Source organism: Uloborus diversus, chromosome 1 (assembly GCF_026930045.1).
Source record: "Uloborus diversus isolate 005 chromosome 1, Udiv.v.3.1, whole genome shotgun sequence".
Classification (NCBI taxonomy): Eukaryota; Metazoa; Arthropoda; class Arachnida; order Araneae; family Uloboridae; genus Uloborus; species Uloborus diversus.
Window position 1 is genome coordinate 127480821 of NC_072731.1, and position 63240 is coordinate 127544060.

The following is a 63240-nucleotide window of genomic DNA, read 5'->3' on the forward strand; positions in this document are numbered from 1 at the left end:
TATACACTCTTGTTTCAGCGGATACTCTGTTGATAACCAACAGCTGCACTCATCTCAATGCACGTAATCACAGACAACGAGAAGGAAAGAAAGCGAGAAGAGCATTTTCATCACACAAAAAACAACTACGTCACTTTCGTCACACAAAAGTTTGCGGATCAGAATTTCAAGGCCCTCAAACAAATCTTTAACTTCAAAAAAAAAAAAAAAAAAAAAGTGCCATCATTTATGGAATGCAATTATGTAAAACATTATGTTTTTTAAATGAAGAGTGCATGATGAGTTAGATTCATTCACTCATTTCTATGATTGATGCGCTCAAATTAGCCAATGTTTATGGTCGGATATAATTAAATAGTTGATTACAGGACAATAAATTCTGTTGAATATGATGAGAACATGGAGCATGTTTCTGCATGTCCCGCTGCCTTTTAAAACTTTAAAAATCGTTATCAAGATTATCTTCAGTGTAATCTTTCAAATTCGAACAAGGATAATTCGAATTGTTAGATAGCTCAAACTCATGTTTATTATTACTTTCATTATTTTCATTTCCTAACGTTAAAATTAGGTTTTTAATACAAAGTTAAGCTGTTAATTTGAAATATATAAAAACAATTTCAAAGGTAAATTTAATACAGAAAATGATTAAGATTATGATCAAAGTAAAAACGATTTTAAAACATTGGACCACACGTGCTTCGATCTGCAACAAAACCTTTTAATCAGTGTAGAAAAGGTTTTGAGCTTTAGACTCCTAACATTCGTTAGAAAAATCTTTGCGAAAAATGCTTGAAAATGCTAAAGACGAAAAAACGATTGAAAAACTGAGAAACTTCGGATTCGAACGCAAAGCAAGACCAGTCCCCCCCCCCCCCCCTTAAACTTAAATTCTTGGGAGGACGGAAATTCTCAATTTGCCGAATGGAACTCCAAATTTGACCGAATGATAATAATTTTTGTGATTAGAACTCCAATTAACGCCGAATCGTCAGACAAAATTTATTGAATAAGGGAATTTTTTGGGAGGTCACGGTGATATCCCGTAACCTCCCATCGGGGTGCTCTTGAGCAAGATCAGTAAATGTAAATGAAAATGAATTTGCTGCTTAGCTTAATGAAAATTATTGAACAAGAAGCCAAAAATGGCATTTTATTATGATTTTGCCCCTTTTTTACGTGCATGTATAACTTTTTAGTTTTTAGAGTTTTTTTTTTTTAAATTGAGTTCTAATTCACACCTTGCTTCTACAGCAACAAGTAAAGCTTGGTGAGATGGCGGATGATCTTGAAGCGGGAAGATCATTTATATCATTTTTGATAGGTCGAATCAGCCAGAAAGAGCCGAGTTGTAAGAGGGGCGTTATCGCTGATCAACAAACAAAACAAATAACAAAATAACAAAAAACAACTTAGAATTGATACAAATGATGTTTCCAATTCACACCATCTTTCCGTGGTCAAGCTTTAAATACATCGTTGTTTGCATCATACCTACAGACCAGGGCCGTATAACCAGAAAATAATTTCGGGTATGGTTTTAAAACTTTCATGCGGAGCTTTGCGCTATTTGTGCTAATGTTCAAGTCGTCGGGTTATCTATCATGAAAGAGTTTTATGCAATTAATATGCATATGAAAGACATTTGAGTTTTGGAACAATATTGTTTGGAAACTTTTAAATATAAACGAACATTTAAATGTCAAACCGAACTTTTCGGGGGGGGGGGGGGGGAGGGGGGAGTTGAACCCTAAGACACTCCCTTTTATACGGCCCTGCTGCAGACTAGACACCAATTTTCAAGTGATGAGGAGGGGGAGGGGATTTTGGCACTTAAAAAAAGCTCGATTAGCTCATCTGCAGCAACTTCTCAGAGATAAAAGAAACACTAGGGAAGAAAAAACACGAAGAAAGTCAAGGTTTTTCGTTTAACTCAAATCCAATGGCGCACAGAATTTTTTTTGGTAAAACTAATAGTACTATGGTTATTGTATGCTTAAATAATAAAGAATAGTCTTTTATTTGGGCCACACAGTCAATTCTCGGTAACTGTATCATTTTAGCATTAATACCTAAAAATAGTTATAAATGTACACTTGGCTTTCCTTTTTTCTACTTTTGATACAAACACATTCAACATTCTTTTTAAAATATTCTGACACAATGTTTTTTTATCACAATCATGCACCTAAGTAAACATCAAAACATATTTTATCAAAAAACATTGTAAAAATATTTAGACATACAACAATTATTCATTTTCACGTGACAAAATAATTATGTCACCCTCACCTGGCGAAATTAAAATACTCTAATTTAACATTAAAACTGCTAAAAGATGCCCTAGACTGTAAATAACCAGTGTGATTCAGACTAAAGTTAAAAGCAAGCTAATAAGGTTGAACAAAATTCAAATTACATTGCAACAATTCTCTTGGTACTGCTACAAAACGTGCTTGTGCCAGTCGTTTCAGCATTTCCCATGGTAAGTAAATGTTTTTAAATTTGACCGTTACCTAAATGTACATTTGTACAATACACAATGTTTATTGTGTGTAGGTATCACGGATTAAGTTTAAGTTCCGGTATAGCTTGACCACGAAAAGAAGGCGAATGACTTTGAAGCAAAAACATCATTTGTAATAGGAAGATAGGATTAGAGCGAGACCATGCCTCTTACTATTCGGTGCTTCCTGGAAGATTCTACCTATTAAAAATGATACAAATGATATTTAGCTTCAAGGTCATCCGCCTTCTTTGGTCGAGCTTTAAAAAGAACGCGTGGTGTTGTTTTTATAGGTTATGTGTGAATTTGTCATTTCTCTAGAAATTTTCAAGTCTATAGTATTGCCGCCTGAAGGCATGTTTTCCCCTGGTGCGTATAAAACTCAAAAAAAGTTCAAACATCATCTTGCCTTCATCTTTGCTAATTCAAAAAATAACGAAAACTCGTGCAATGATGAATGTTAAACTAAATAGAAAATTTTTCTTAGGGAACTCAAAAAAAAAAAAAAAAATCATTTACCGTGCATTTACCCATATTCTTTGAAAGATTTGCTATGAATTATAAACTACTAATTGTATTGTTTATACGCCATCATGCACCAGTTATGCAGAATGACTTCGACATCAAATTACGGTGTCCCCGAAGTTTCGCTGAGACAAAAATCCCCCCCCCCTGTTTTTCAGTTTCACTCACACCTTTTGATACAGTAAAAAAAGAGGGGGGGGGGCGGAGCGGCATTTGTGAAATGCCGGCTAGACTAGGGATAAACCGAAATAACATTCAATTCAGTTGTTCAATCATTAATTGTTACATTTTATAGCATTTTTTAGGATGTTCCACTTGTCGCTGGTGATTCACATGGAATGCATTCGTTTTCTTATTTCAACGCAGGTTATTTGAACTAGTGGATAGTTCAAATTTAAACTGTTCTCCTTCTACTTCCATTACTTATGTTACCTTATGTCAGAATTGTATTTCAAATTCGATCTCTTCAGCTGTTTTTGTCAGGCCATTTTTATCTGTAAGTGTTACATTGTTATTATTTTTATTATTATTCTGTTTTTTTTTTTTTTTTTTGAAAAAGATTGATTAAAGAAAAGAAATTTAGTAGCGTCAGTTGTCTATTTTTAAAAAAAACTTTAATCTTTACTGAATAAATTTAACTCGCGGTCATTCTCCTTTTTAGGGCGGGAGATAGTCGTATCATATTCAAACACTGATTAATAATTGATAATAAGGTCAACAACGTAAAAACGCTCAGATTTGCAAAATATTCTATTTGCAAAAAGATACATTGTTGCATTGTTAATTTCCCTTTTGCTATTTTTAGCACAAAAGTATTTCTTTTATTACCTACTGTTGTATCGTACATCCACTAACTACCCTTGGAAAGATATAGTCGAACTCAATTATAACGATCGCGAAGGAACCGCGATATTTGCTCGTTTTAATAGAGTGCTGCTAAAAAACGAGTTCATGCAAAAAGTCATTGAAATTCATACATTTTTTTTCACAGCACAAAAGAAGTTGATGAATTCAACTTTTTTTAACTGTATTACTGTCACTGTACTGTTTTGTGTTGTTTATTGAGGAATACTCACGGCATGCAAATCACCGCGCCAACACTTATTTGAATTTACCGAACACCCTCAAGTTTCCTCTCAAGCTACGGGCGCCGGCTTGTTCAAGGAATACATTCCTTTTACTAGTTATTATTTTAATTTGAAAGGGATTACTTTAGGCAACAAATCCGTTTGATGACAGTTGCTATTAGTTAAAGAGAGTACAAAAACAAGCAAACTAGGGGACGGCGTAAATAGCTATTACAGAAAGTATGATAAACAATCAAGTCTGCTGGTTGCCAAGACGGCTGGTTGCCATTTTGTTATTAGTAGGCCTATATACTTGTAATCGAACTAATTTGTGGTAAATTATTTAAAAAATTCAAGGAAAGTCGGTAAATATTATTGAAAAAATGAAGCCCAGAGTCAGAGTAGGCCTGTTTCGAATGACTCCGACTCCGAATCCTTTACCCCAAAATAAGCCCGACTCCGACTCCACAGTCCTGGTATAGGTCACAAACTCTTCAATGTAATTCTTTGAAATATGATGATTGTCCTCTGTTTTTTTTAAAATCTTGTTCGTATGTGCCCCAGGCTTGACGATATTCCGCCACAATCGGAGCACATTTGAACAATTGAAGCCTTTTCTTTTTTTTTTCAAACACCATAAAGTGAATAGATTTTCTTTCAAAATCTCATAAAGATCAGGACTCAAAGAAAATACTTCTATCATTAGAACACTTTTGCCCTGAGAAATTCATAACGTTCTTTGAAAAAAAAAAAAAAAAAGAAACGAGGAAAAAATTCCCCATAGGTACCTTTTTCACCTATACTCATAAGATATTGATATTTAGTAAGACTGAACTAAACAATTGCTAAGCAAACAATTGAATAGGAATAAACATTTGTAGCGTAGTAGGTACTGAACAAATTTAAATTTTGCATGTGCCCAAACATAAACTATGACTTTTTGAAAAGGAATTTTAATATGTAATTTCTGCAGCAAAAGTTGAAGACCGTATTGCGAAATAATATTCCTGAAGTGCGAAGAAAAATTTAGTTCCTACTGCTACAAAATGAAGCAGGCAGCTCGAAATTGAGAACATTCCTTGTTCAGCAAACCACAACAAAACGGAAAAATCCAGATAACGTGTATTTGAATAGCTAAAAGGATTCAAATCTCCAAGGAACAGGGCGAGACCAGTGCATTGAACTGTCAATTTGGGTTCCACCTTGATGAGAAAGAAGGGGGGGGGGGGTTGACAACAAGGTAGCTGGCATTTTCGGAGCACGTGCGTGTGGATGCGATGTGTCCAAATAGAGCAAATTCTTTACAGTGGGTCAGACATTTTTGACTAGTTTAGTGGGAGAAGGGCGTTCCACTTTAAGGGTTAAAGTGTTTCAGCCCATCTAAGCCATTGAGAATGTTGAGGGCAGTGTAGCTTCAAATTCCTTACGTTTATCGCTATCATCGTTGCTTCCATTATTTATTTTTTTTATCTGCATTCACTTGAACTTCAGCTGCAATATTCTCCAACTAGTGGTACCCGCACAGCTTTGCCCGTAGTAGAAAAAATTAAAAGGTCTTTTGGTTCGCCTGTATATTTACAAATAATGTATGGTGAATTTTCTCGCCAATTGGCTTGTACCCATGTTACGGTTCCACGCTATGATAATTTCGTATTTCGCCAATTGGCTTGTGCCCATGTTACGGTTCCAGGCTATGATAATTTCGTAATTTACTCGTCCATCTTATGATAGTTTTGTTCTTAAAATTGGAATAGAAAAAGAACCACATCGAATTTTCGAAAAATCGCTTCGAGGTGCACACCCCCTTGCTACAAACTAACTTCGTTGCCAAATTTCATGAAAATCGGTCGAACGGTCTAGGCGCTATGCGCGTCACAGAGATCCAAACATCCTACAGACATCATACAGACATCCTCCGGACAGAGAGACTTTCAGCTTTATTATTCGTAAAGATTAACTATTACACTTAGATGCATAAATGATACATAAAAATAAAGATAAACTGTGAGATTTTTTTTTCACTCACAAATGTTCAATGTGTACGCCATTCGTAACGCGACACACGCCCATATCATACATTTTTTAGTGTTTCACTGTCAAGAATAAGTCGTGTATATGGAGACAACTTAATGATTGATTGCTAGTGTTGTTCGTAAGTGGTGCCAAAAATTTAAAGAAGGCTGAACTCAAAGACGCCGTCAAAAATCACTTTCAATTATTGGCGGCAACGTTCTATGTGGAGGCTATAGAAAAGCTTGTGCACGGGTACGACAAATGCCTCGTCAAGGTGATTATGTGGAGAAATAATATGCATTGTACTTTACTTTTCATAGTAAAATCTTTTTTGTACATTTACCCGTTTTTTTTAATAGCCAAACGGAGTTTGGAAAAAAAAAAAAAAAAACTCGTATTTCAAAAAAGGGAGGTAAATTTTAAGAAGTTAATTGGCTGAAAAATGTAAACAGTAAAATCCATTCTTAGCATTAAATAGAAATTTTTGCTCTCTTGCAATCTTTAAGTCTCCCACATAGTACTCAAAATATGAATTTTTTTCAATTATAAGGTAAATTTTTCATTTTAAATACATTATTTTTTTATTATTCAGCTGCAAATGATGATTTGAAAATGCTGCAAAAGAGCTAAATGCTAAAAAATTCAGAACACATCAAGTTTTTCCTACAAATGTTTGTTGCTTCCAGATAAGGTTCAATAAACCAACAAGAAATTTAAATTTGTAACAAGAGAAAAATAATACCAAAAGTCGTCAGGAAGAAATTTCGGCGCGGCAGCAAGGATTTCTTTCTTGAATAATATTCGTATAAGATGGTGTACCATCCCACGTTGGGCTCTAATTACTAAGTGTATGGCGGCAACATTTCTTTGATAGCAGTTTTATTAGTCATGCATTTTCTACTGTATGGCCACTGTGTTGCGACGGTAACGTCTGAGCCCGGGGTTGACATGTCGTTTGCTGATTGGTTGTTTGTTGTCTTGTATCCTGAATTCCTATTGGCTGGCCCTCTATGGTATAAATACCGGTGCCCACGTGGTTGTTGTCAGTTCTCTCGCGACTTTCGGTTGTTGGTGAGCTTTTTGCACTGATGAAGAGACTCCATTGTAGCCTTAAAATAGCTATATGCTGTATTTTCTTCAAAATTTGTGCTTTATTTACGTTGGTTAATCATATTGTAGCACAAAGGTATATGATAATTTTTCGTTTAGACTAACATTGAATCTGTAACAGACTGGACATGTAGGGGAATGTGGGACAAAATAAAAGAGTTAAGATGACTTTGCTGTTTCAAAATAAACAAACTGGGAATTTGTTTCGAAAATTTCAATACGTAAAGAAAGAACAATGTATTTAACGATACAACTTGTATTGAAACATTATTTAAGTTTTTGGCAGTAAATTTGTGCCTTCAAAAAAAAAAAAAAAAAAAGTGAACATTTTTCATCTTTTTATTTCCTTGGGGCAAAGCAGAAAATAAATATTTTCCTAATGAAATAATTTTTCATTCGATTGTAAAAAATATTTTTGATCAAGTGAATGAGTAAATAAAAGGATGAATGAATAGTTGAAAAGATAATGGAACAATAAACTAATAAGTGAATTAATTAATAAATAGATATATGAGGAAGAATAAAAGAGTAAATTAAAAAAAGGAATAAATAAGTGAATTATTAAATGAAGGAATGTAAATAAATTAAGTACTAAATGACTAAATGAATGCGTAAGTGATTAACTAAATGATTGAATAAACAAACGAAATGAACTATTTCTCTTGCCCCATCCACTTTGTCCTGCATGCAGTTGACTAATTGTGCAAAATATTTAAAATACAAGGAAGCTTAAAGGAGCATTTGTGGTTTTAAACAATTCTGGAGTGCCCACCTAGAGGAGGGGGGGGGGGTGATCGTTATTTTCTCTCAATTAGTGTGGGCTCTTGCTCTGCGGGGTGCGCTCTTGCTCATAGGCGGGGGGGGGGGGGAGCACCTCTGAAACAACCAGTGAAGGATCACACATGCAGCTGATGAAAAAAGACATTATGGCAGGAGATAAAATATTATTTAACATAAAGAATACTGCATCGTGTTAAAGTATTTTTACGGCTGCAATATTCTTGAAAAGAATTTCATAAGAGCATAAAATAAAAAAATGTGGTAAATAAATCTTGAAAGATGAAGAGCGTCTTCAATCTGCGAATCAAAAAGAAGAACGCAGAACGTTGCTTTTATCTTGATAACCTTGACTGGCTAATCATGATGTTCTCTCTGAGACCTTCGGTTGTCAATAAGACAATAAATTTCTGAGGGATTACAATAGTTGAATTGAGAGATTTAAGATTATCTCTTGTTAGGATGCAAGTTAGTATTGTTCTGCTTTCCAATTTCGCATTTCAATGACTCTGGGTATTTGGTAAAAAACGCACTATAGCCGTGTGAAACGATTTCCTTCATTTCCTTTAATTTCTCGACCTTTCTGTGAGATCATGCCCAACACGAAGATTGACGGATTAGTGAAAATCCCCATGAACTTACCCTTAGGTGCATGATTTTTTAAAAGAACTTAAAAATATGTCCTTTGACTTTAAACTTCTGGTCTTCATGAGAAAAATACTTTAAAAAATCATGTTGTTAAATTAAGGATGGTTTATGGTTAAACAATCTTTTGGCATCATCGGACTTGAAGAGGAAAAACAACAAATAGTTTACCATCGAATATCCTAAAACATTGGAAATTTTTTTATAAAAATGCCTTTTTGTTCAAGTAGTAGTAAAATTTATTCATCATAAAACATAGAATTTTCAAGAGCACTAAACCAAAAAAAAAAAAAAATACATTTGTAAATTCCAAAAAAGGAAATCTATTTTTGTTTTCCATCGGATTGGTACATTTACAAGCTTAGAAATGATTGAATAGAATCTCCAGTGAGTTAAATTTTGCATTTAAACTACAACTGCTGTCGAACTGAGCATTTTATTTTTAACTAGAAAATTGCCCGTCTAGATATTGACGGGAGAAAATTACTTATACCTTTTTACAGAGCAATTGCCAGTTTGTTGATATCTTGATAGTTGAAATTTTAACCCTAACTCCAGTTGATTAACCCTAAACTCCAGTTGGCTTTCCCAAAACAAATGGCTTTCACAAAATTTTCAGGATCTGATGCCTGGTGATACCGGTTTCGACTCCAGTTTCCCGGCCATTCTACAGGAAAAGGCTGAGGCCTGGTGAACAAGTCGTTGTTGTAACTGGGGAATCATGAGTTCGATGCCAGCAAATCGAAGATACTCCGTGTTCGCAATTGTGACTGGTGCCGTGCGCATTAAATCTTTCGTGGTCACAAGTTCCCATGCCAAGTCAATATCACAGAGGGCGATGGATCAGGGGTTGCTCGGCTCCTTGGTCTGGGTTAAAAGAAAGCTGCCTTCCCAGCCCCATCGAACAGGTTAAACTACGAGAAGGTTGGTACGGGGGAATCTCTGATGGAATGTAGTGCAGCGTTATTCTAGACGAGAGGAAAGTATTTAAACGTTTTAGTGTTGTTCAATACAATTCAATTTCAATACAAGACAAAGCTACAAAACATCTTTTACCCAATTCGGTATTCAGCAGCTAAGTGAAACTTCAACCAAGCAATGTCCTGAATAAAGGAAATAATATTAAACAAATAAAAAACATTCGCTAGCTGAAAAAGTAAAAAACCTATAGAAATGATTTTCGGTTTTTCTTCAAATCAGTGTCTAAAATGTATATATCTAACTCGGTTCAAACAAAAAATAAGGGTTCGGAACCTGCTTCTACGTTTTCGGATAATCATCAGAAAATAAAACGACTCTTTAACTTTTCACAGAGTGAATAAAAATTCGGCAGAGTGGCAAGAGAATGAAAACAGTAAGCAATTCTAGATTACTTTAAAAATAATCTGATGTGGACACTACGTTACTTTCTTATTTGTATACTAATAAAATTAAAATTATATATGTGTATTTAAACTACTAAAACGTGATTTCTGTTGAAATCTGAAAACCGTAATGTTTCGCGATTATGAAATTTCCTTGCGTATAATAACTGAATGAGGCAATGAAAGGGGGGGGGGGGGAGATAAGTACAACCAATACTATCCAAATGGAGAGAAATATTCACTTATAGAGACGGATCGAGTGGTTCCTCGGAGAAAATATGTTAATACGACAAATGACATGAACTAGTTCAAAATCGAAAATTTCTTTTTCATTCAATTCTAATGTGAAATTATGTTTCAATACATTTTTTCAAGCAGTTACTATGGCTTAGTAATTATTCATTTATATCACTTGTTTGTAAATAATTAATAATTCGTATGAAAAGACAATGAAATTAAAATGGAGAAAGGGGAGAGGTTCACAATGCGTAACTACATTCATTTTAATCATTTTTCCTGCTTTTTCGCGGATCATTTAAAACTTTCTCTCCAGAGGCATCAATGACTTGATGTTTATGAATGTACACAAGAGCTAGGAACGTTCTTTAAAATCGCTTTGCAGAAATTCCAAATCCAAAGGAAGAATGTCATTAGTCTTAGAGGGAAAACATTACCGTGGACTCTCTCTATCTGAACACTCTCGAATGTGAACCCCCCACATTTGATGATCCCGGCGAATACGTATGATGCATTATCCAGTCTCTCTCTCTATAATGAACACCTCCATAATATGAACGCTTTTGTACGGTTTCTTGAGTGTTCAGAATAGAGAGGGTTCACTGTATTCTATTTAAATAGCCGTTTAAAACTTTCGCAAAGTACAACAAGTTGCAAAGGCAAAATTAAAAATTTGGAGATAACCAGTACAAATGGTAGGTGAACTCCTCTCTTTCTTAGGGCAAGATATAGTACCAGTTGCCCTGGTAGGTTCCGGTACACAGCTTGATTTAGAAAAACATTTCAATGAAATTCTACCTAGGATATGATCTTTAAACGTGTTTTACTCAAAACTTCAAAATGTCCACTTGCATCTCTTTGCTTCTCACTGCCTCATTTGATGTCTTTTTCTGTTTATTTGGCTAAATATTTTAAATTGCAGTAAAAAACCGACTGTAATGATTTGACTAAAAGTTTTAAATTTAAAAGAAACTTTAATATTTTTTTTTGAAAAGGTGTGTACGCATTTTATACAAAGAAAAATGATTATTTCGCATCAGAGGAGGAGGGGCGTCAATTTTTTTTTTTTTTATTCAACAGACTTCCATTAAATTTTTAGCACGGGCATCGCTGTGCGGGTACTGCTAGTATTGTATACAGGTATAGGCACACACTCTTATTCAAATGTATACACGGTGCATATGGTTTTTGACTCAGCTTTTCATTATTATTTTGCCATTGCAGTAGTTCTGCCTTAGCCCTCGCTTAAAGACGGTAACTTACTACTAAACTGCTCAATATTTTAGAGCTTATAATTTCTGAAAGTTATGTGGTATATTTCAGCATTATATTCAGACCTATTTAGCATAACATCAGTTATTTAATACGCAGAAAGTAAATAAAAGATACGGAACAAAACAATTGAAAATTTAAAAAAAAAAGGAATTGAATGCATGTAAGTGTAATTAATACTTTAAAGATGTCTGTTTTCTTTTTAATTCTTTGAGAAGTGAAAAATTTCGAGCAATGCTAAACAATCGTTGAATGAACTGGAGCAGATGACGCAGAAATTAAAAAATACTTCGTAGTATTATTTTTAGCAAAAGGGTACATATTATGAGTGTTAGATCCCTACAACTCTGCAGGGTCGATTTTATGATCATTTGATAAGCTGTTTGCTCATGTTTCGATTTCATTCTTGAATCAATCACTTTACTAAAGAAATTGCACTTTTGCAAGTGCTAAAAGATTTCAACTTAACACACAAAAATAAGGTTGGGCATTACACGTTTTGCTATGATTTCCACTTTTTAGTCACTAAGTTACTTTCGTGCATAAATGATAAATGAGTATTTTATAATAATATTAATACATCACAGTTTTAAGGCAGCAGTGAAGTGCAATTATTTTTACTTTAAAAAAGTAGCATAAAAAGGTAATTAAATTTCAAAATTTGTGTTAAAATAATTAATACAATAAAACGTACAAACAAATTTTATAAAATCTATCAATGCAAACTTTTTTCTTCCATATAGTTGCTAACTAGAGATAATATCAGCTGCAAACATATAAAACATGCATTTAAGATGAAACTATGCAAGAAATTATTTTAAAAATATACAAAAAAAATCTTATTTACCAGGGTTTAGATTATATGTCATGTTCCAAAAAATAAAGGCAATCTATACTAATATTATAAAGAGAGAGAGCGGATTTTTGTATGTTTATATGTTCAAGGTAATCTCCGGAACCACTGCAATTATTTGAAAAATTCTTTCACTATATCAAAAGTGCGTTCTTTCTGAGTGACGTACGCTACAATTTATGCATATATGCATTCATACTATTTTTTTTAAACCAATAGTTTGTCTTCGCTACCAGTTTCTGTTTTATACTGTTTTGTTCTTATTATATAGAAATGAGCCCCAATTGCTCCGCATCCGCAATGACAGAATAGTTAAAGATTCTCTTCGATCTGAATGCTGAGGAACGGGAACACGTGTAAGTATAAGTAAACGAGCTGATGTGTGCATCACGTGACTTCCTTTTACTCCAATTTAAAGATAATAGTACCTCAGAGTGAGCAAAGAAATACTTGAAATATTTTCACCACAAGTTTGTTCGAACCGAAGCAAGGAAAACGTTTTATACAGATAAATTTTAGCAATATTGGCAGTTTTAATGTGATTCAATGGTTAACTCTCTAAATATGGCCAAATTGAAACCAGATTTAAAAAAAAAAAAAAAAAAAAAAAAAAAAAACCCTCCAAATTCGTCGTCAAGTTGGCGACAAAACTTGGCGACCAAAAGCTTGGCGATATATTGCCAAGTGTTTACCAAATTATAGCACTGCTTGGGTTTACATTATAATTACCAACGATTTTACCCCAAAAAGGTGTATAAGATCTCCTTTGGAACATCCGAATGCAATCAAAGGAAAAGGTGCACAACTAGACCCCACTTGGAGTCTATGTACCAAATTTCAACTTTCTAGGACATACTGTTCTTGAGTTATGCGAGATACATACACACATACGCACATACATACGTACATACGGACGTCACGGGAAAACTCGTTGTAATTAACTCGGGGGCTGTCAAATTCGAGTGGGTCGGATATTTCGAGTGTCTGTACGTTCCTAGGCACATATCCACGTGTGTAGGGTCGAAAAAAAAAACTCAACATTCATTCGGGGGTGAGTAAAATGGAAATTAAGGCCGATTTTTGAGTAAATTTTTTTTTTGCGAATACAATACTTCCTTTTTTTTTGTAAAAGGAAGTAAAAAATATTACGATGCAAGCATGAGAACCGCCAAAAGCTTTACATGTGGTCGAGGCTGCAGAAGATGGGGTATATACCATTGTATTAGCCTACGACATTGAAAACCATTTACAGTCACATAATGTTTATGCTTCAAAATTTAATCTATATAAAAAATTTCGTGTCACGATGTATGCTCGGGGTAAACACCGAAACTGTGTAAAGATATAAAACACAAGAGAGTACAACGTTTTTACTATACACATAATTTTGAATCATCCTGTTTAAAGTAACAAGACATTGGGAAAGTGCTACTCTTTTAGTTGACTAGTATTCCATGTTTCACGAAATGCTATGCTTCCGTGGAAACATGGCGAGAGAATACTACCTAGTAGTATTGTTTTTTTTTTTTTTTTTTTTTTTGCCTTATGGAACGTGACTTCTAAAAAGAAAAACCGAGAATTCTAAAATATAACGACTAAATAACGATTCTCTTTTATTGAACATTTGAAGAAGAAAAGAAATTTAACAGTTGTGAAAAATTGAGAAATATTTCTAAAAAAACTCAAAATATGAATAAATACAAATCCTGTAAATAAGTAGATACAATTTAAGTTAAATGTAATGCATTATGAAAAGGAAAAGAACATACTCAATATTTTTTTTCTCAGCATCGAAACTTGAAACCATTTATCAATCGACTAATTTTTGAAGTGTCATGTTTTTGCATGCGTGGTTAAGCATGGGGCATTCTTCAGTTCTTATATTTTTTGTTCATTAAGCTGACTTGGACAACCACTTAAGTATTTTTCTCTAACCTTCAATTCAAGAACCAATTACTTGAGCTTACAGTCTTTTTATAAAAGGGAGGATGTCAAAATTATTGCTATTTTATTTTAAGGGTGCTGGTGCACAGAATTCTGAGGTCCAGACCGATCAAAGTAAGTAAATATCTAAGAACTTTTACGTTTAAGGTAAAGCACAAAAGTAAATTATTTTCAATGAACAGTTGAACATTTTAGTCTGTTGTTAATGTAACTTGCAAACAGCTGCTGAATTTTTGCACGTTAATCAAATTTTTTAGGAAAGTTTTCTTGATATGATACTTTGTCTTTCCGATAGGAAAACTCTAAACTAATATTCGAAATTTTGATGGTTTATTTATTTATTTATTTTTAAGCACAACTGTGGGCCTAGCTTATGATTAAACGACGGCCTTGACTTAGAACAGGAGTTGGTTGAACCTCTGTGTTTCAGCCATTTCTTGATATGAGTTGTGTGTTTAACATTCAGCAGCTTTATGCATTTTTTTAAAATTTTTCCTAAAAAGGCGGTGCAGCCATTATTTGAAGTTTTCCAGGAAGGCCAAGAGCCGCTAAATATTCTGCACCAAAAAATTCACTAAGAGAAATAGTTAGAAAGAACGTAGTATGCATGCTGCTGAATTTGCGCTTCAAACGAAGAATTTGAAGAAAAGTAAATGTAATATTATGTGCATAAATTTTGATGAATGCAAAACTTATTATCATCGAAAACTTAAAAATAATTCACAACATGAGATATTGCCATTTAATTTTTAAAAAATGAAATTTTAGTTTAATTTTTTAAATAAATAGTGAAAATTTATTTTGATTCAGTCAGATTTAAACAGATAAGTTTCAGCTTTACGATTTCAGTAAGAAAATTAGCTGGTTCATAAAAGACATTTTTACTCTTTAAGTAGTTCAATAAGTTGAGCATTCTAGGATTTTCATATTCCTTAAGTAATTTGCAATCATGCTTTTGACTAAAATTAACGCTAATAGTTTGGACTTTTTTTCCCTTTTTTCTTCTCATTCAAACTTAACCTCATACATTTTTAACCCCCGACACACAATGGAAGGGGGTTATAAGTTTGACGCATCTGTGTATCTGTCTGTGGCACTCTAGCGTCTAAACGGATGGACCGATTTTGGAAAAAAAAAAAAAAAATGCTCGAAAAGAGAGTTGATCAAAAGTGTTCTTAGCTAGGTTGCATCTTTGGCTGCCATTAATTAACGAAGATATTAATTAAAAACCTCTAAAAGAGTTTTCAAGATTTTTGCAGTGCCAACATAGATAAAAATTTTAAAATTTAATACCAAAATAGAGAGAATTTTTTTCCGCGTCTGATAGAATGTGTTTGGAATTTCCATGTTTCATAGAATTCGAATTATAACGTTTTTTTAAAGCAGATTTCAATAACGGCTAAATCTTCATTCCCTCGATTGATAGCGAATTCATTGTTGGCCGACAAGAAAATTAAAAGCAATGATTTAAAATTTTTATCTGTGGCCAATTTTTATTCAATAGCAAATAAAATACTTGATATTGATTTTTGATACTCCTAATATTAGGCTTTTAAAAGGGTTTTTAATTTTCCTTCTTGATTCTGCAGTGAAATTTTTAATTTCACCGTTGAAGCACTTTTATTATACTTGGCCTGATTGTCACGGAGAAATCTGAGGCCTGGTTTTACTTATATCTTTGCAACAAGACCACTTAGAGATTTCGGGATTTCACTAAATGATTTGCTTAATCTTTAGGTACAACTTAGCGCTGAAAAATTAAAATTCTAGAATAAAATTATTATTTCAATTAGGATGGAAAACAGCAAATCTCATGTAATTTCCCTATTAAATTTTTAACTAAGTTAAATAAGTAACCCACTGTTACAAATTTTGTTGCCTTGCAATAGTAACGTTAAAATCAATCATAATGAAAAATTTTGAATCAAGGTTTCTCTGAAGCAAGCATGAAATTAGCAAGCATAAATCTTAGAGAGGAACAAGGATTAAACTTTAGTGCCAACTGCTTAGTTTTAGACACGTATATCGTATATAGGTTTTCCCACTTTTAGTACCGAGATTTATATGAAAAAATAAGGTGAAGTTTCGTGAAGGTAAAATTATTCTATTTCTGGAATATATTTACACTAAAAAGAATAAAATAACAGAATTTTTTAAAAAATACAAAGCACTTTTCATAATGCACTCAAAAGGACAAAATAACTTTTCTGTGTCAGAAAGAACAATTTAAGAATTCCTGTAGTTTTCGAAAATTCCAAGAAAATGACACCACAAACGAAGAGAAAAGTGTTTCTAGTCATTTCAAACCAAACTTTCCCAATAAGAAAAATATGCATGTTTCAACAAAGTTATGATTGAAAGCTAGATAATGATAAGAGAAATTCTCTTCCTGACTTGAGCAGCACTTTTCTTTGTTTGTGGTGTCATTTTCTTGAAATTTTCGAAAACTACAGGAATTCTTAAATTGTCTTTTCTGACCCAGAAAAGTTATTTTGTCCTTTTGACTGCATTATGAAAAGTGCTTTATTTTTTAAAAAATTCTCTTATTTATTTTGTAACAATCGCTTTTGATTTTGATATTTTCTCTTTTTTAGGAAACATTAACATTCATAAGATAAATAAATACCTTTGTGCTGAACAGTAAAGTAAAAAAAAAAAAACAACGTTAAAAAAAGCACGAATTTGCCAATTACAGCAGACACGTGTTTCGGCGTTACAGGGAACGCCTTTTTCAATGCAAAAAGTAATGAGCTTATAACCAAGAAAAGTGCGGCTCAAGTCAGGAAGAGAATTTCTCTTATCATTATCTAGCTTTCAATCATAACTTTGTTGAAACATGCATATTTTTCTTATTGGGAAAGTTTGGTTTGAAATGACTAGAAACACTTTTTTCTTCGTTTGTGGTGTCATTTTCTTGGAATTTTCGAAAACTACAGGAATTCTTAAATTGTTCTTTTTGACCCAAAAAAGTTAATTTGTCCTTTTGAGTGCATTATGAAAAGTGCTTAGTATTTTTGAAAAAAATTCTGTTATTTTATTCTCTTTAGTGTAAATGTATTCTAGAAATAGAATAATTTTACCTTCACGAAACTTCACCTTATTTTTTCATATAAATCTCGGTACTAAAAGGGGTAAAACCTATATAAGTGTCTAAAACTTTAAGCAGTTGGCACTAAAGTTTAATCCTTGTTCCTCTCTAAGATTTATGCTTGCTAATTTCATGCTCGCTTCAGAGAAGCCTTCATTCAAAATTTTTCATTATGATTGATTTTAACGTTACTGTTGCAAGGCAACAAAATTCGTTAACAGTGGGTTTTATGTTTAAACATTTAATAGGGAAATTACATGAGATTTGCTTTTCATCCATAAGCTCGATACTTTTTGCAATGAAAAAGGCGTTCCCTATAACGCCGAAACACGTGTCTGCTGTAATTGGCAAATTTGTGCTTTTTTTAACGTTGTTTTTCTTACTTTATCGACATTCATATAAGAAACGCTTTTGTAAAATTTACTTTTCGAATTAATAATGGATGAACTGATCAATCGGCAATTAAGACTAATCGCCCAAATTTTGCCGATAAATCGGCGGGAAAATATCTTTGTAAATACTTTTTAATAATTAGCAACTCTAAAAGTATTTTTACTTCCTTTAAAAAAAAAGGAAACATTGTATTCGCGAAAAAATTTTCACTCAAAATTCGGCCTCAATTTCCATTTTGCTCACCGCCGAATTAATGTTGAGTTTTTTTTTCAACCCGACCACAAGCGGATAAGTGCCTAAGAACGTATAAACTCCCCGAAATATCCATTTTGACAATCCCCGGGTTAATTACAACGACTTTTCTCGTAACGTCCGTAGGACTCTAGTATTATGTATGTGAGTTTGTGCGTATGCGTGTCGCATAACTTAAGAACGGTATGTCCTAGAAAGTTGAAATTTGGTACGGAGACTCCTAGTGGGGTCTAGTTGTGCACCTCTCTTTTTGGTTGCATTCGGAAGTTCCAAAGGGCGTGTTTCGCACCTTTTAGGGAGGAAATCATTGTTAATTTCGATGCAAACTCAAGTGGTAATTTTTTTTTTTTTAATCTGGTTTTAAATTAGCCACTGTTGGTGATATTTAGAGAGTTAACTATTAAATCACATTAAATTTTTCAATAATGGGGAAATAACATTAAATTGGTGTAAAAGGAAGTCATGTGATGCACACATCAGCTCGTTTGAAAAAGAAATCAAGACAAATTTATTTATCTACTAGAGGACTCGACAGACGTTGTTCTGTTTAAACTTTATAAATTGAAAAGTTAAAAAATTTCAATTAACTATCAAGTGTTTGAACCATTCTGTTGAAAAAAATAAGCAAAAAAATGTTTTAAGCTGCTATGGTGTCAGAATGCGTACATTTATTACAACTTGATTTATCTAATGCCCACTGAGCAGTCGTTTTATAAACAATTTTTCCTTCCGTACTTAATGGTTTGCTCCTCCAGCCATACTCAATGGATAAAAAGCGTCCTCAGATATTTAATGTAAAAATCTAACTACCCATATAGAAAAAAAGGGAAATCCCGCTGCAACATCCCCCATAAGAAAAAGAATAAAACAATCGAAAGGATATCGCTTAGAAAAATGATAAAGGTAAAAACAGTTCTCTGAATAAGCGAAAATCACTTATCCCTCCCCCACTCCTCACGATGTAAAATAAACACATTCTACAACTAAAATGACTAAAAACTCTTTAAAAACGAAAAACAATTATTTGCAATTTGAAATATTTCGCCAAATAAAAATAAATAAATGAATGACATTAACAGTAGCTTTAAATTGTAAACAAATGATCACGCAACTCTATTGTTTATAGCCAAATTCGCCAAGCCACCACGTTACTGTAATCCAGCCGATCAGTGAGCAAAGCCAACTCCGACCGATTAGCTGTCCGATCTTTTGAACGAAAACATTTTAAATTTTATATATTGCCTAATTTGTTCTTTCCACCAAAGATAAAGATCTTCCACTGCACTGATCTTTTGTGAACAGAAATACTCTGTTGTAGTTTATCTGGACGAAAATAAAATTTGTTTCGTCCTTAAATTCCATCATCTTTTCCTTTAATAATGTACTGATTAGTTAGATAATCCTTAAAGTATTCTTGACATAGGTGCTCAAACTCAGATGGATTTCAGCCGAGAAGCAAATGTTGCTAGGTACGGTACTTTCTGATCATTTAGTTAGGAAAACCTAAAGTACCGAACTGGTCACATGGTTCAACTACGACGACAGAACACACGTTTTGCGTAAACTTTCCAGTACTTTACTTTAAAATATATCGCGGAACCTAAAATCATTGTTTTCAAGAAATGTGTGTGAAAAAAGGCTTCACTCTCTCTGTCTTTACGTTTTAACTATTTTCAATTGGCGTATCACAGTAGGAAATGTCATTACAAAAAGCAGAGCTGGCTATCTTATTGTCCTTTGGCAACGGGTTAAATATTTATTTCAGTTCTCGCTCAACAATAGGTTAAAATAAATATTAGTCATCTGGGAGATAAACCATCCAATGTTTAAATTAATTAATTAATTAACAAAAACGTTTCTGATTCGATCCATCGCGCTTCGAAACCATGCTTGCCACAAGTTATTTACACACAAAAAATTTGATCAAAATCGGTCCAGCCGTTTAAAAACCTTATGGTGACAAACGTCCGCACAGAGGATTTTTATATATTAAGATACTAATATTATAAAGAGAGAGGGCGGATTTTTGTGTGTTTTTATGTTCGAGGTAATCTCCGGAACCACTGAACCTATTTGAAAAACTAATTCACTATATGAAAGGTGCTTTCTTACTGAGTGACATAGGCTATAATTCGAAAAAAATCCGATAAATAGTTCTTTTACAAAAAATATATTATACAAAAAAATATATAGTATTGTATTCGCGAAAAAAATTTCACTCAAAAATCGGCCTTAATTTCCATTTTACGCATCCCTGAATGAATGTTGAGTTTTTTTCAACCCGATCACACGCGGATAAGTGCTTATAGACCCCCGAAATATCCGTTTTGACAATCCCCGGGTTATTTACAACGAGTTTTCTCGTGACGTCCGTATGTATGTCGCATAACTCAAGAACGGTATGTCCTAGAAAGTTGAAATTTCGTATGTAGACTCCTAGTGGGGTCTAGTTGTGCATCTCCCGTTTTGGTTGCATTCCGATGTTTCTAAAGGGGTCTTTTGCACCATTTTGAGAGGAAATCATTGTTAATTTCGATGCAAACTCAGGTGGTGTTATAATTTGGCGGACACTTGGCGATATATATCGTCAGTCTTTTAGTCGCCAAGTTTTATCGCCAACGTGGCGACAAATTTGGCGATTTTTTTTTTAAATTTGGTTTCAGTTTGGTCATTGTTGGTGATATTTGGAGAGTTAACTATAGAATCACATTATAATTACAAATAATGGGGAAATAACATTCAATTGGTGTAAAAGGAAGTTATGTGATGCACACATCAGCTCGTTTTATTCCAATTTAGTCCCAATTTTCACATAAACTCCTGAATATGGGAGTGAAAAATTACTTGCCCATATTAATATTATATATTTTTGAAAAGGGTAGAATTTTCGCGTTCTAAACAATTTGTTTTAATGCTCTAATTTACTTACGGCGGGAGTAATTTGCGTTTTTAGCTCAAACTTTTTTAGGCTTAGCTGAAATTTAGGCATTACTTTCTTCATTAAAACTATCAATAAAAAGTGAAGGAATTATCCCACAGTTTTCTTTTTGATACCATTGGAAAAGGTGACATTTTTTATTCCATATCTCTCTCCATCTATGGTCGAAAAACTTACCTTCTATCTTCAAAGGAAACAAAGGTACATGCGTTTTTAAATCAAGTTCGAAAATGTCATTTTAATTCAGGTCGTCAACCATTTTATTTTCGCGTTTCCACTGTTATGCTTTTTGAATTCATTGTTTCTTTCCTTATTTTGCATTTAATTTCGAAAACTTATTTCATTTTGACTTTCCTCGGTTACGCTTTTAAAATCCATCTTTCGTATTTTAATTTCTTAAAAGTATTTTAATATCTGTCCTCATTGTTTGGAAGGGTAATTTTTCATGTTTTTTTTAAATTTAAGCCTGATTATTGAATGTATGTCACTTGACACAATTTTTATTCTCAAGGTAGACCGCGCAAAGTGGGGCACGCAGCTCTTAATGTATAAAGATTTGAAAGCTAAGTAGTACTATTACTGTGATTTTATACTTTTTTGTTTGTTTGGTGAAACATTTATTATTGGAAAAGAAAAAAATCCGCTTCACTCGCAAAAGGGTTGGTTTCCGGTAACGTGGTCGCTTGGCACTGAACAGTTCAGTATAGGATTATTGTTTTAGAGCAGCCGTAAATGTAAATTCATTGTTTCGGCGATTTGTTTTGAAAGAAAAGGAACTTTTGATTTGTTTTTATCCGAGTGAAATGTACGACATTTTCTTCTTTTTTTTCTGACGATGATTTTTGAATGTTCCACGGGATGTTCCCCCCTCCCCCTCAGACGGATGAATTATGATAGCGTGGTTGCTGGGCGAGTTTGGTGCTAAACAATAGAGTAACGGAATTATTTTTACATTTGAAATATATTATTTGATGTCTTTTTTTTTTGGTTTATTTGGCGAAACACTTTAAATTGCAGTAAAAATCGCTTCACTCGCTAAATAGAGTTTTAAAGCAACTGTAACTTAATTTAATGATTTGACGAAAAGTTTTAAATTCCAAAGAAACTTTAATAGTTTTTTTTTTTTGAAAAGGTGTGTACGCATTTTATACAAAGAAAAATGGTCATTTCACATCAGAGGGGAGGGGCGTCAAATTTCTTTATACAACGATCTTCAATTAAATTTTTAGCACGGGCATCGTTGTGCGGGTACTGCTAGTTAACAATAAATAAATAATTTTTTGCAACGTAAGTATAACATGTAGCATGAAATTTTACTGCCCCTGAAATAAAGACAAACAATAATAAATTTTCATAAACCTGAATGAAATATTGAAATTAGTCCTCACAGCTGAAGCTCACGTAATACTATTAAAAATAATTAAGTCCGGGTATTTTTAAATTGTAATGCAAAAATATGACTATTTATTTACTTCAAAAGTATTTTACTCCATGCTTTTTTTTTTTTCGGTAATTTTAGCAGCGTTAACTTTAGCAGCTGAACCTTAGAAATGTGCTTCGTATAACTCTTAGTTCGAGCATGGCCCCACTCAATGGCGCTGGCGTTTACTTAAGTATTGAGTGGGGCCATGGTTCGAGTAATCGCTGACTGCGAAACTTCATGCACTCACTTGTGAAGACTGAAACAAACTGGACTGACAAAACTGGAGACTGAATTTGGGTTTTAGTTATAGTTTTAAAACTAATCACTTTAGGTTAAAACAAGAACTAATATTAAAAAAATCTCCATATTAAAGACGAGTTTTCAGACAGTAAAGTTTTTTTTTTTTTTTTGAAAATTGAATTATGTGTAATAATAAAAACTTTTTTTTTACAAACTTTTCAATCGAACTACTAATCAATTGTGATACGTTACCCAAAATCTTAGTTATTCATATATCCTAATATATACTAGATTTTTATAGTATTGTCTCTTCCCACAGATACGTCAGGATGAATTCCTTTTGCTTCCTATGGATTCCACTGTTCACCTGCGCGCTCACGTAAGTTTCCTGAAAGAATTTCGTCTTGGATCCTTGAGTACAGTGAAACTCGCTTAAGAACTTTTCCCGCTGAATAAGTCCTTTACTCAATATTTGTTCCTATTCCCAGATAATGTTAATATAACCCTTTTAAAAAGTTTAGTTTTCTAAAATTTCCTGGTAAATACGTTTTTGCTCTGTCTGAAATTTAAAAAATATTCATTACTTATATTCTGATTTCCCCACTGATTCAAATTGTTTTTAAAGTATAATCTTTTCTTCTTTTCTCAAACAGATTTTCTTTTTCACTTTTTCGCATTAAAGAGTTTAAAAAAATCGTTGCATCTATCAAGGAAAGAATAAATTTCTTGTAATACGGCAAAGAAAAAATATAGCACCAGATAGTAAATTATCGAATATTTTTAATGATGTTAAAATGTTTATAAAAATTATTACTCACATGCTATGTTTTCGTGGGATAGAACTTTAATAGTGCAACCATTTATTTACATTTAATATAATAGCTACACTGTAACAAATTTCGGAAACGTTTCTAGATATATCGGAAACGTTTCCGAAATAGTAGGAATCCTTCATCCAATAGCGAACTCCTCAATATTCAGAAAGCTTTTTGTTATTTCAAGATATCTAGAAGCGGAAGTGATGACGCAACGCTTCGAAACCTATTTCATCCTTCCAACACAGGCGCCAATGAGTCGGAAATAACGAGAACTTCTTTTTTTCTTATCTATGGTTGCTGCAGTCAGCAACTGTGTAGCATTGGATTGCTTGGTATTTCATGTCTAGAGAGTAGTAAAATGTGTCGAAACTAATTTTACGCCTTTGCATTTTGGACTGCCGTTGATTTTTTAGACGATGTACGCAGCTATTAAGTTAGTTAATAACCATTTGCTTCTTTACAATTTCCAATGCGACCATAATTAGATATATATTGTGTGTTCAAGCGTGAATAGTTTTAACACCCGTGTTTATACTTAATGAAACGAAACCCTTTGGATTACTTATTCAGTTGTAATGGAGGTACTTAGATTTTCTTCCGCTTATGTTCACTTGTGAGTATTAATGAATATTTTAAAACATGTTGTTATATACATTTATATTTTTGTTGATTTGCATTTGATGAGGCTCCAATTGTAACTGTTTTTGGGTTTATCGAATTAATTTAAAGTTATCCTACATACCTATGTGCGCGGTGTACTATTTGTTGTAACTAACTGAAACTGATTAATTACGCAAAAGAAGTAAGATTTATATTTGAGAAGCAATCACAGAAAAGTTATTTCGAAATGCTTGGATGTACATACATTTTGGTTCAAAAAGAAAAAAAATCAATTGTTTAATTCATTAGAAATATGGTAATGCAAAAATTTTCTAGTATTGTAATATGCTTCACAAAAAATGTGCCGGTATAATTTATCTTTTTTTATTATAATTTATTCATTCATTTAAAAATATTTATACCATTAGAAAATGACCATGTTATCTATTAGTAAGAACATAGTTATGCAATTAATTCATCTGCTTATTCATTTTGTTAAATGTGGTTAACATTTAAAAAATTCCTTGACATTAGTTCCGAAAATAACATTTCCTTCGTGGATATACTAGTTTAATGTAGGACAGTCAGGAGGAATGAGTCAGTGGCAAAAATGGAACAGCTGCATTTACATGCTGAAATAAAAAGTAATATTATTTCATGTCATCGTTTTAAAAGTGATCAGTTTTTAAATACTATGTTATTAATATGCAATGCACATATGGTGAGAAGACAAGGGGCGTTCACCACGCAGACTGTGCCATTGACATTTTCAAGAGGTTGCTTTTTTTAAGGTGGGGGCCGCTTTATATCATTTTATGGGTGCACCATCACTCTTATGGTGTGGGGGGGGGGAGGGAACTCTCGTATATATGAAATGGAATAAGCATGTGATAGAGTTCAATGTTTTAATAAATAAAATATATAATGCATTTTGCGCACACTCTAAATCAGTAACCTAATTTGATTAAGTATCTATATTTGTGATAAACTGGAAAAGGGCAAGAACAGAGGAATAAACCCGAATGGTTCCAGCAGGGGGACTTTGGTGTCATATTTAAATTCATCAATTTCTCTGTTGGTACTTTTCGGTACACTTTGTTCGTCAAAGAAATTGACTTGACGTGAACGAATTTCGGAACGAAAAGTGTAGGTAAGTTTTGTCAAATTTTATCCGAAAATAAAAGCTATCAAGTTTGATACAAAATATGTTTTTAAGTTCTGCATTAAAAATACAATATGTTGATAATTTTGTCTTGAAAATATTGAGAGAAAAACTGAAGTTTAATATTGTTTAACAAACAATCCCACTTCTGAGAAAGTACTCCCCTTCCCTCCCCCGACGATTTTGTGATTATGAATGAAACTACTATATTATTTCATAAATTTTCAAAAATTTATAACTGTGCATATGTTATGCTGTTAACCATGCTATTTGTCATTAGAAATTCAGAAAAAAAAATCCATGAATGATTCTAAAATTGCTTGTTTCATTGCTCTTAGATATGAAAGAATTGAAACTGATATGGCATGCAATACTATTAAAAAAGAATTATTTTTTAGAAAAAATCACGGAAAAAGGATTCCGAAATTCTCAGAAACGTTTTTGAAAATTGTTTGGAGAATTCCGAAATACTCGGAAACGTTTTCGAAACTTTCATGAACCACAGCTGCACAGAATACTCAGAAACATTTCTGGAAATTACGGAAAGAGGATTCCGAAATACTCAGAAACGTTTCTGAAAATTACAGAAAGAGGATTCCAAAATACTCAGAAACATTTCTGGAAATTATAGAAAGAGGATTCCGAAATACTCAGACACGTTTCTGGACATTACAGAAAGAGGATTCCGAAATACTCAGACACGTTTCCGGACATTACAGAAAGAGGATTCCGAAATACTCAGAAACGTTTTTGAAAATTTCATGAACCGCAGCTGCACGATATACTCAGAAACGTTTCCGAATTTTTTTTACAGTGTAGGCTTGCGGAGTCGGAAGGAAAATGGCCGACTCCGGCTATTTTTTTTTTCGTCATTTTCCCCTCCTTATGGGAAGGGGGGGAAAACTCCCTGAACAGAGATTGAAATATTAATTCCTTTTATGAAGTTTTCGTCATTTCGCACCAAAACTTATTTGAATTGTACCCTTAGAAGTTTCTATCGAAGCTACGAGCAGTGATTTACCCTCCACTCGCCCTTTGGATCCGGTTATCGTTGCTTAGCTATGGTTTTTAAGGGTTAATCAGTCAGTGTAAAGTTGTTGCTTACATGCATATCGTTATTTATAAGTAATAGCATTCTTTTTTTAGAACTAGAGGAGCTTTTTATTAAATTATTTTACATTCGTTTAAATTTTTTTAAGCATCTTTTTAAGAACACTTCATTCTCCTAAATTCTTACTGAAACCAAAGAATGTTTAAATCTATTTAAATAACAATATGTTTTTCATTTACAAGTTTCAATTTCATACTCTACTTACATTTTAATCAGTGATTTAGTTTTTTTTTTGGGATACATTTTTTTTTCTATTTTATAACCGGAGACTGAAGTAAAAAAATAATTATTATTTTTATTTGAAAGGGAAATTAAAAAAAAAAAAAAAAAAAAAAAACTTAGAAAATATTAGGCGACAAACCCGTCTGCTGACAGTAGCTGTTAGTTAAAGAAAGTTATGTAAATAAGCAAATGAGATGTTCTCGGTGCAAGCAACTATTACAGAAAATTCGATAAATAATCAAGCCATTCGATAAATAATCAATGGCAGTTATTTTCTTATTGGTAGGCCTTGTAATGGAAGCAATTAGTCGTTAGTTTTTTTTTTTAAATGTAAGCAGAGTCAATGAAAACTAAAGAAAAAAAGAAGCCCTGAATCAGATTCGGAGTAGTCATATTTTCTAGCGACTCCGACTCCAACTCCTGTTCCTCAAAATCCGTCCGACCGATTCCACAGCCCTGGTAGTAGCATTTGCTCAGCGGATAGTTTGAATGGAGCGGTCTAATGCGGTAAGAATCTCTGGAACAGTTCTGAAACTAATTTCACGAAGTGGTTCCTTCATGTTATTAAATAAATTAGCAACGAGGGCCTATGTCTACCACTTCTTGGAATTCGCTACAGAACAATTCCAGAAATTCATGCTGCTCTCTATTCAATTTTCCAGCAGAACAGGCGCTACTATAGGTATCCTACGACTTCCACACCGTTGGAAACTGTTTGCACACCTTTACGGTGACTATTTGATGAAAACTTGGTGACGTGTATCACTTTTCTATCAAAAGTAATTAAATTGTTGCCACTATAAAAATTCTAAAACTACTATATTATATCATTTTTAACTGAATGCCCAACTAAATATTCAATCTAAAAAAAAAAACAGGTATTTTTACAAGCTGATAAAATATTTGTTTTCATTGTCGTTTATCACACACACACATATATATGTATCTACAAACACGCAAAATGTTCGGAAGTGACCACACTATACCCCCCGTTTTACTTTTAATATTATGTTAGTTTTGATTGATTAATTACCTTGAAGTCTTAAGAGTCATAAACATCAGTATGAACACCATCCATATCATAACACAGTTGAGTTCTGCTTAATTCTTTCAGAGATACGTCACTAGAATAAAGATAGGCATGTTCCAAAGCTGCTCGTAATTCCCGGGTTGTGCAATATTCTGCGTCTCTTATTTGTTGCACTATGTAACTACTAAAAATGCCAAATGAAAAAATTTCACCATAAAAAAAAAAAGTGGTAGTGGGGGGGGGGGGGAGGTGCATGTCCACTTACGGACCAATATATATATATATATATATATATATCTTAATCTATAAAAATCTTCTGTGCGGACGTTTGTCACCATAAGGCTTTTAAACGGCAGGACCGATTTTGATCAAATTTTTTGTGTGTAATTAAGTTGTGGCAAGCATGGTTTCGAAGCGCGATGGATCGAATCGGAAACGTTTTTGTTAATTAATTAATTAATTTAAACATTGGATGGTTATATCTCCCAAATGATTAATATTTATTTTAACCTATTGTTGAGCGAGAACTGAAGTAAATATTTAAACCGTTGCCACAGGACAATAAGAAAGCCAGCTCAGCTTTTTGTAATGAAATTTCCTACTGTGATATGTCAATATTGAGAATAAATAAAACCTAGAGGGAGAGATTGAAGCCTTCATTTCTCTTGAAAGCAACGGTTTTAGGTCCCGAGATACATTTTAAGTAAAGTACTGGAATGTTCACGCAAAACGCGTGTTCTGTCGTCGTAGTTGAACCATGTGACCGGATCGGTGCTTTAGTCTTCCTAACCAAATGATCAAAAAGTACCGTACCTAGAAACATTTGTTTCTCGGCTCAAATCCATCCGAGTTTAGGCACCAATGTCAAGAATACTTTAAAGATTATCAAACTAAATCAGTACATTACTAAAGGAAAAGATGATGGAATTCGAAGACGAAACAAATTTTATTTTCGTCCAGATAAATTACAACAGGGTAGTTCTGTACACAAAAGATCAGTGCAGTGGAAGATCTTTATCTTTGGTGGAAAGAACAAATTAGGCAATATATGAAATTTTAAAAGTTTTCTTTTAAAAGATCGGACTGCTAATTGTTCGGAATTGGCTTCGCTCACTGATCGGCTGGATTACAGTAACGTGGTGGTTTGGCGACTTTGGCTATAAACAATGGAGTTGCGTGATCATTTTTTTTTACATTTTAAAGCTACTGTTAATGTAATTTATTGTATTTTTTGTTTATTTGGCGATATATTTCAAATTGCTAAGAATTGCGTTTCGTTTTTTTAGTCATTTTAGTTGAAGAATGTGTTTATTTTACATCGAGAGGGGGAGAGGAAGGGAATAGTATGATTTTCGCTTATTGAGAGAACTTTTTTTACCTTTATCATTTTTTTAAAACGATATCATTTCGATTGTTTTATTCTTTTTCAAATGGGGGATGTTGCAGCGGGATTTCCCGTTTGTTCTAGATGGGTAGTCAGTTTTTTTTGCACTTAATATTTGAGGACGCGTTTTATCTTTTGAGTAAGGCTGAAGGAACAAACCATCAAGTACAGGAGAAAAAATAGTTAATAAAACAACTGCTCAGTGGGTATTAGATAAATCAAGTTGTAATAAATATTTCTAACACCATTCTGACACCAAGCAGCATAAAACATTTTTTTTTACTTATTTTTTTCAACGAAACGTCTCAAACACTTGATGGTTCATTGAAATTTTTTAACTTTTCAATTTACAAAGTTTGAACAGAACAAGGTCTGTCGGGTCCTCTAGTATATATATATATATATATATATATATATATATATATATATATATATACATCAGTGGTGTAAAATAACTTATTTGTAAATGTACGCTAGAAGCTTGAGCTTCAACTGTGTTGCAAACGAAATGCTGTACTTTTTTGCAGAGTGTGGTGTGTTGAACGGGCACCTGTTCCAACAAACAACGGGCGTGCTCCTTCGCCTGCTCTCGCTCCTGCACCTTCCTGCGGTCGCTGTGAACCCCGTAATTGCCCCAGGATCACTACCCCTTGTATGTGTGGAACCTATTTGGACGCTTGTAGGTGTTGCCCCAACTGCTACAAGGTGAGAACATCCATTAAAAATGTAATGTAAAACTAATAAGGTCTTTCAAACGTGATTAGAGCAGCTGCCTGGGGCTCAACCCCCGGCATGGGTCATGGGAAGACCGTTTTATTTCTTCCAGGTTGGATGGCAATTTTAAAGCTTTGAGCTAAAAAGTCAGAGAAAAATGTATGCTAAACGCTTACACATAACAGTAACTACGATTCAAACTGCATAACACTGATTGTTACAAATGACATTTTTTAACTGCAAGTTATAAATAGACGAAATAACATTATTTGGTGTGTAGGCAGAAAAAAAAGAAAAAATCCTGAAAAATGTTGGAAAAACAGCAAGACACAATTGCAAAATATGTTAAAAATAAAACAAGAAATGGATACGTAAAGACAAATAAAAATAACTAAGAAAGACAACACAACACCTATATGACTAAAACCAAAGGAGTTTAAAGAAAGGGGAAGGGAAAAAAAACTAATTTAAAAGAAAGGAAACCAAACTGCAGAAAAATACGGAATGGCTTTAAGATCGTTTTCGGGCAATTCCACGGGAAATGATTATTTTATCCTGTACGTGACGCCTCATATATTTCATCAAAAATAATAATTCAAAAGGGTAAAGATAAAAATTTATAGCTTGTCAAATTACAAACGAATGTGTAACTATTTAAGCAGACGATTTCGTCATTAATTTCTTTAGGTAATTACTTTTTGAATAAAATATATGAACCGTCATGTGCGGGACAAAGTGACTACTTTTTCGTTGAATGGCTCAATATATTTTTTTTTTCAATGGTTTGAACTACTGTTTCTCAACAAATGAGATATGTTTCCTTCACATTGGAACATTTGCTCTCAAAATCTATAATTTATTTTAACATTAATAGATTAATAGAGCAAAAATACTAACTAATCCATAAGCAAGTTACAAGAGGTTGACTTTGGATGTCCCACACGGGACGCATGCAGATAAATTAAATTTTAAGTAACAAAATTTTTTAATGAAAATATAACTGTGCCAGGACATTAGTATCTTTGAATCAAATGTGAAGATTAAAAAAAAGTTTACCCATGTTTAATTAAAATTTTAAGAGATATGACAAAAAGTTAAGGATACTTTAGCGTCTTTTGGTTCCGCATGTGACGGTGAATTGCTTTTTCTAGATAAGAATTATTCTTCAGAATTAAGAAAGACGCCCAAATATCCAGATCTAAAGAATTTGGGATTGATTTGATTCCCAGCAATGTTGAGCAATATACTAGACCTGTTCAATTGGTGCTTTTCACATAATTTTTATGCTCATTTAAGCGAAATTTGAAAGAATGCCGGATCTGTCCGACATATTCAAGAACGCAGCTGCAATTTAGTTTTATAAATTCCACAACAATAAGAAGGATCAATAGAATTTTTAAGAGACGAGAACGAAAGTTTATATTTATTGGCAAAAAATAGCACCTGTGGAATAGGAAGCCCTTAAGAATCTTAGCCACCTGAAGACTAATAGAAGGAAAGAATGGCAAAACAACGAAACTTTTAGTAAGTGTTTTCTGTTCCTGATATCTTTTTAGAAATTTTTCCTAAAAATATTTTTTTCGCTATAAATAAAAACAATGTTTCATTTCAGAAAGAAAACTATCCAAAATAGGACATTTTTATGAGTGGAAAAAAAAACTAAAAGAAAAAATTATGACCTTTCAAGAAATAAAAATAATTGAGAATTCAAAGTGAAATTAAAGATTAAGAAATGTTAAGAAAGATGGATCGCTTCTCCGCACGTGAGTAATCAAAAGGAAAAAACATATGTACAGAAAGTGATAAGAAGGGAGTAGACTGATGCGAGGGATGCGTTCCTGCAAGATTTTTCGCGTAAGAAAATAAAGTGTCCGAATGACGGAAGAACTGATAAGGAACTAAAAAGTTAAGGTAATCATAAAACTAATAACGGTTGGAAAATTTTATAATTTAAATTTAAATAAGGTAGTTTCATAAGCTAATACCTCTTACAGCAACAAGGTCTTCTGTACTATTATAGTAATTCACAACACTAAAAACTGGTGACTTTCTAAAAACTTTGTAAAGTATGAAAAGGTAATTAATCATCACGTTAATTGGAAGCAACACATGATAGTAAAAACAATCTATTTTTAATTTTGGCATTCATTACCTGAATATTTTCTTATATTGCAAATAACCTTTCCACCTTTCATCGTTTTAACAGAGAAAATTATAGATTTCTTTCATCTCCAAGAGTTAAAAGTGATTTTGGCGCTCTTTGTGGCACTAAGAAGGTCTGACGATGATTATTTAGAATCATGATTCAATATGGAAGGGAAGACAAAGACTTACGTACGACATACGAGAAAGGATAGAAAATTCTGATCTCTGATTAAATGCTTAAGCATCATCAGTAAATTTTACTCAAAATGTGAGTTAATAACTTTTTATTGTAATCGTAATTACAGGATGAGATTTTGATTGCAATTTGATTCATAACGATATTGAGTGCATCCATATATAGTGACTTTGATTATCACTACGATTACAGGGCTTTCAAATATTAAGAATGATTACGCAAAATCGCAATCGATTACGGTCGATTGCGATAACCTAATTGTGATTACTCCAAGCCACCTGAGCCCAAAAATAAATAAATAGATAAATTAGTTAAATAAATAAATACATAACTAAATAAAATGACATTAAAAAATATCTAGATTAATTCATACAAACAAAAAAATATTGTGCATAATTAATGTTTAGCATCTTTGTCCTAGTTTTGGGGTTCAAAAGTACAGTCTGGTACTTATGAACACCAACACATTTTTTTTTCTTTTGTTATCACTGCTGATAGTTGTCCAAACTGATTTCAAGTTTTCTCAAAGATCTTCTCTTCCTTAGCAGCTATAAATCCAGAATGAGCTTCGTCATTAACCAGACAAATTGTCTGATCCTTCTCATCAAAACTGAGACGGCAACCCATTGTGGGCCGTGGCCTTTTCCATAATTTTCTTCCAGTTGGATCTATTTCTTGCCTGACTTCTCCAATTTGAGGATTTAATAGTTATTAAGTCTCCTATCAAACAATACAGCCATCTAATTTTTGGTCTTCCTCTCGGATGTCTGCCAGTTGGTCTATTGTTGGCATTCCTAAGGCGCATTGCTAAGAGGTGGGGTGATGTGGAGAAAAGTTGGTCTTGCATTTAGGATCTTAATTGGGATGGAATCAGGGGGCATGCGGATAACGTGTCCTACTCATCTCATTATTTGCAATTTAATGTATGTTCTGCGTTTATATCTCGATAGTATCTGTACAGTTCAAAGTTATGCTTTTTCTCCATACTCAAATGATTTCCATGCCCCTAAACATACCCCGTAGAATTTTTCCTTTAAAAATTGACAGATACCTGAGCTTTTGGTTCATTGCCCATACCTTTATACCATAATTAAGAATTGGCCTAATAGTTTTATAAAGTATTAGCAGTACCCGCACAGCGATGTCCATGCTAAAAATTTAACGGAAGTCCGTTGAATAAAGAAAATTGACGCCCATCCACCTCTGATGTGAAATGATCATTTTTCTTTGTATAAAATGCGTACACACCTTTTCAAAAAAAAAAAAAAAACTATTAAAGTTTCTTTGGAATTTAAAACTTTTTGTCAAATTATTAAATTAGATTTACAGTTGCTTTAAAACTCTATTTAGCGAGTGAAGCGGTTTTTACTGCAATTTTAAATATCTCGCCAAATAAACAAAAAAAAAGACATCAAATGATATTTTTCAAATGTAAAAATAATTCCGCAACTCTACTGTTTATCACTAAACTCGCCTAGCAACCACGCTATCATAATGCATCCGTCAAACGAAAAAAAAAAAAAAAAAAAAAAACCCATCCCGTGGAACATTCAAAAATCATCGTCAGAAAAAAAGAAGAAAATGTCGTACATTTCACTCGAATAAAAACAAATCAAAAGTTTCTTTTCTTTCAAAACAAATCGCCAACAACAATGAATTACATTTACGGTTGCTTTAAAACAATAATCCTAGACTGAACTGCTCAGCGCATAATGCTTTTGCAAGTGAAGCGGATGTTTTTTTTTTGGCAATAATAAATGTTTCGCCATACAAACAAAAAAAGTATAAAATCACATTAACAGTAGCTTTCAAATCTTTATACATTAAGAGCTGCGTTACCCGGCTTTGCTCGGTCTACCTTGAGAATAAAAATTGTGTTAAGCGACATATATTCAACAATCAGGCTTAAATAATAATAATAATAATAATAATAAAACACTATGCAAAATTACCCTTCCAAACAATGGCGACAGATATTAAAATACTTTTCAAAAATTAAAATGCGAAAGATGGATTTTAAAAGCGTAACCATGGAAACACGAAATAAAATAAGTTTAAGAAATTAAATGCAAAAATAAGGAAAGAAACAATGGATTCAAAAAGCGTAACCGTGGAAACGCGAAAATAAAATGGTTGAGAACCTGAATCAAAATGGCATTTTTTGGACTTGATTTAAAAACGCTTGTAACTTTTTTCCTTTGAAGATAGAAGCTAAGTTTTTCGACCATAGGTCGAGAGAGATCTGGAGTAAAAAAAGTCGCTTTTTTAATGGTGTCAAAAAGAAAACTGTGAGACAATTCCTTCACTTTTTATTGAGAGATTTAATGAAGAAAGTAATGCCTAAATTTCAGGTCAGCCTAAAAAAGTTCGAGCCAAAAACGCAAATTGCTCCCACCGTAATTAAGTTAGAGCATTGAAACAAATAGTTTAGAACGCGGAAAATTCTACCCTTTTCAAGGATATATAATACTAATATGTGCAAGTGATTTTTCACTCTCATATTCGGGAATTTATGTGAAATTTGGGCCTAAATTGGAATAAAAAAAGAACGTACTGAATTTTACTGAATATTTATCAGATTTTTTCGAATTATGCCTATGTCATTCAGTAAGAAAGCACCTTTCATATAGTGAAGGAATTTTTCAAATAGGTTCCGGAGATTACCTCGAACATATAAACACACAAAAATCCGCCCTCTCTCTTTGTAATATTAGTTTAAATAATTTTTGCAATTTCCTAAAAAGTTGAAAATTAAACAAGCCGTAGACCTAGTAATAATGATTTTAATCAATAGTAGTCGCTTTAGCTGTGTGGAAAATGTAGTTTTCTGAAAAGAGATTAATTCCTCCTAAATTGAATTATCCGATGACAAAATAATACAATGTGCAGGCACTTTTTGGGAAATTCCGTATTTTCTTTTTTGATCCAATATTAACTAATAACTAACCAAAGCCACAGGAATTTGCGTCATTTCTCCTTGCGAAAATTTAATGAACTTCTCGCTATGATAAAGCAACAAAATACTACAGTAAGGCAATTCCGCGGTAGCAGAAATATCAATCGTTGCATAAAACACCCTACTGTTAGATCCTTGTTTTCACTGCATGAAGTTTGTGAAGAACACGGATCAGGGGCGCCGATTTGGAAAAATTATTGAGGGGGCTGGGCCAGACATCACCGGGGGTTTATGGGGTTATGTAACCCCGCGGAGGTTACCCCCCCCAAAGAAAGGTCGTTTTTTGTGCCTTGAAAATGCCAATTTACATACTTTCTGGTGTGTATAATTTAAACAAACAAACAGTATGTGACATGGCGTTTTCAAAGTAAAACAATCCAAAAATTGGTATACAAATTTTTCTGGTTCAACTAGATCATGCCACTTGTCTTAGTAAGAGACATTTTTTTTGTTCTATTTTATGGGGAGTCATGCAGTGCCGTAGCTAGGCATGGAAAAGGTACGGCGCTTGACTTGCATTGAAGGGCACTCCCAGAAACTCCGACTTAAAAAATATTGGGAGGAGGGGGCATGCCGCAGGAAATTTTCTAAATCTGAGATGAAAAATAGTGAGTTTTAAAGTTTTTTAAAAGCATTTTAAAGTCATATAATCAACAATAGAACCCCGAAAAGTCGACAAGCCCGACACATATTTTTTGGCTTTGAAAAAAGGAAAAAATAAATACGAACACACACAGTATTTTTGTAAAAAGGTAATTTAATTTAAGCATGCTTTTTAAGACCAGTTGTTTTTTCATTAGTGATATCGGCTAACATATTCAAGCGTAAACGCAGTCTCTCAATGTCTAGGTCACTTTTGAAAAACTCAGTTGATTTTTCAAAATGTTTCACCTTTGTTTAATAAAAGCAAGCACTCTTGTTCAACTGCAATGACCCGTGTGCGTCCAGTTGATGTAAATCGCCCAACAATGCAAAATTGCACCATTTTACAAACCTCAATGTATATTGCCTTGTAGTACACTCGAGTCCCGACCTACGCGAGGGATGCATTCCAAGACCCCTCGCGTAAGTCGAAATTTTGCGTTGTGGAAAAAGGTATGTGTAAAATTTTTTATAAACGTACCCATTTATTTTAGACACTTGTAAACACTCCGTCAAACTGTTAAAAACCATCTCTTAACTCTACTCTAACTTTACATTCCTGTTTCTTACATAAAGAACTGAATGTTACTTGTTTTTTAAAAATACCGTTTTATTCAACATAAAATACTGCTACGATGTACAAAATCAATGATCAATGGGAAAGAAAGAAAAAATAAACCGGCATACGGTAAGCACAGTATAAAGTAAGAAAAGCAAATGCATCTTTAGTTGTACTGAACAGTCGATCCATTAATGATATTTGTACACAATACATGAGCAGTTTCCATTTTCATAAATATTTGCAGGGGTCTGGCCAGAGGATATTTGGGTCCGTTAACGGACCCTTCACAAAAATCCGATCAACCAAAACGGACCTTTCACAAAATCCCGATCAAACAAAACGGACCTTTCACAAAATCCCGATCAAACAAAACGGACCCTTCACAAAATTCTGATAAACAAGATCGCATATTTCTGTGTATAAACCGATAATTTTTGGAACCTTTTTTTAAGTCAAATTAGAGGGATCAGCTTATACAAAATCGGCTAATTTTGAAAAAAAAAGAAAAAAAAAATCGGCACTCTTGGGATGCTCCCGCAAGCGATAAATAATTGCTACTGCCAAATAAATATAATGGTTGTTTGTTTTATCACAGCTAATTAGCAGCGGTGTTTTTGTAAACTTTTCTGAAAAGGCGTTGTTAAGCACTTTTCTCCCCGCTCATGATTTAATAAACAATAATAGTAATAATATATATCTGCGAAATGAACTTAGAACTGCAAAGGGATAGTAGGGTGAGGAAAAAATATGATCGCTTCAGATAGTGTTACCAACTTCAAAATTATCACCACTTAGCGTCTGGCGTTGAACCTTTATAATGACTTGATTAGAAAATATTCTCATCATTTTGCTAGCTTGTCAATATTTGCGTTTTTACGGTGCAGTGCGATGTTTAATTGTTATTTTGGGAGAAAATTATATGGGTTTTGATTTTTCGATGCTAACAAGGATGATTAATTTTAAATAAACTCTTTTAATTACCGTTTTTTTTTTCTTTAGATGTCTACATTTTGAAAAATGCAATCTTTTAACATCCGATATGAGAATCATATTTTGTTCTTTTTTCAAGCTAACTTCGCTTCATTAGGATTCAAATAAATGAAAAGTCTCTTTATTTCTGTTAGAACTCTCATTTCAAGTTTTTAAAGCAAAATTCCATTTTCTGTTACGAGTCAAAAACTAAAATGCTAAATAGATGCTTTATTTTATTTTATTTTTTGGGTCAACTGTGTCCACAGATATTAATGATATGTTTATCATAGGACTCTAAAATGCAATTTTAAAATAATTTTATCAAAAATATTTCTTTTATAAGTCGTTTGTATACTTTTGATGCCTTTATTTTGAGAATTGCGATCTCTTTGCATCCGCTATGGGAATCCGATTTTTCGAATTTTTAATTATGATTACGCTTTGTTAAGAGGTAAACAGTTGAAATATCTTTTTATTTTTGTTAAAATCACGGAATTTAAAAGTTTTAAACGAAATTCTGTGCCTTTTAAGAGTGTCTTGGGTCAAAAAGTTGAATGCTGAACCCTATTCTGAATTTTATTTTATTTATTTATATTTTTGTTACAATTATTTTACAGAAATATATCTAGTATAATTTAACATAATGTAGAATGGTAGATAAATATTGATACTTGAAAGAGCGATGCCCCCCCCCCCTCCCGCCAAATATCAGAAAAAAAATCCAGAATGATTTTCTCGACGTAGAAGAGGAAAACACTCAACTTTAAGTTTAATTGATGCAGTTTGTGCCATCTCTAAATTCTAAAATTTCGTTTTAACAAAAATTTTTTTTTTTTTTTTTTTTTTTTTTTTGCGAAATTTTTTGATTTTTCACAAAATTAATTCATTTTTCACAAAATTATTTGATTTTTCACAAAAAACGGACCCTGTGAAAAATCCTCGACAGACCCCTGATTTGCATTTTACTAAGACACTACTCGGTGAATTTTTACGGATTTCCTTTTCTTGACTTGTAATTGTATGTATGGAAGATTCACTCATATCTAATTCTCGTGCTACCTTCAACGCATTTTTTAGTTGAGCTTCAGCTTTTGAAGAAGCTCTAGCTTTTCTTTAACTGTCAGAAACTTTCTCCTTTTATCTTCACAAACTTTAAATGAAACAGCGCTCTTAGGTGTCATTATATTTCATTAACTTTCGCATTTAAAATGAAAAAGGAACTTCCACTCTCAGCGATGCTAAAAGGAAAAAGATCCATTCATGAAAAAAAAAAAAAAATTAGTAGCCAAAGCCGATACGAACACACCACGATTCCTTCCCGAGAATTTTCGTGTTGCGGGTGCGGAATTCGCGTTAGGTCTGAATACTGGAGAAAAAATCGCGTTAGTTATAGCCATTTCGCAAAAGTAGCTGGAGTCAACTGTATTCCTTTTGGATTTTGAAAGTGTGCGGTGAGCTGCCTTCGTTGTTTTCACTTCTTTGGTATACGTCGATTCCGAGGAAGGGAAGGATCATCATTTTGTAAAGGTTTTCTTTTAAATACAATTCCTAAAAGTATTCAAAATTATCACGCCTCCCATTTTATATACAAATCATGCTCTCATATATTTTTTCCGAGTCAGCAACACTTAGGTGAGCGCGCCGCAGCGCTGCCCACCGGCAACAGACTTGACCCGTAATTCGCGCACTATGACAAATTTTTACAGTACTCGCAGCACTGTTACACTATCATTATTCACACCACTCGTTTTCAGTTAACCTGCTTACACAACCGTAATAATTATTTTTTTTTAACTCATTACTGAATGTATTTTACAAGGTAAACTATCTTCAAATAAGGAAAATAAAAGATAAATTTATGAGTTTAAAAAGCATAATGTAATTAATAATTTTTTTGATTTATTGGGGGGGGGGGGCTCTGCCCCCTCAAAAATATTTTTGAGGGGGCTCGGGCCCCCTCAGGCCCCATGGAGTCGGCGCCACTGACACGGATTCTACTTGTATATAATGAATGCAATAAGATTTTGAAAATTTCCGGAAACAAAACTAAAATAATATGTCTGGCTCAGTAACGGACGCATATTAGATACGCTTGTTAGTGAGTCAAAAAAAATATTACTTGAACATAGTTTCTGGAAATCTTCAAAATTTAATTACATTACACAGTATAGTAACCGCCACTTATAAAATCACTGGATTATAAAATCAACCACTTTTTAAAATCAATTCTGGAAGAACTGAATCATTACAATATCAAAATATGTTAAAACCAACCTGTAATAAAACCATTATCGCCGTTTTATAAATCAAGATTTTGAAAAGTTTATGATAAAGTTAGAAAATGTCAAAATTTTGAACATAAATAATTTATTCCAAAGTTATATGTCACACCAAGAAATATAGGAAGCGATATTGGAAGATTTGGAAATCACAGTGCCAAATTTGTTCTCTTCAATAGACGCTAGAAATGGGGTTGACATCATAAGATGCACTTTAGAGTAAAGAGTAGTATAGGTAATGTTGAAACACACAACACAACAAAACCTTGTGTTACAAAAAATTTTATGAACTTTCAAATTCTGCTAATCGATCAAAATTTCGAATTTTTTTAAGACCTCTGTATAAATAAAAAAAATACTTTGTTTAGTTCAGATGCCAGCTCACTAATATACATTTAGCAATTCATTTGTTTCTAGTGTATTTAAATCTTAAAATCACCTACTTTGTAATGCCGGTTTATAAAATCAGCTGCTTTATAAGATCGAATGCCTTCAGAATCAATATGATTTAAAAAAGCGACGTGCACTGTAGTATTGTCCAACCACGGATTGTATGGAATTTTCAAATGTCCAGATAAGACGAATCTATCTGAATGAGGGGGATAAGTAAATATTTGATGCTGGAATTCCGCTCATTTGAACGAGACTCTACTTCTGCAAAAGCTGGCATCGCTAAAAAATAATAGATTCGTCCATTTACGGCTGTAAAACCGGATGTTTGTCTTTCCATATAATCCGTGGTCAGACAGTAGAGTCTGGTTCTTCATATACTTCGTTCGATGAATTTTGGAGCTTATTTTCAGTGAGAAAAGTTTATTTTTAATCAAACTTTTTTTCTGTTCCTATTTTCTAGTGCCCTGGTGATACATGCAGCATTCTCAACAGCGAACGATGCGCAGGAGGAAAACGATGCTTGGCGCCACCAGATGTCAGTCCGTACATGGCGATTAAGTACAACGGGACGTGTCAGTAACAGTACTCATCACTGAACCACATTAGTAGGAAAGCTAGTTCTGCATGCTTCTTTTAAAATATGCAGATGTATTTTGTTTTGATCGTATTAACACTAGATATAATAGATATATGTGTAGTGAAGAAATCATAATAAATATTTAAAAGGTACAATAAAAATTTTATCTTAGCCTTTACTCTCTGAATCTGACATCTTGATAACTTTTTGACTGATGAATAAGTTGACATTTAGAAAGAAAAATCATGTAAATGCATAACACTAACCGAACATTAAACCAAAAAAAAAAAAAAAAAGAAAAGAAAAAAATCAAAAATAATTAAAATATCGTAACTTAAATGAAAATAATGGGGAAAACCCCCAAAAATATATGTGCTTTTGAAGAGAAATTTATATTCAACGCAAAAAAGCGTTCATATTGTTTTCAGTAAAATTTGAAAAAAAAAAAAAAAAAAAAGAGAGAGAGAGAGAGAGAGACCATTTTCACTTTATTCTAAATCTAATATAGAGTGAAAAGTTTTTCATTCGTGAAAATGTCTGAATTTTGATAGATTTGCACATTTTCAGGGGTGCTGATCTAAAACTATACTAGGAGATCTAAATAGCGATCGAAGTGGAAAAAAATGTTAGCCATTTTTTATAAAGTAGAGGAATGTGGGGCAAAGTGAAATAGTTGAGATAACTTACTTTTTTAAAATGAACCAACTGAAAATTTGTTCTGAAAATTACAGTACGTAAAGAAAGAACAATATATTTTATAATAAATTTTGCATTGAAATATTATTTTTTACTTTTGGCAGCAAATTCGTACCTTCAAACAAAAGAGGATTATTTTCACTTCTTATTTTCATGGAGCAAAGTGAAAAATAAACTTTTTTTTTATGATGAATCATTTTCTATTCGGTTTTTAAAGATATTTTTGAGCATAACAGTATAAGTATTTCGAGTATAAAAGAGTAAACAAAAGGATGAACGAATAAATGGAAAAGAAATGAAACAATAAAGGTATAAATAAATAAGTTAATACAATCAAAATATTGAATGAATAGAATAGTCAATTAAAAAGAAAATAAGTGAATGAATGAACAATATAGAGAATTAACAAAATAAGTGAACGAATGAATAAATAAGGGAATTATTAAATGAAGGAATGCAAATAAAAAATTAATAAATGAATACATCAATGATTTGATAAAAGACCGAATAAGTAAATGAAATGAACTATTTCACTTTGTCCCATCCGCTTTGCCCTGCATGCACTTGACTAACTGTACAAAGCATTCAAAATACAAATAAGCTTAATATTAAACACAGAAATACTGCACCGAATATTAATACATGTAGGTCTCAATCAATATTCAAAATGTCAATAACAAGAGCTTTATCATTTTAAAATGACAAAAATAATTTTTGACGTGCAACAAAATATTACAATATTTTGTTTTAAGTCATATACATATATAGTCATATACAATCAATTTTTGAAAATTGCTTGTATTATCATATTCTTTGTTTTTCAGAGGTAATCGTTTCTTGACTGGGATAGACTACATGTGTTACTACATAGTATTTTGCAAATTTTTAAATATAATACAAATTTAGATCAGAAAGTTTCTGGGCTTATAGTCAAAAATTTCAGTCACCTGACACGACTATTTTTCAGCAAATGGGCCCATCATAAATTGATGGCTCCACAAAAATCTTGTTTCGAAACATCATCTTCATTGCGTTTACTCTCAACCATGCTTATAAAGTGTCCCTTTTCATTCCAATGATATTCTTCATGTCACTCCAGACTAGACCCTTTCCATATCTGCATTACTTGCAGGAATGCTTGAAAAATATCTAACCAAGTCTTCATTAGAAATAAATGCTGCAGGAATTCGCTCTCTAACATTTTCCTGAACCTTGAATATATGTATTCTTAGTAAAATGGGAACAAATAAGACATTTTAGTTCTTCCTATTCTGCATCCACAGCACTGGTACTGAGTTCAAAGATTTTACAACTGTTTCTGATATGAGAGTTCCAGCACAGAGCACCTTCCTCTTTCTTTTTCTATATTAAAATTTTTTTTCAAAAAGTTGAGCAAAAATGTTTCATGGCAAGACTGGTTTCTCTTTGAATTCTGTCCTCTAAATTGCCACTTGTTCTCCCCTAGTTGTTTGCAAAAAATTCAGTTGACTATGTGGGCAGTTTTCTTTCTTCTCGCAGTTTCCTAAGATTTGCAATAAGCGATTTTAATTTTGTTCGATCAGAATAAAGGGTTATGTCCCGAGATTCAAAAACTTCTGAGGTAGTTGAAATAAAGTCAAAAAAAAAAAAAAAAAAAAAAATCAATTAATCCTAAGACCAAAGAACATTTGGATAGCTTGTAAGAATTTTAAAAGCCTTTTTACTTCACCTCATTGGTATAGTATACCACTGGCAAGGCATAAAACTTTCTCCATGTGAATTAAAATTGTATATCAATGGTTCAGCACAGGCTTTCATTGAATCAGCCCATCTAGCATCACTGAAGGGCCTCAATAAGAGTAGCTCCTCATCTTGTAAAATTTGTCCAGCTTTTTTCAACTCCTGCAGTAACTTTGACTTGTACCATAAAATGTGCTAACCAGAGGTTATAGTGAACTTAAATACAGCTATCTGAAGACTGAAATTTTCGGAAACTATGAAGAAACTTAACTCCTCCCAATCTCATAAGAAACTCTTCACATATGCAAACAAAAATCATTGAAAGAAACTATTTTTAAAGTTTTTTAAAACAATTTTTCAGTTTTAATGTGTTGTCAGCTCAAAATTTTTCGGAAATGGCAACCCAAAATTTGCGGAATTTTTAGATCACAAATACTCCTGGTGCTAACCAAGGACAGATCCAGAAAGTTTTCAAGGAGGGGGTGGTTGATTTTTTAATTAACCTCTAACTGTGTATGTGGTTTATACATGCTGAGGGGAGAGGGTGTGCCACAGGATATTTATATAAAACAAACTAAAATATAGATATTTAGCTAGGGTGAGATTCCCGAAACAACTCCCTTCCTTTTCGGTTGAAAGAGTACGAAAATTGCATAAGAACTTAAATTTTGTAATAACTAAAAGGGACTGGTTTGACCCCCCCCCCCACCACCCAATATCATCAAAGGTCCCTTAAAATTGCTCTTTTGGAAACTTCAATTTTGAAAAAGTACCAGAAGACAGTCACGGAACCCATTCTTTCCCCTGACATTACTTGAAGTGTCTACAATCATGTCTTCATGACTTATATTTTGCCAAATGCCCCTTAGAGGAGGAGGAAGTCTTCCAAATTTCTTCTAGTAACATCGCCAAATATTGTCTAAAATTGCTTTGAAACTTTAATTATGAAATGTTTCTGGAGGGGAGATTCTAACCTTATTCCTTTTCTTAACATTATCAAAAATATTTCTTAACAACACTTGCACTTAGATTCGTAAAACTTCAATTCGTAAAAATATCCAGAACATGGTATACCTCAAGGGAAGGCGATCGCCCCTCCCATGCATCCATCCTTGTCGCTAGCACTTTTTATGATGCTTTTGTAGTCTTCAACTAATAAGCAGGAAGTTTAATCGGAAGTAAGGCGAGAAAAGATAAAGCTGAAAGAGAAAAGCAAAAAATGACAATTTCAACTTGAACTACTCATTGAAATAAATAAAATAATACCTGTAAAGATGCATTTATTTTATTTATTTTTTGATGTAAACTTACCAGGAATAAAATTTTAAAAATATAATCAGAAGATCGCAAAGAGTTTTATCAATAAAACTAATTAGTCTTGTAAACAAAGGCCAAAATAGGGGTGAAAAAAAACAAACAAAAAACATGTAGTTTTGAAAATTGGCACACACGTACAGAAAGGGCTCCTGATGAACATACTAAAAGTGCCTGGTGGTAGGGGGGGGGGAGCTTGCAGCGCCACCTGGCATTTTATTTATATAGGTGTGTTTTTTTCAGTTTTCGTCTATCTCAAAAACTTTTTACTTGCGAACAAAATTGTTTTCTCATGAATTAAAGAGTAAAATTATCTTTAAAAAACGTTTTTTATGTTTTATTGTAGCTATACTAGTTTCCGAGACATTAAATTTCAAAGTTTGTGAATTTTTGAAAAACTGACCATTTTTTTCCCTCTTTTCTATTTTTGGAGCCTCCTCAGTCACTGATTTAATGTGATTCCTTTCTATTTTCAGTCTGAAGTAGTGAAGGTCATTATGGTGATTTGATTTATTGAAACTGGAAAGCAGGTGAGGGTACTTTAAGTCCCTGGTGGTAGGGAAGGAGCTCGCACGACCATCTTGAAATTAAAGTGCATGCTTTCAGTTTTTGTCTTATATCTCAAAAACTATTTATTTTCAAACAAAATTAAATTGCTATTGAATGGATTAAAGAACGTAAAATTATCTTTAAAAAGCTTTTTTTACTTTTATTTTATCTATAATAGTTGACGAGAAATTAAATTTCAAATTTGGTGAATTTTCGGAAAATAGAAATTTTTTTCACTTTTTTCCACTTTTGGAGCCCTTCGAGGATTTATTTGATGTTATTCTTTTCTCTTTTCCGACTGAAGTAGTGCAGGTTATTAGGAGGAATTTATTTCTTGAAATTAGAGGGCAGGTGGGGGAGGAAGAAGGCGAGTAATGCAGAAAGACAAAAATATGTGAATTTGTTGTTTTCATTCATTTTTCCCCTTCCGCCATAATCCAGCAAACAAAGACCCAAAATGAGGATAAAAAATAAACGTTTAGTTGTAAAAATTGGTATACATGTACAAAAAGGTCTCCTAACGAACATACTAAAAGTCCCCGGTGGTAGAGGGGTTTTGAGGGAAGCTCGCGCCACTATCTTGGAATTTCATTTTTTTCAGTTTATCTTGAATTTCCTTTTTTCAGCTTTCATCTCATGTCTCACAATCTTTTCCCTTGAGAGCAAAAGCATCAATTGTTAAATTAAAGAGCACAAAATTACCTTCAAAAATGTGTTTTTGTTTTAACAGTAACAGGTGCAGACAGAACCTGTTTCTAAATTCGTGAGATTTTGAAAATCTACTTTTTTCCCCTTTTTGGGACTCTGCGAAAGACATATTAATCACTTGTTTTTAAATAAATGAACTCTGTTATGTCATTTGCATCAACTAAGACCCAAAAAGACCTCTACACATGTAAGAAATAAACGTGTATCATTTTGCGGTAAGGATAAATGATAAAAAATTCAAACATGCAAAAAGAGCATCTTCTTCCTCAGATTGTTAAAGCAGTGTTGATTAGTGATAAACCATTAAGATCAGTTTTTTCTTAAATCCTGAGTTTCTGCAAGCAATGCTACTGTGTACATCTTTATTTTTGCAGTCACATTTTGTGCTACATCCTTTCGTTATAAACGAAATATCCGGATAGAATTATTATTTTGCGAAGTTGTCGTAGGTGAAGACGTGGATTTTGTTGTGCTATTCATAGCTTTGACTCCAAGTGATAATATTCTTTTCTTGGAAACCAGTGAAAGGTAAAGTGGATACCAAGATATTTTTCACACAAAAATTGCAAAACACTTGAGAGCTCAAGGATTAAATTCTTTTCATTCATGCTTTCTTTGGTTGCAACATGACATCAACTACATATAACAAAGGTTCAACAAAATTCATAAAATTGTTGCAGAAAAATAAATCGTTGATCTACTTTCCGGAAGCGATCTCTAGTTTCCTTTCTACCCCAGAGCAGGTAGCGGAGACAGGCCAAACATTTTTCTTGGCCATACATGGTGATGTTGAAATGCAACTTTCGGGATGACCACAGGTTTATATCTTTCCAGAGAGTAGCAAAGATGGAAAAACCACATTTTGTATCCTTGCCTCCAGGTGAAGATGTCATAAAATTTCATACCTTATGAGTTTACTGACACATCTAATAAAAGTGGTAGGGAAGACCACTACCAGCTGACCTTTGGGAGGAAAAAAGCCGGCACATTGTGGAAATCCATAACAATTTCTAATCGTTCTGCTCCTTACTCTATTCTCTCCAGATATTTCGTTTATAACGAAAGAATGTATCACAAGATGTGGCTGCACAAAATTAAGTGTAAACTGTAACATTGCTTGCATTAACTATCGGGATGAAAACAAACTGATCTTAAGGGTTTTTCACCAAATAACACCGCTTTAACAGTCTGAGGAAGGAGATGCCCTTTTTGCATGTTTGAATTTTTTTTATCACTGACTTTATCATTTATCCTTACCACAGAAGGGTACACGTTTATTTCTTACATGCGTAGAGGTCTTTTTTGATCTTACGCAAAATTACGTTGACGTAAATGACATAACAGAGTCCATTTATTTAAAAACAAGCGATTAATATGTCTTTCGCAGGGTCCCAAAAATGAAAAAAGGGAAAAAAGTAGATAGTTTTCGAAATCTCACGAATTTGAAAGCACACTGTCCTGCACCTATTAGTTCTAACAAAAACAAAACCATATTTTTAAAGATAATTTTGTGCTCTTTAATTTAACAATTGATGCTTTTGTTCTCAAGAAAAACGATTGTGAGACATGAGACGAAAGCTGAAAAAACACAATTCAAGATAAACCGAAAAAACAGAATTCCAAGATAGTAGCACAAGCATTCCTCAAAACCCCTCTACCACCAGGGACTTTTAGTATGTTCATTAGGAGACTTTTTTGTTCATGTGCACCCATTTTTATAACTAAACGTTTATTTTTATACTCATTTTGTGTCCTTGTTTGTTGGATTATGGCGGAAGAAAAAGAAAGAATGAAAAGAACACCTGCACATTTTTGTCTTTTTGTATTACTCACCTTCTTTCTCCCCCCACCTGCACTCTAATTTCAAGAAATAAAATCCCCCTAATAACTTGCACTACTTCAGACCGAAAAGAGGAAAATATCACATCAAATAAATCCTCAAAGGACTCCAAAAGTAAAAAAGAGCGAAAAAATGGTCTGTTTTCTGAAAATTCACCAATTTTGAAATTTAATTTCTCGTCAACTATTGTAGATAATATAAAAGTAAAAAAAGCTCTTTAAAGATAACTTTACGTTCTTTAAGCCATCAAATAGCAATTTAATTTTGTTTGAAAGTAAATAGTTTTTGAGATATAAGACAAAAACTGAAAACACGCACATTAATTTCAAGATGCGAGCTCCTTCCCTACCACCAGGGATTTAAAAGTACCTTCACCTGCTTTCCAGTTTCAATAAATCAAATCTTCATAATGACCTTCACTACTTCAGAATGAAAAGAGATAGGAATCACATTAAATCAGTCACTAAGGATGCTCCAAAAATAGAAAAGAGGGGAAAAATGGTCAGTTTTTCAAAAATTCACAAACTTTGAAATTTAATGTCTCGGAAACTAGTATAGCTACAATAAAACATAAAAAACGTTTTTTAAAGATAATTTTACTCTTTAATTCATGAGAAAACAATTTTGTTCGCAAGTAAAAAGACTTTGAGATAGACGAAAACTGAAAAAAACACACCTATATAAATAAAATGCCAGGTGGCGCTGCAAGCTCCCCCCCTACTACCAGGGACTTTTACTATGTTCATCAGGAGCCCTTCCTGTACGTGTGTGACAATTTGCAAAACTATATGTTTTTTTTTGTTTTTTCAAACCCTTCACTGACTAGACTAAATAATGCTATTTGAACTCTAAAGAAAAAATTATTTGCATTTTTTTTTTGTTTCTTCTCGTTTGCATGCAGTTCTGTCTTAGCCCTGGCTTAAGGACGGTACCTTACTGCTTAAATCGGTAATAGCTTAAAATTTGTTGAGTATAGAATTTGCGAATCAGCAAGTCTTGATATTTAGATGAAAATAAAATTGAGGACATCTGGCAGTGGAGTAAATTTACATGATTTAAAAAAAAACAGAAACAGTGCGTTCATGAAATGTTTCCCCCCTTTAAAACTCCTCTGCCTTTTCCCCCTTATTTTCAAAAATGTTTCTAAAGGAATTATATTTCTTTCATTATGAAAATTTGAGGCGAACATATTATTTGTTACAATGCTTTTAAACTCCTTATCCAGTACTAAAGTAACATTTAAAATAATATATTGTATGTATTATTTGAAAATACCACACATATGCCTAATACTACAGCTAATGACAATAGAATTTATGACCCTTCTGACACTTCACATAAATCTATAAAAATCGAAACACATTATTTAGCGAGTTCAAAAAGTAAGTTACACTTGGGGGATTCTGCATAGATGGCAGCATCAGGTAACAAGAAGGAAGCTTCCACAGACGATACTTGAAATGAGGAAAAAGCTTTAGCTTTAATACAATAGTGAAATTATTAGAATTTGAATGCTACATTTAATACAACATAACATTATTTTAAATTCTAATTTACAAACACACGAAAATGTCAATTATCTGGACTAAATCTACCTTCCCTTGCCTCTGAATCAGAATTTAGAAGAATATGAAAAAATAAGATAGTAAATGAAAGGATAGAGAAATATGTTGGTTAAACACTTTTTATTCTTCAAAATTATAAAGATCATTACATGAGTATTTTTTAAGAATAAATTATGTTTTCTACAGCAAATGAAATGACTAATTCTATGATAAGAAAGTACAAAACCCATATGAAGTGACATACAACACTCATTTTTAGCATTAAAAAAGATTAAACACTAACATTGCTATTTAGTAGGAAATCAAAACACAGTATGAAGCAGCAACTTAAGCCTATTTGCATATTCTATTGAACATTTGCACCATTTTTTATTGATTTGGCTTTGCGCAAGGAACTAAGCACAGTAATGCATTTGCAATTCATTTCAAACACTAGTATAAAAAAAACTGATCACATAAGGGATGACTTAATGAACACAATTCTGATGAGAAAAATGTTTAACACTTGAGTTCCAATGGCAGTAGTTGGAAAATAAAGAGTACAGAAGAATAATGTTATTTTTTAAAAGTGGCATGAACCATTCAAGCCACTTTTTTTTAAAGGGGGGGGGGGGCTCCCCCCTTCACAAAAAGACATTTTTTATTTTTACAAAATGATTATTGCAATAAAGTTTATAATCTTTTTTTCACCACACAAGAATGAAGCGTGTTGCATTCAAAAAATGAGTATGTACTGTTCACATTTTACAAAAGAATAGCCTAAGCCACTTCGTCTTGCTAACAGTGCAAGTCATGGGAACATGACAGTCATTTTATAGAAAAGATTTTTTAAACTTGTGAAACCACCCCGCCTAGTTAACTGTCATATTCCCCTTTGCTAAAACAGCAGCCTTTCCCCCTGACTATTATTGTTAGCAAGAGCTCAAGGTCTATTCTTCAGTTATTCGCACAGCAAAATTCTATAGAAATACATTCAGAGATGACAACAGAAAATTTTTCAGCTGCTTGACTCAGAAAAAAGACTTTTTTAAAACATAAACTCGGTTCATTTTTATGAAAGGAGAAAATGAATGAATATAATCAGATAAACCAACATATTTGGCACCATTAGTAATTTTGAATAACTGGCTTTTATGTCAAAACCATATTGTTCTAAAAATAATCTTCAGAAATATGAGCTAGACAGATAAATGAGCAAACAAATTTGAAAGAAAATTAAATATTGTTAATTGTATAATAAGGCTGACCAAATAAACTTAAATTCAAATCTCTTTAAGATTTTTTTAAATGCTGTAAAAAGTTTGCGAAAATAAAGAAAAAGAAGCGTGAAAGAAATATCAAAAGCATAACACAAAATTTTATATAATTTTTTTAAAATTTTGATGCATTTCATGTAAAAACAAAGTCAAAGAGCATTATGGGCAATGAAACAGTTTCAAATGAGATAATTAAAGTACAATCTCGGTAAAATTGCATATGTATTTACTGATGAATAAATTCAAGATTGAATTGTGATCATAACTTAAATACTAACAATTGTATCATGAAATTTCAAAGTATAGTATAGCAAATAAAGTCAAAAGTATTACTGAAGAAAGAGTATTACAGGCAATGGAACTGCTTCAAATGGGAGTTTCAATACACAATTTCAGTAAAATTGCATATGTATTTATTGCAGACTAAATTAAAGACTGAATTGTGATCATTCTTAAATATTAACAATTAAATCATGAAATTTCAAAGTATAGTCAAAGAATATTAATAGCAATGATTAGCAAATTAAGTCAAAGAGTATTATGAGCAATGAAACTGTTTCAAAAGAGAGTTTTAATACACAATTTCAGTAAAACTACATATGTATTTATTGCTGAATGAATTCAAGGCTGAATTGTGATTATAACTTAAATATTAACCATTAAATCATGAAATCTCCATTGGATATGTTACACAGAGAAAAGACAGATTGAAAATTCAACTGCACACAGAACAGAGAAAATTTCCTAGAAAACGTTTTTAACATTAAAAAAGTAAATTTCTAGAAGTATGGATAATTTTTGAAACTTCTTGAGATTCAGTGAAATTTTCAAATCAATCTCTATTTCCAATTTAGGTAATTGTCCTGTTCAATAATAAAAATCTATTTCAATGTTGAACTGCATTTGTAAATAACCTGTTTCAATTAAATTTCATCATTTTAATTTTTAAGCATAACATAGTTCCCTTTGGTGCCTAAAAAAGTTTATGATTAAAAAAAAAGTTTAGTTTTAATGCTATGCATTTTTAAAATGAATATTCCCAAAATCACTGTAGGGGGTAAATAAAAAAAAATTCCGTTCAAACTTAATAATTGCACTATTTATCACATGTTTATGTATTGCTATGCACAAAAGTCTTAAAAATAAATTAAAGGTTTTGAAATGTTAATGAAAACATGCAATAATCACTGCTTATTGTATTTAAATTTGTTGAGTTTTATAGGAAAAAAAAGAAAATTGATATTTTATAGAGGCACTTGGCAGAAAAGTTGAAAGCAAGCAGTGGCTGGAATAAACCAATTCACAACTTTACTAAAGTTATTTCTGGCATTATAAATGAAGAGTGCATTTAAAAATTTTTTCACTAAGATTTGCTCTGCAGTTAGTCTAAAAAAAAACTTAACAGAAAAAAAAATCAATTTAATGTAAGGAAAATACACTTCTTGGTACTAAAACTTTTGATGTTCAAAATTATTGGTTTTACTTTAGTCCTTCTAAGGGATATTCTAGCAACGGTACTAAATAAGTTAAATAAATAGTTTGTGAATAACAAGTAAAAAAAAAAAGTTAAATAGCAAATTGCAGATGACTGTAGATACACGTGTTTCAGCGTTACAAACGGGCGGACTGGCCAGATTGGCTAGTTGGGGATCCCCGACGGGGTTGATTAAGTTAAGGGTCAAAGGTCAGCTTAAAAGCAGAAGGGCGCAGTGCCCTCCTAAAAAATCTTGGGGGAACACTAGGGAAATATGTTTCCTTTTCTTTTAATGTTTCCAAACATACAAGATTTTTTAAAAATTTCAATGCTGTAAAAATTGGTAAGGAGAATTGCCGGATTCCCTATAGTAACTAAATGTTGTTTAAAATTGGGTCGAGTTGATTTCAGTTATGAAATGCTCCCAAATGAATTCACTAATCCTTCTTCTCTCTCAAGCGTGACCACAGATAGTTTTGCATTTTTTAAACGTTCAACATCAAAACGCTTTCGAAGAGAGCCCCCAAGCATCCCTGTTTCATTAATTTTACCAAGGATAGTCAAGAATTGCATTTCTAAAACTTCACACTTCGGAGAATTTCCGGGAAGAGCAACTGACATTCTATTGTAAACAAAGATAGACTTCAGTTGGAGAATTCCTTCTTTTTCCTCTCCTCTAACGGAAGGTAACTATATAAATATATATATATATATATATAACCTCTTCTCCCAATCCTTTTCTCCTTAAGCCTATATAGATCAACCAATTTCGAAAAATTTTACTGGGGGAATTTACCCGATTCCTCCCTTTCCTCTTGTCTTTGTCAATATCCTCTTGTCTTTCTCAATATAGAAGCCTAATGGTGTGCCCTTTAAGACTTGTAACCATTAGTATCCTTAAATAAGAAATAACAATGTCTTTGTGCTTTTTTGACGTTGTTATTTCTTCTTTACTGTTCAGCACAAAGGTATTTATTTATCTCATTAGTATCCTTCTTTCAAGGCACATAAAAAATATGTCAGTATTATAATCAGTTATTTTACGTTTCACAATTATTTTTTTTTAGAACTTTAAAATTTGATTTAGAAACTTAAACAAAAATGGGAACTAGCGGTAGTTCAATATCTTTGCTCAACCTCAGAAGAACCGAGATTCGGCACTCTGCTTAATTTAACTTTTTTAATTTACAGTGGTGGGCCAAAATATTCTTTTGCCGACTGGGCCAAAGTCAGCCAGTCCGCCCCTGGTTACAAGTAACGCCTTTTTTCAATGCAAACGAAATGAGCTTATGGATGAAAAAACATCCGCCAATACATTTTATTTTACTGAAAGGAACTGAATATTTTAAAAAAAATATTTAAATTACAAAAAAGCTAAAAAGTGTTTTGCTACACTGCAAAAAATAAAACTGGTAAACAAAAAGAAAAAGCATTTACTAAAAATCATATTTATCTTTACTTTGCATTGGAAAATTTGAGTGGAATAAGGATCAGCACTAAAACTGCATCTAAAGAAATGAGCTGCTTAGGAACAAGACAATATGCAGATTCATCATTTTCAACTTTTTTTTTGGAAGATCAATACTGTCATAAATCCACTGAGAAGTAGACCACTAACCACCATACCTTGGCATCTCTGAATGTCTCCTGATGATGGATGATATAAACATTACACATAAAAAAAAAAAAAAAAGAAAGAAAGAATAAAATATTTACATTTATAAAACACAACAAATCATCTGGTTCTGTAATTGCAGGATGCCCTCAAAGCATGAGACTCCACCAATGTATTCTCTTAAAGCAGATCACACAAGAAAGCAAAGCCAGAAGAATGAAACAAAAATGAAAAATATTTACATCAAGTTTACAGGGTATAATTTCAAATGAAACCATACTTTAATTAATGAGAAAGCAAAACAGTTAATAACCAAAACAAAAGGAAAAAAGAAAAAAAAGGCATCTATTTGAGAAGTATACACACAAAAAAAAAAAAAAAAAAAAAAAAAAAAAAAAAAAAAATTCTTCCCTCTTTATAACAGGAATCATTGTCATGGCTCTGCATTAAAACATTTTAAAGATGCACTAAGAAAGGAGATTCATTTCATATAGCTTTTGTTTGAAACTTGTAAAATGTTGAAACTCGAAGAATTTGGTCTTCTCAACTAAGCCATGATGATATTAATATCTTTTCTTAAAAAAGGAAACGAAAAAGAGAAAAGCACAACATAATGTATTTAACGAGTAAATAAAATTTTGTTTCATGCAAGCATTTTTTTAAACATTCCGTCGATGCTTCATTCCATTTGTAACTAGTGTTTCCTTTGAGCTTCTTTAGGAGACGCTGTGCCCTTCTTTCCCCTTGACGTTTTAACAAAACTTTGTCACAAAAGCAAACTTTTTTCAGAAGGTAAAGATTCACACAAGCCTAACTGTGAATTCCTTCGTTTCATTTTCCCATTAGAATATAATTTGAACATTAATCTGAATGCTTTAGCCAAATTTTTTTTGAACTAAGCATTAAAAAGTTCTTCATTATTAAAAAAAAATAAGCACCATTGAAAAATGGTTTGGCAAGCACATAGTAGTGCACCAAAAAGAAGAAAAAAGCACCATTTTTATCTCGAAATTTCTCTCAAAAGTGCCCCTTTAATTGAATTAAAGTGCCTTTTTTTCTGAAAGTGCACTGACTCTTTTTAGTTTGGGGGGAAACACTAATAACAGTAGCTTAATAGGCTCATACCTTAACAATCTTACTGAATGTTTAAACAATTGCTAACTTTAAAGGCAGCAAAAACAAATGTGGATTTGATGTCAGACTGAGGCTGACAATTTTTTGATTCTCATCACTTCTTCCAAAGACAGCAAATTCCTTGGAAAACAACAAAAATCAGGAAAGGGGGGGGGGGGAGTTAAATGGGCGACAGGAACATGATAAATGGAAGATTTTGTCTTCTGGTCAGAAGGTCGGAAGACCAATGGAGGAAAAAAACACGGATGTCTTCTCTCAAAAATGGAAGTGTTGGCAAGTATGGTATTCAATATATTTTCTTTTGCACCTACAGTTTTTGTGGGAAAATTTTTTCCACAAAAATATAATTTAGCACAGTTGTAGTTTAACGTAACACCTATTTCAATAAATTCATTACTCAATCCCCCCTCCCACCCATTACTTCACATTTTTCTACCTTATAATTCATTCTGTGGCTATTCCTATGATGCAGTTCCCAGCTGAATTCTGATCTAATGATAAAAATGTATTTGCAGGCTAGGAAAATGTTATAAAGGAGTCACAAGTAAGTGGCGGGTTGACAGTTAGGCAAATCTAGTTCAAAATATTTAAATGGTTAAAGAAAATGGTAAAAAAGAGAAGGCGTGAAAATATTTAAAAAAAATTAAAAAAATCAGTTTTACTTTCTCAGTAATTACATGTACTTCACAATAACAAGAAAAAAATCAAACAAAATTTCTACAATTGAACACTTGCGAATGCAAGTACACATTCATTCATCTCATTTCACCATTTGATTTTAAAATCCAATATAAATAATTCTAATTAAAAAAATACAGCACATCTTTTAACCTATTAAAGCTTTAAATGAACAGCTTTTTACAACTGTGCAGTGACTTTAATATGCACTTCCAGACCACATTATTAATAACACATTGGCAAACAATGGCATCTGCAGGAAGGTAACCAAGTACAATGAAAAAAAAAAAAAAAAAAAACCAGCACAACGTATTAACTAGATTGGCTTTCACTCATACAAGTTGGTCTTGGATTACGATTCAGGATAATTGCCTGGTTTTCATTTTAAAAAAAAGTTAAATTATGAAAATAAAGAAGATTCATAAAAATACTAATGAAAATTTAAATTTAACAGACATGACGATCTTTCGCTAGGGTACCATACGTTTGCATTTATGAGGACAGGTTACCATTTTCATGATGACAAATGAGTCCACACATATTTTAAAATTTCTTTTTGTCCTTGTTTTTGGGAGATCATTTGAGGCAGCGAATAGCAAAGGGATGTATGAGGACTTTTTCAAGTTTTGAGTAAAACCCACATATAGTTCCAGTCAAATTTTTGTGAATCAAGTTGTATAGCAACACCTAGCAAGGCTGCCAGTACTATCTCTTGTACCAAAACAGAGGGGAGGTTCACCTACCATTTGCACTGGTTATCTCCAATTTTTTTTATTTTGGTACTTACATCCCTTTGTTTCTCACTGCCTCATTTGAAATCTGTTTATTGTGCATTTCTATTGGGTTTTTAATGATTAGCTATTGCCAGTGCTGTAGTTGGGAAAAAATATTTGAGGGAGCTCACCTTGGGGTTTGGAGAGACTCACCTATAGAAAAGGTGGTTTGAAACCAATTTGCATGACATTTGCATTACTTGTACAGTAAAAAATCAAATATTTCAGGGGACAGTATTCCCCTCAACTACAGCACTGACTGTAACCACATAATCACAAGAACTCTGCAAAAAATGAAAGGATGCAGGATAGAATCAGGACATGATTATAAATATATCACCAAGTACATAGTAGTTTCATATTTGGGTCAGAATGTATTACAAATGAGCTGCTGACCGAGACAAAAACAAATATTTCTTATCTGAACTAATAACAAAAATTATCTTTAAGAGTTTTTGTAGTTTAAAACTATGTTTAATAGTGGATAACAAAACTCTGGTTTTCAATAATACCTTTATGGTAATATCGTTGAGAAAAAGAGCTCTTACTAGCTTTTAAAAAACTTTTAGTTTTTTTACAGGGGTTCATATAGAAGAAAGTTTTGTTTGTTAATGGACCTTTCATGAATTTACAAACTTTTAAGACAAGCTTCTTGTGGCACTAAAAATTACAGAATCTTCACAAAAGTAGAGTTTAAGAACAGGTTCTTCACAAAACATTCTGAAGTTCTATTTTGCTAACATATTCCGACTACATCTGCTTTCAATTATTATTTTAGTATGCCATGACAGTAGCACAATTCCAGATTTTAAATTACCACCGAAAAATTTTAGCATGTTGGAGGTAAAAACTTATTAATCTCTCAAACAGGCATCATAGATAGTTTATAAACTTTCATAGAGATAATTATCATACATATCGGATGTTATTGGGCAATTAAATACAAAAAACAAGGTTCAATGCCGATGTATAGACTTGTATATGACACAGCAGAAGTTCCAAATTCCCCCCCCCCAAAAAAAACATTTCAAAATCTGAATATTTCCCCGATTTTATTTCAACCTTTTTAAATAAATACTACAGAAATAAGTACCTGACACATTTTAATACAGTTTTATGTTAAATACATTACCTACACTAAAAGCCTAACTATGTAAAAAGTGTAGGAAATGGCAAATTCTAGTTCTAGATTTGTAAATTTGCTGTATTTACTGTAGAGTGGATGGATTTACTGTACATGGAAATTAGAGGTCATCAAAAAATATGTATGCCAAATGGCCAAAAGTTAATAAATCAATTTTCTTGGTAATTACTATATGAGCAACAACTGATCAAAAATTGAAATCATGAAAAGGACTTATTTGAAAACAGGTTATATCTGGTCATTTTTGAAACATGTTTATTGCATTTCTTTTTTCTTGCTCCCCGCCCCCCTTTAGAACATTTATTCCCCCCCCCCCAAAAAAGGAGTAAATTAAGTTTTGGACTATTACAACTGATTTGTATAAGTTTCTGATTAGATATTTGAATAAGTTTCAATAAAAGACATAAATTAAAAATGCCAGTAAAAAACAACATTCTTGAAAATAGAAATTTCACCAAATTTTCATCACTAAAATATATATTATTTTGTGTGTTTTATTTTTATACATATTTTAGAAAAAAGGAGGTATTAAAAAAAAAGTCAAAAAAGAAAAGAAAAATCATTTATTAGCAATAAATAAAACAAAAGGGAATTAACAGGAATGATTGCTTATGGCTTTTTTTTTTCACATGACACCAAACGTTAAGTCAGAATTTATCTGAATACAGAACCAATTTGCCTAGAACTATTTTCTTGGATCCAAGCTTGCATATATCTATATATAAATAATTTATAAATGTGTGTGTATTAAGTAATGGCATTAAAAAAACAACACTGCTGCACCTCCTTGGTTACACATATGAAAAGAAATAATAGCTGCTTTTTTCTTCTGTTCAATTAAAAAGGATGCTGCCCTCCCCACACACAGATTTTTCTGTGTTTTCTCAACTGCCTCCAATTCAAATTCAGTTTTAGCATGCTTTAAACTCCTTGATTTCTTATAAATTCTAGATAAAATTTTTACATTTTTCTGTGCTTATAATTTTTTATAATAGCTCTCATGTTTCAGTTGTGATTTCTGGATGCTTCAAATATTTTATGTGAAAAAATTGCTATGTTAAAACAATTTTTAATTAAATTAAGATGGTGGGAAATTTCAAAAACTTTTACAACATATGTTTTGGTTTTAAAATTCACCAAAAAGATTTTTTTTATGCATAAAAAAATTTAAAAAAAGAGCACCCTTTTTCTTTTTAGGTCATATAAATTTCTGCAAGAGATAAAACAAACTTTTACGCACATTTTAAAATATTTCCAATTGAATGCCGTTTTACAACAACATTTAAACTGAGTAGAGCTAGCTGTGATGAGCTAGAATATACTTCATTAATGAGAATAGAAAAATGAAAATTTTTCAAATGTTCCAAAATTTATTAGCAGAAAAAAATATGACCACATTTTTAAAAAAACAATTGCACCTCATTATATTATTTTGATTGCCATTAGAATTCAGCATTCCTGCAGATGCCCCTATCCAATGGTTCCACATCAATGTGACAACAATAGTTCTACATGACACAAAGCTGTCATGCATCAGTTCATTGTGGAACAAATTCATCACAATCTTTATAATAGTCAGTAATTTAAAAAAAAAAAAAAAAAACACATTTTTTGAGTTTCAAAAGCAATTTTAAATTATTTCAAACAAACTATACATCTTAGCTCAATTTAAGTACAATTGGTACATCTTCGCATCACAGCAACAGCAAGACATTGAATCCCAGGAATAACAGTAAAATATCCAACTGTTGTTTTGAGACAACTTTATATATTCTTCAAAGGGGGTGGGGGATGGGGGATATATTCAAGTGCCTAGGGGCGGATAAAGGGGGAGGATCATGGGGACCACGAACCCCCTGCCCCAAACCATCGACACTATAATGCATCCACATTGTGTTCATTCAATTTATGAGCTAATGTAAATGGTTGCAGTAATCTTTTTAATTCATTTTTTAACTTCAAAAGTAAACAAATAAAATAGTACTCTGTTTCATTACATATGAAATTAATTAGTAATGTTAGGGAACATAGCGACAGTTTTTAATACATTATTTATATAAAGCCAGAATTTTAAAAAATATTAGTTATTTTTTAAATATTATACAAAGTTATCGTTGCAATAATAAAATTTTTTGCAATATATTGCAAAAAAATTATAAAATTGTCCTATATATATATAAGGCTGAAACTTGGTAACTTTATTGATTATGTATAAACATAACAAACAATATATATCTACCGCGTCCGAAGCGTTGCCATTCCGTGTCTACCACCCACGAATGTGCGAAAAAAATCAGTCAATTTTGACTTAAATATATAAGTGAAAAATTTTTTTTTTTTAAAATTGTTTATAATGTATAAAATATTCAAAAAAAGTCTACCAGTTGTTTTATGTTGAAAAGGCCTCGGTAGACGCCATGGAATGTCGACAGTATAACTCGATGTACTGATGTACCGTTTATCGGGCCGATCGTGCTCGCTCAAAAAAGTTTGCTTATCGTCGCGAAATTTAAATAAATAAAGCTGATTTTTTTAATAAATAGTTTAAATTCTATTTTTATTAAAATTTTTAGTCTACTGTGGCTAATAGTTATCAGTCTTCGGTAGACGTTGCTTAAATTATAAGGTAGTTGGAAAAGTATGATTACTTAATTTTTTTAGTTTTCATAAATGTAAACGATTCAATTAGAATTATTTTTTTTATAATTACAATTTTCTATCATATTTAAATTGATAATCATACTTTTGTTATATTATTCATTTTTTTTCTACTTTTTCGAAAATATTTTGAATTATTACTTTTTCAAATACATTGTACATATACATGTACAAATTCAATAAGTGCTCGTCAGCATTGGTGCACTGGCCACTCAATATGCACGAAAATAATTAATAATGTTATGGAGATAACGGGTTTAAAGAAAATGCAGGATGTAACTGCTGATTTACAAAAATGTAATATAAAAAAAAGCCGAATGCAGCTTGAAAAATTTATTGCACTAATTGAAGAAAGCGTCAACCCATTTGATAATACCTTGGACAAAGATTTATTTTTTAACATCGCAAATGGCCAAGCTGCAAAAGATTGTGTTGCAGATTTCTTAGTGAACGCGGAGAAGCAAGGAGAAAATCTTCAAATTTAATTCCTTGTAGAATGCATCAATGGTTCAGAGAAATTTGATAGAAGTTTAAAAAAAAAATAAAATAATGAATTTTTCGTCTCTAAAAGCGAAAGCAAAAGTGAAAGTTTCTGGTTAACTTGTTAAAGTGAGCATACAGCGTGATCTGTTTGGTCAACTTCTTGCTATTTCTTTGGAAAATAAATTGGACCTCGAAAAAGTATTAACTTATCCATTGACCCCTATTCATTTTTCATTTTGCCACATAGATAATAGCATTTGCAAAACTGAAAAATCTGCCTTACTGCACTTACTGGAAAAAACATCAATTCTGAACCGCCATCTTCACCACCACAACTTCTCATCTATGATGGATTCTTTTAATTATACCTAATGAAAGAAATTCCATCATCTTATGTCATGATATCGAGAAAATTATTAAGTATGTTCGCTAATAACGATGCAGTATTCTTAGTAATTGTTTTCTACAAATACCCGTCTCCTTCCGTATAAAATAACAAACATGTTAAAATTCAGATATATAAAATATAATTAAGTTAGAAGACTCTGCACCACCCTTTACTTTTCAAATCAATTACAAAATATTACGTTTAAAGAAGATTTGGTAGAATATTTACTAAAAAACTGGGAACGAGATGACAAAGCGATTTATTTTGAAGATAAAGTTGTGTATGTAAACTACAAACACTGTCATAGATTTGAAACCATCAATGGAAAATTTAAAAATAGTGAATCATATTCAATCGTGCCCAGACCACGAAGAATCCGACACAATAATGATTTACTATGTAATTTTGAAGAGCTGCTTCTTCCTTATGGCGTCCACCTACGATGCTCAGATACAGATGTATTAGGTATAATATTGGCTAACATGAAGTTTTTGAATTCTGAAATAAACGTCTGGATGGAAGTAGGTGTTGGAAAATCATTAAGATGTATTAATGTCTCTGAACTTAACAAGAATTTAGGAGAAAACATTTGTTCCGCCTTGGCTGCTTTTCACGCAATGACTGGTTGTGATCAAAATCCGACTTTTTTTCCGAAAAGGAAAAGTCTGGCCTTACGCTCTACTTACTTTGTACTTTTTCTCTTTAGTTGGAAGAATACACAACTGCGTTAACAAATTTGAGTAAGTATCACCATCGCACGGAACACAGTTCGAAATTTTTGAAGCCTTTGTGTAACGAATGTACAGACAAAAGAAAATTAAAAAAATTAATGATGCAAGAACCATTACGATTTTAAAACTTCATAAAAATTTAAAGAAAAAATAAAGTAATTTTTGAAAATGTGAAGAGTTTTGATCTGTCATCCTTACTGCCATGTTAGTCTAAACTTCGTGAACATTTTCTCGGAACAGGTTACATTTCACAAATTGGACAAACGATCATTTAAAAATCCAACAAGCTTATCGCCTCTTGATTGTGGGTGGAAATTTGAGGATAACCAATATGTTTTTAAATGGTTTAGTGGTGAACAATTACCACAAACAATAAAAGTTGTTACATTCGAAGCATAGCCTGCTGCTTCAGGTAATCAATTTTTTTTTCAACCAAACTTGGCTTTTGATAAAATTCTTTTTTTTAATGAATTGTTTTTTAGTACAGATATTGATGATTTTACGGATGCAGCTAATAATAGTACCGACATTCACAGTGATGATGATTATTCAACTGACAATGATGCTGAGTTGAGTATAAGACATTCTGAAGATGAATTCAGCAACATAAACAAAAATTATTTTGGTGAGTCAGACGTGAGCGGCGATGAACTTGATAAATAGTTTGTTTAAATAAAATTATGTCCCCCTTGCTAGTTTTACAGGTTATTAATTAATATGTAAAAAAGTACTGTTTATTTAATTATTTCTAATTATTTATTGTTATGTAAGATTGATGCAAAAAAATTTAATTTAAAAAGCAGTTGACCCTAAGAAATTAAAAAATATAAATATAAACTAAAAAAGGCATAATTTTAAAGGTCAAGATATTATTAATCAAAAATCAATTTCACTATAATTTTGTACATAAATTTAATTCTAATAAAATATTTTTTAACTTTGTTTAAATGTTAAAAATAATTTTTTTTCTAAATACTGTCGGCCCTGCTTAATCGGATAATGGATAAATGAATACCCCACCCCACTTACACGAATGAAACCTACCAGAACTGAATATTTCCCTATACACACAATGTTAAAGATCCCCGCTTAATCAAATAATTTCCTTGGATAACCAAAAAATAGTGATTAGCTTTCGAAAATATTTTTTCTGAGAATTTTTTTTGAATAAATTAGAAATAAATTAGAACTAGAATTGACATAAAAATATAAAGTAATATTTTTGCCAACAACGGGCGATAAAAAACATCATTCATATTCCATAAAAGAAAATCCCACAATTCTATAAAATTTCTCGTCTTTGCTATTACTAAAAAACTAAAAAATAACGTGTCGAAAAAAGGTGCCACAAAAAAAGATTTCATAACTCAAGTTTAAGTTAATTTTGTTATTTTTATACGTTCTTGTAACATAGGTATAGAGTAATATTATTCAGCTATTTCATTGTTAACTTAGCTTATTTTAAAAGTTTTTTAACAATAACATTAAATATTTCCTTTATACAGCTATTGATTCCTAATTACTACATTAGACAAATGTTATCAATTTAGAAAGGAAAGGAATATTTCTCCACTTAATCAAATACCCCGATTTATTGAACAATATTTCTTAGAACCAATGATATTTGATTAAGTGATGCCAACAGTATGTTTAAATCATTCATATTTTTCCATCTACCTTATAACTTAAAGGAATGTCTACCAAAGACTATGCAACGTCATAGCCATGGTAGACTAAAAATTGTAATGAAAATAGGATTTAAACTATTTTAAAAAAGAAACAGCTTTATTTATTTAAACGATTATTATTACGATAAACAAACTTTTTTAAGTGACATTGAGTTACGTGGTCGACATCCCATGGCGTCTACTGAGGCCTTAGCACCATAAAACTGGTAGATTTTTTTAAAAAATATTTTATACATTATAAACAATTATAAATTTTTTTTAGACATATATTTAAGTCAAAATTGATTGATTTTTTCACACCTTGTGTGGATGGTAGACAAGGCACAGCAACGCTTCAGACGCGGTAGACATATTTTTCGTTATGTTTATATGTAATCAATAAAATTACTGAGTTTCAGCCTTATATGTATATAAGAC

At 32.2% G+C, this 63240-nt stretch overlaps 1 long non-coding RNA gene across 1 annotated transcript; it reads left to right on the forward strand.

The window, feature by feature from the left end:
• Window positions 1-14362: 14362 nt before the first annotated feature.
• On the forward strand, window positions 14363-40578 carry LOC129232038 (uncharacterized). The gene is made up of 4 exons (XR_008581318.1): window positions 14363-14427; window positions 22967-23026; window positions 29502-29679; window positions 40294-40578. It is a non-coding gene; the product is annotated as an uncharacterized LOC129232038 (long non-coding RNA).
• The last annotated feature ends 22662 nt before the right edge of the window (window positions 40579-63240 follow it).